The following is a 54,621-nucleotide window of genomic DNA, read 5'->3' on the forward strand; positions in this document are numbered from 1 at the left end:
TGGGAGAAGATACCCGGAGGTTTGTTGCCGCATGTCCTGTTTGTGCCCAGAACAAGAGTACCAATCGGCCCAGCTCTGGGCTTCTTCATCCCCTACCTATTCCTCGGCGACCTTGGTCGCATCTGGCCCTGGATTTTGTCACGGGATTGCCCCCTTCTGTTGGGAACACGGTCATTCTGACCATTGTGGACAGATTCAGCAAGTTTGCTCATTTTGTTCCTCTCTCCAAGCTTCCATCGGCTACGGAGACGTCCGAGATCCTGGTCAGGGAGGTTTTCAGGGTTCACGGATTGCCCAGTGACATTGTGTCTGACCGTGGTCCTCAGTTTACCTCTGCTGTCTGGAAATCCTTCTGTTTGGCCATTGGAGCTACAGTCAGTCTCACTTCTGGATTTCACCCACAATCTAATGGTCAAGCGGAGAGAGCCAACCAGAAGATGGAGTCCACGCTGCGTTGTCTTGTCTCCTCTGATCCCACCTCTTGGTCATCTCAATTACCCTGGGTTGAGTATGCCCATAATACCCTTCCTTCATCTGCCACTGGGATGTCCCCCTTCCAATGCCTTTACGGATACCAACCTCCTTTGTTTCCTTCTCAGGAGAGGGATCTCTCGGTTCCTTCTGTCCAGACCCATATTCGTCGTTGCCACCGGACCTGGCATCGGGCCAGGAAGGCTCTCCTTAGAGTTTCTGACCGGTATCAGATACAGGCGAACCGTCGCCGTATTCCTGCCCCAGCTTATACGGTTGGAGATAAGGTTTGGTTGGCTACACGGGATCTTCCTCTACGGACGGAGTCAAGGAAGTTGTCACCTAAGTTCATTGGTCCGTTTGTAGTGGAGAGAATCATAAATCCTGTGGTGGTTCGACTCAAGTTGCCTGCAACACTTAGAGTGCATCCCACTTTTCATGTCTCCTGTCTCAAGCCGGTTCACCTCAGTCCTCTGTTGCCTCCTCCTCCTCGTCCTCCTCCTCCTCGGATGATCGGAGGTGGTCCTGTCTACACGGTGCGCCGCATCATGGACTCCAGACGGCGGGGTCGAGGGTACCAGTTTCTAGTGGACTGGGAAGGATATGGTCCAGAGGAGAGGAGTTGGATTCCTCGGCGACAGATTCTGGATGACGACCTGATTCGTGACTTCTACCGCCTCCATCCTGGCGCTCCAGGTAGTCCGCCCGGTGGCGTTCGTCGGAGGGGGGGTACTGTCACGAATCCCGCTTCCTGAGTCTGGGTTTGCCTGTGTGTCTGTCCTGGAGTGTGTTTCAGGTGTCCTGGAACGCACCCTGTCTGGTTGCCGGGCGAATTAGCTCATTGGGAGATTGGTTTCACCCGCACCTGTTTCCCGTCAGTAATCTGCACACCTGTCCTGATCATCATCTCTACCCTTCAAAAGCTCTGACCTGACTTCCATTCCCTGCCGGATCGTTAGCCATGAATAGTATGTTGTGCCTGAGTACCAGACTCCAGTTGGATAGAATTTGTTTTGTTGTTTTCATTTACGTATTGCTTGCCTTGAACTTACCTCCGTTTGTTTTGTCTTCAGTTACTCACCTGGATCATTCACTCCATTCCCGCCTGGTTGACAGAGGATTCTGCTACTACATTGGATTCACCTATTTCCTCTCATCTACTCACCACCGCTGCCCGTTACGCCATCTGGATATATCTACCTTTTCACATTTCACTGTAAATAAATACTCACCTTCTTCCTACGCTCCTTGTCCTGGTCTGCTTCTGGGTTCGATCTTGAAAGATCGTGACACAGATATCCTAAAATGTAATCAAACTATAATATTTCTTACGGAAAGAAGTATGTTCAATACACGAATTTCCAAGACTGTGTCCCTGTACTAAAACGGATCTTTCTTATTCGTTTTTGAAGTTACAAGCCTGAAAACGTGAACATAGACTGCTGACACCCTGTGGAAGCCATAGGAATTACATCCTGGGAGCTAAAATTCAGTACGCCCCTATACTTTCCATTGTAAGAGCATGGGCTCTCAAAAAACAATCTGGTTGGCCTGAGCAACAGGCAATTTACTTTGGGCACGTCACACGTCAGGAGGAAATTGAGAAAAAAGGGCCTAAGAAGATTAAAGGCTTGTAACTAAGCATTGCACGGTAAGGTTGTATTCGGGGCATGTGAGAAATATGATTTGATTTGATATAGCCAGAGAGCTAGCTAGGTTTTTAAGAGAGAGCATTTCAATTGGCATCTCTCTCCCTGTTTTTAGTCACAGGTGGGCTTATGAGTTGTGTTCCACTTTTACTGGGGATAGCTTTATTTGCGACCTATGTACAAATTAGAATTGTGAAATAGCAGAGCATAAGAGAGTTGCCAAATCAATGTTACACTGAATGAATTAGTTAAGTTATGAGTTATTGTTATTAAATGTTATATTCCAATGTTATTACTTATATTCCATTCCAATATTATATTCCAATTATTTATTATTTTCTGAATTAAAAACAACTATTGAAAACCTTTTGCTCCTGAATGTCATTTTATAAACTGTTGTGATTTAAAATCTTGTATTATTAAATTAATATGTAGTGTAATTGTACATAATGGATTGTATGGAAAAGGAACAACAGAGACAATGAATGTGCAGGTGAATTAAAAAGAGGAACTTTACATCAAATCTCCTCATAGTGCGGATATTAATGTTGCTTATTTGAATCAGCAATTAGACATTGTTCTGAGGGGGGGGCTAGTTACCCCCTAGTACCCTAACGTCCATAAACTCCATCATCTAATAGCGTGCATTTGCAGCGCAAACCCGCAGATCATGAGTGGGTGGGAACTGCGATATTAATCCGCTGATCCCTGTGCCATTGAAAAACCAATACCGGTAATCTCCCCAAATAGATCCATTATGAACTCATAAAGCAATATGGCAAAAATCGGAATTATTTGTCGTTGCCTTCTAGCTGCATTTTATGTATGCCGTTTGTTGAATGCATCGACCTAGCTTGAGTGGTTCTCAGAAACCACCTCCAGAATTAAAAGACGTCCCGCCCCTTTTCCTGCTCATGTAACGTGAAAACCCACTGTCACTCACTTTGGTTGCCTAGTACCCTCCTGGCATCATGCTAGAGTGTGCCATGCCCACGGTTTTCAACAGAAACGCAACGATCTGCTAATAAATGGAACTGCTAGTTACTAGCGAGGCCATCAATACGCATTTTGTTTTCTGTTTATTTAACTAGCAGCTGTGTTTTCATGGGAAATGTATTAGCAAGTTAACGTCAGATAGCGCGATAACTCCCCCAAAAATGATGCGAGATTCAATCGAATGCTGCACTGCTAGCTAGTCAGCCAAATCTGACTGGGGAATGGTCATTTCTCAGTTTGCCAGCATCACAGCTCTGACACATCACGAAGTCGTTCAGCTAGCGAGACATAACGCTGGAACCTAGCTAGCGTTTAGTTGGATAGAAAAAGAGGACGAGCATTTGCTGGGGAGTGGTGACTGTGCCATTGCAAGACTGGCCATATGGATGCGTTGCCTTTGTGTGCATTTTACTGACAATTGTGGCTTGGCTCTAGCTAGGGGGCGGACGTCGCTGAGAAGGCGGACAGTTGGCTACGTTAGCTAACTAGCTTGTTGGATGTCGCGACAGTGCAGTTAGCCCCGTTCGTTGTGTCAGGCCAAGAACCAGGGGACGCACGAACCCAAGTCAGTGAACACAGGGTATCGCAATCGAGGCGGGTAATAGGGATAGTTAGCTAGCCAGGTAGCTAGCTAGTTGTCCAACTAGCTAGCTAACGTGAGAAATCTAAACAAGGCTTGAAGCGCGCATCAACGGAGAGAGGCCCTCAACACACCCCCTCGCACCGACACTGCCCCCTCTTCGTCGATCCTCCCGTGATTTGCTGAGATCTGTACACGGGTGAAGTCGGACAGTTCTCGGTTGGGGACAACTTGACAGCGAGGCCCCTAGCTCCCCTCCCCCATTCCCATCCAAGACCCTCCAGTCCACCTCCTCGCCAGACATTAGAAGCAAGGATCGTGGTATTAGATACCTAGCTAAAGTTAACCCAACCAGCTAGTCCATTCTAACCAGCGGGCTGCCAAAACCAGGAGGGATGACTTTGGAGTCGATGATGGCTTGCTGCCTGAGCGAAGAGGCGAAGGAATCGAAACGAATCAATGCGGAGATAGACAAACAACTCCGGCGAGACAAGCGGGACTCGAGGAGAGAACTGAAATTACTCCTTCTCGGTAACGCAAACTGTCATCCATATTTTGGGGTTTCTTTGAACCATAGGTAGCTAGTTGCCGTTTTGTGAAATATCAATTTAGCTAACTAGATAGGTTAGTTAGCTAGCTTCAGGCCTCCATTTTTCCCCCAAGTGAGCTAGCTAGCTATCTAATGTTAGCTAACCAGTAAATATGTATTAGTTAGTTCACGTTAGCTACCTAGATATGTGTTTGGTTAGCAAACGAGTTTGTTAGTTAGTCAGATGGGTTGGTAGCAAGCTACCTTCTGTTGCTAGCTAAATCACCAAGCCACTTGGCCAACATCTTGTCACTTTAGCTGTTGGTGCTACTAGTGCTTGCTAACTAGCTACCTAACGTTGGCATCTAGCTATTTGCTGTCATTGCATGCTTGCTAGCTAACTAACTGTGTATCTTGCTTACCATCAACTCACCCCTGGTTTAACTAGTCAATTAGTATATATACGTTCAGTTAGCTAGCTAAGTGCTAGGCTTCAATTTCATTCTTAGAACGGGGGAATGGTTCATAATCAAATCAAGTGGTTATGCTAACTATGTATTATTAGATGAGTAACGTTAGTGTCACCATATTGTTATATCTGCTGACTAGTACTGAATCCAAGTTCTACTACCACTAATACTATTACTACAAGGACTGGAGAGGTCCATTTCAGAATGAATCTGATGCTGAAAAGAATTTAAGCATATATGGTCATGTTAATGGTACTGTATTGCAGAAAACAGATCCCTCCCGTCTATTTTTATGAATGATCCATTGGAAGGTGATAGATTGTAACAGTTGTACTGCTAAATAAAGAATACAGGTGAGCTGAAAGGATGAATAGGACTAGGGGGTCACACATTACACAACCTGGCAGATGCAGTTCCTATAGCTAGGCCTAGGCTCTATATGGGAACGAGTTCTGGTGTGCTCTCTGAATTAAATGTATATATGAAACATTGGGTGCAGCTTCCCAACATCCGTCAGAAGCATGTAGATACTTGTGTGTGTCTGTATATGTGTGTCTGTGCTTTTACAGACCCCCACGACTGAGAGCATGGAGGCAAAGTCAGGAGAAACTCTTAAATGCTCCTGGCAGTAGAAGTTGTCCTTAGACACAGGTCTCTAGGATCAGTTTGGCGTTCCTAAATCCTAACCTTAGCCACAGGAGAAAAATAACTGGCCTTAGATTGCCAGTGTCTACCAGTCTTTTAGACATAAAAAAATTGCATTGTGTTTCTATTGGACAAGTTCATTTCGGGCAGTAGACTAGCTCTGTTTCAGAAACGTTTGCTCCCGTTTCACACTTACAAACATATCCCAGGTTGTCTGACACGTGTGATTGGCCCTCTCTCCAGTCGTTTCCCTGTGGACCCTGGCTCAGTTCTGAGAAGTAGGCCAAACCAAACCACACAGAGAGAGACACTATTTTATTGTAGGCTATTTAGTCATTTTTTTCTCTATTTTGTCACATTTTATCCTACTGTATTGTATTCTTGACTTGAACCTGTGGGGAGCATATTAGGCCTAGGTCATGTTGAAAAAAGTTATCTTTCACACGGAACAAAAAATATTAACACAACATGCAAAGTGTTGGTCCCATGTTTCATGAGCTGAAATAAAAAATTCTCGAAATGTTTCATACGCACAAAAAGCTTATTTCTCTCATTCTGTGCACAAATTTGTTTACATCTCTGTTAGTAACTTTCTCCTTTTGCCAAGATAATCCATCCACCTGACAGGTGTGGTATATCAATAATCTAATTAAACAACATGATCATTACACAGGTGCACCTTGTGCTGGGGGCAATAAAAGGCCACAGATGTCTCAAGTTTTGAGGGAGTGTGCAGTTGGCATGCTGACTGAAGGAATGTCCACCAGAGTTATTGCTAGAGAATTTAATGTTAATTTCTATACCATAAGCAATGTCGTTTTGGAGAATTTGGCCTTACATCCAACCGGCCTTACAACTGCAGACCACGTGTAACCATGCCAGCCGAGGACCTCCACATCCGGCTTCTTCAGCCCCCTGGACAGCTGATGAAACTGGGTTTGCACAACCAAAGAATTTCTGCACAAGCTGTCAGAAACCATCTCAGGGAAGCTCATGTGGGTTCTCGTCGTCCTCACCAGGGTCTTGACCTAACTGCAGTTCGGCATCGTAACTGACTTCAGTGGGCAAATGCTCACCTTTGATGGCCACTGATACGATGGAGAAGTGTGCTCTTCATGGATGAATCCCGGTTTCAACTGTACCGGGCAGATGGCAGACGTTGTGATCAGAGTGCTCCATGGTAGCAGTGGGGTTATGGTATAGACAGGCATAAGCTATGGACAACGAACACAATTGCATTTAAGAGATGGCAATTTGATAGCACAGAGATACCATGATGAGATCCTGAGGCCCAATGTCTTACCATTCATCCACGCTATCACCTCATGTTTCAGCATGATAATGCATGGCCCAATGTTGCAAGGATCTATGCACAATTCCTGGAAGCTGAAAATGTCCCAGTTCTTCCATGGCCTGCATACTCATCAGACATGTCACCCATTGAGCATGTTTGGGATGCTCTGGATTGGCGTGTACGACAGCGTGTTCCAGTTCCCACCAATATCCAACAACTTCACACAGCCATTGAAGAGGCCACAATCAACAGCCTGATCAACTCTATGTGAAGGAGATGTCACGCTGCATGAGGCAAATGGTGCTGAAACCAGATACTGATTGGTTTTCTGATCCCCTCCCCTACTTTTTTTTTTTTAAGGTATCTGTGACCAATAGATGCATATCTGTATTCACAGTCTTGTGAATACCATAGATTAGGGCATCATTAATTGCTTTCTATTGATTGATTTCCTTTGAACAGTAACTCAGTAACTTTGAAATTCTTGCATATTGCGTTTTATATTTTTGGTGTGTACACACACACACACTATCTGTACCCAGTAGGCTCAGTAGGATTACTGTTCCCCACTTCCATTTCTCAATTCTACTGCTTCAGAGTGGAGCACAGAGAGGATGGATGTGTGGGTTGGCACTGCTCACTTCATCATCAATATATCTCTGTTTATACCTACTGACTATTCCTACTCTTGTGATGCAATGCTGTGTGAGTCTAGGACCAGGGCTGGAACTAAAGCCAGTACTAGTTCTGCAGGATCAGCTACCCCTGATCAGTGGAGAAGTCTACTTCCTGTATCAGATTTTCAGATTTTAGTCTGTCAGTGGGTCTTCTTTGAGAGGCAGTGTGTGCCTGTGCCTCTGTGTGACCAGTCATGCTGTACACAGACTATTCTAAGTGAGTTAAGGCTGTGCATTTGTGTGTCTGAGCAGGGATAAGGAGGTGTAAAGAAGGATTAGTCCTGGTCTATAATAGGCTTTGTTAAACATGGCTAAAGCTTAGAGTGATATGTCACTGACTCCTATTAGTCACACGTCTCACTAGGGCTATGCTTGGTTTTCCAGGTCAATTACCTTGTTTTTAAGCTCCATAGTTCTACACTCTCCTGTTCAATGCATGATGTTACGAGTACCTGAGTCCCAGGCTGTTGCATTTATCAGGAGTTGATTGTACATGCAAATACTGTGGTTTCCTATGGCTCGGTTGGTTGAAGTGCTTGTATGACCAGAGTTGAGTTTTGATGCCTGGAGATGGGACAGGCCATGGAGACCTCACTCACTCTCTACCCCCCATCTCCCCTGTAACATGTGCTGCTGAGGGCCATATCAGGCCTTGGGACCAGCCATGCTCCACAGCTCTGGTGGCGTTTTCCTCTACTTGGTCAAAACACAGAGAGGGCTCTAGGCTGGTGGCTGCTGTAGCTTGACTAGGGACTGGCTGGCTGGGATGGGGGCTGCTGCAGCTCGACTGGGGGCTGCTGCAGCTCGACTGGGGGCTGCTGTTGCTTGACTTGGGACTGGCTGGCTGGGCTGGGGGCAGCTGTTGCCTGAATTGGGGCTGTGTTGGCTGGCTGGGCTGGGGGCTGCTGCAGCATGACTTGGAGCTGTGTATCTGTGGCCTGGGTGACCTGGGCTGTTGGCTAAATGAACTGCTGCCTACTCAGTCTCTTTCTTGCCCTGCTGCTTCGCTCCAAATGGGAGGGGTTTCCATGTCGGGCTAGCAGGGCTCAGCCTCTCCCAATGGAGAAGAAACTAGCTCAGATGAAGTTCGATTTGGGTGGTCACTCACTAGCCAGGGGCAGGCTGAGGGGTTTAGTTCTAAACCCTGGTGACGGTCAGAGCAGAAATAGCCTGGAGGAGAGAAGACTCAGGTGTTCTCTCATTATTTTGGTCATATAAGGGAATGTTGTCATGCTTCTTGAGCTAGACTTGACAGCTGTGTGTGTGTGTGTGTGTTAAATCCCTCCATGCCAAGGGTCAGGTTTAGGGATAATGATCTGACTTGCATTACATAAATACTAGTACAAAAAAATTGCATAATTCTATATTCCATTTTTTTTACCTCCTAGGCCATCAACACAGTTTTCAGGTTCACCAAACTTTTTATAGGATTCTGACCCACTGTGACTGACTGGCTGGTTCACAGTCTGACAAACACACACACATATACACACACTCAGAAGTCAGCCTACTTTCCCAGGTGCTCACCTTGTTAATGAAGAGCATTTTAATCGAGTGTGTGTCCCACAGCCGCCAATCCTCATGGAACACCACACACACACAGCCCAAACGAGGTCATGCATTTCTCTCTGGAGATGTAGGGGGGTTATGAGGCAGTGTTCTAGACTAACTTTTATTCTAGTGGCTCTGGTGCTCCCAACGTTTTCAGTTGATGGCGCCAGCACATGATTTGGTCGTCCCGGTTTTTCACCGCTGCTCAGCAATAATGACCTGACCTGTGTCTCGTAATGTGCCTGCATTCCATACAGAACCTAGTAATGACTAGCTGTCTTTTATATTCACATGCCCTAGCAGAGCTTGACATTCAGGTACATTTGCCACTGGCACACCGGGCCAGTGCCAACTGGAAGCTACTGGCCCGAATTAAAATAATACTGACCAGGGAAAGCGAACGATGCACCCATCATTTAAATGTTACCTATCGCTTGCGGGCTTAGCAAGTAGCCTATAGTCTATAATGACCTACCCTCCATACCCAAAGAAATTACATTTTAACTTGACAATATAATTTATATTGATTGTTTGGAGAGAAAAAAATTGTGCAAAGATTTTATTTTATCTGAAAAGGGTGTTAAAAGATTTTTGAAGTCACTTTGTAGGGTTCTATAAAATCAGTTTTTATCTTTTGGTAAATTCAGTTCGCGCGGTTTTATTTTTCCAGGATTCTGAGTTATCATAGTTTTTTTTCAGGTTCACTCTCAAAATCACTTTTTTATAGAAAAGAACATTCCATTTCTGTATTTAAGTCCACAACAATGCTTAAACCACATCAGGAGAACAAAAGCAACATTGGAGGGTGTAGTTGCCCTTTTAATTTGTGTAAACTAGCAAGAGACCATTGTTTGGCTAGTTGTGTTTTTACTGTAGGCTACAATGTCACTGTAGGCTACATCTGATGGCAGTTTGCTAAACAAATGTCCTGCGATTGATACAAATCATCATGATATCATTCTGCCAGGTAGACCTACTTTGCAGACATTTAATTGGGAAGCTTTTTTGGGGAATGCCTTTAGAAATGTTCATTCAGCCTCCCAAGTGGCACTACAGCGCAGTGTTGCGAAGTCACTACAGCCTGGGGTTCGATCCCAGGCTGTGTCACAACCGGCCGTGACCGGGAGTCCCATAGGGCGGTGCACAATTGCCCAGCATCGTCCGGGTTAGGGGAGGGTTTGGGCGGGGGGCTTTACTTGGCTCATCGTGCTCTAGCGACTCCTTGTGGCGGGCCGGGCGCCTGCAGGGTGACTTCGGTTGTCAGTTGAACGGTGTTTCCTCCGACACATTGCTGCTGGCTTCAGGGTTAAGCGAACAGGTGTTAAGAAGCGCGGTTTGGTGGGTCATGTTTCGGAAGAGGCATGACTCGACCTTCGCCTCTCTCTCTCGAGCCCGTTGGGGAGTTTCAGCAATGAGACAAAATCGTAATCACAAAAATTGGGGAGAAAAAGGGGGTAAAAATTACAACAAAGTTAATTCAAACATTGCATGATGACTGAATTGCGCATCGCAAAGATTCAACCAAGACTTCGAACCAACATTTTTGAATACCTGGTTTACTTACCCATTGCTGTTTTGAAAAGCTAATTGTGAACCAAAGACTAACGTGACCAGCTACATTTTTTTTCCACTTGTACCCTAGCAACCAATAAAAAAAAAGTGTCGTACTGCCAAGTCAAGTGGTTGCAAATGCAATGTTAGTTTTTTTGCAATTTTGATCCTTGTGAGGGTAGAGGGGAAAATTGTCACATTTACTACCCCCTTGTCAGTCCCAAGGGGCCAAGGTTCCGTTCTAGAAGCACTGTTTCGACTGCTCCTACAGTTTTGTTTCGGTACTGCAGTTTAACTGACACCCAGCCCAGAAAGATAATTGCCACATAGAGAAGTCAGATTAGAAAATTCCTAATAAGCAGCTCTCGAATTTCCAGGCGGCATCGACGGCCATGGCCGTAATGCCCCCCCCCCCCCCCCCAAAATCCATGCCTTGCAGCCAAAGTGGCCATTGTGACCTTGCGCTGAATACAATAATTATTCTTCCCTTCTCCCAGCTGCCAATCACCCTGCTCCGAAGCACCTCTCGCTCACATGTCTTTCTCAGATAATTAAATTCTTATTAACCAATGCCTGTCACGTGATTGGGTCCTTCTCACTGGCATCGCAGCTCCGAAGTAGGCTACAAGTGAAGACGGACTCATCAGGGATGCAACCGCGGGCCATTCTTATCTGAATTCTGATGTGCATATAACCTGTTATCAGCAGTCTGCTTTACCACAATGCAAATGTCTACCTCTGGATTTGCATACACACACACACACACACACACACACACACACACACACACGTAAATCACTAGGTAGGGCCCTATAAAAACGGAATCCAGACAGAAACGGAATAAAAAAGGCGCATCAACAAGATGAGTATGCCTAATGAACAGCAAAAGCACTAGCCTATGTCAATCTACTATGCCCCATAGTACAAAAGTTGAGACGTTCTATTGTGCAGGAAATAAATATCCCAAACACTCTGGGACAGTTGTGGGATGCGACGGAACCCAAATTAATACAACCACTGTACATCATTTTTTATTTTTTTATTTTTAAGCAATGAGTCTGATGCAACAGATCAGAAAGTTAAGCTGAAAATGTTGATGAACTATTAGGCTATTTCTTCACATTTATAAAGCACAGCAATGCGCACGCGGCAGTAGGCTATAAGCATGAATGTTCCAAAATGCAATTAGCAGCAAAAGTGCACCACACATGCGAGTGGTTTCATATGACAGAGATGAAAAATACCCTTCAGTAATGTATACCTCCATTACACCTAAATTGTCATTGTGCGTGCAACAAAAGTTCAACATCCACCTTATGCTACCATTTCTGCATTTGATAAATCCAACCTATGAATCAAACAGAACGCACTGCAACGCAATGCTACAAGGCAAACGCAGCGTTCCATTGGAAATGAATGTACTTCTGGTGTACAAAATGCAATGATGCTGTCGGTGTGATGGAGGCGTTAGAAAGAGGGAAGACCTAAAGATGCATGGGTTGTTAATGACTAGGATTGTGTCTTTGGCTGCTGGACAACAAAAGAAAGTTGAGAACATGAGACACTGGTTTCAATGGCATATGAGGAAGTGTTTATAAAATAATCCCCTTAACATTCCTATGGTCAGAACATGGTAAGACATGCCTCATAAAATGATAAACTTCCAGGTTTTAACCAATTACGTTTATGGTTAAGTAGTTTCAAAATGTTGACTCCCTCCATTCAGATTGGGTGATGTTTAAGTGCACATCAGGCACTGGCCTTTCTTTCCTATCGGAACGAACAGTCCCTCAAGTATGTGGACAGAATAAAGCCTTTAGATAGTAATAATGATCCTACTTTATATTTATCAAACATGACTGCCGTTTAGCCTGTATCTATGTAATTAAAAGTCTCGTTTAAAGTTTGGCTACATTTTCAGGCGCCTCCCTCATGTCAGCATCGGTCCTGACATGATATGCTCTTGCCAATACGCATAGGCTATCACCTGCACTTCGTCATGTATGCTAATTATTTCTGTACATTTACATAACTTCTGTTACGAAAAACATAAGTGTTTCAGTTTTCAAATCGATTTAAATTGACTATTTTGGTTAATGGCCTTGGGGCCCTGGCAGATGGCCTTGGGGCCCTGGCAGATGGCCTTGGGGCCCTGGCAGATGGCCTTGGTGGCCTTGGTGCCCTAGCAGATGGCCTTGGTACCCCTAGCAGATGGCCTTGGTACCCCTAGCAGATGGCCTTGGTACCCCTAGCAGATGGCCTTGGTAGCCCTAGCAGATGGCCTTGGTAGCCCTAGCAGATGGCCTTGGTGCCCTGGCACATTGGGCTCCTCTTGAAGGCCAAATGGCCTTGCCCCTAAGAAGATCCAGCCCCTTTAGTCATCACATTTGTGACAAAAAAATCGGAATTAGTCAAATAATTGTAGCAGAGGCCGAAAATTCACCCCCCAAAAAAGCAACTTAATTTGTCACTCACAGCCAAAGATATTAACATTTATATATTCATCAGATGTCTAAGGTGATGACGTTGTGGCTGGCCCCGCTGCTCCCTGTGCGCACTGAGTGGTAGTGCACATGTGATGCTGGTCTGTATAAACCGTGTGCAACCCGGATATAGACGGTCCATGAATTGGTGAACGTGAGTAGATTACCTTGAAAACAACGAGGCGTACGTCTTGGACGCAGTCTCCAGTTCTTATACCCCAGTGGTCAGACCCCCACGTCTCTTTCTCCCCCTCTCTGTATCCCTATTTCTCTGCACCCCCTCTCTCATCATTCCCTTTTTCTGTCTCTTTATATCCCCTCCCCCCTGTTGATGTCAGAATGGAACTGATACACTGGTTTGTTCCCCCTTCTTTCCCTAAGCTTGGGGATAAGTGTGTGTGTGTGTGTGTGTGTGTGTGTGTGTGTGTGTGTGTGTGTGTGTGTGTGTGTGTGTGTGTGTGTGTGTGTGTTTAGGTAGGCCAACTAAGGAAGGTGGGGTGTCACAGCGTAGGTAACATTGACTGGCCTGGGGTGCTGACCACAGGATCTCTATAACCACAGTTGGTAGGCAGCTGGTGTGTGTTGTATGCCTTAGGGCTGCCACGTGTGTGTGTGTGTGTGTCTCCTAAATGCTGCCAGAGAGATACGTATACTTTGGGACGCCCAGCAGGCATGCTCCTGTCTCTTCGCTCCAAATGTCTCTGTGTTAACTATGATTAGCTGAATAGTCCTTTATTTCTTCTCCTTTCTAAAGTAGTACACACACATCTACGTTTCCACAACAGGTTCAGGGTACAACAAAACCACCTTGGGGAAAAACGAATCGAAAAATACGTAGTAGTTGTGTTTTTTGTTAGGTGCGAGGCATTGTTGACGAAGCTTGGGCAGCATCGACACGGTCTATGATCACGTTCCCATCCCACAGTGGGGAAATCCAGAAATGAGCTACACAGATAATCAACCACAGTTCACCACTGGTTAACCTCACCTAACCTGTTATCAGCAGTCTGCTTTACCACAATGCAAATGTCTACCTCTGGATTTGCAAACACACTTATATATATACACACACACACACACACACACACATAAGTCACTAGGTAGGGCCCTATAAAAACGGAATCCAGACATAGAAACAGAATAAAAAAATGTATTGAACTTATTAGAAAAGTAGTTAAATTGCACTGAACTGTCAGCAGAGGAAATCCATTCTGAGATATTACAGGTTGTGTCTGCATGTGCAGACTTTGGTCTGGTTTGTTGGGGTTCAGTGTTTTTTATTTGTTTCTAAATCGGAAATCTACTATGTACAGTACCAGTCCAAGGTTTGGACACACCTACTCATTCAAGGGTTTTTCTTTATTTTTACTATGCTCTACATTGTAGAATAATAATGAAAACATAAACTATGAAATAATACATATGGAATCATGTAGTAACCAAAAGTTTGAAACAAATCAAAATATATTTTAGATTCTAGAAAGTAGCCACCCTTTGCCTTGATGACAGCTTTGCACACACTTGGCATTCTCTCAACCAGCTTCACCTGGAATGCTTTTTCCAACAGTCTTGAAGGAGTTCCCACATATGCTGAGCTCTTGTTGGCTGCTTTTCCTTCAGTCTGTGGTCCAACTCATCCCAAACCATCTTAATTGGGTTGAGGTCGGGTGGTTGTGGAGGCCAGGTCATCTGATGCAGCACTCCATCACTCTCCTTCTTGGTCAAATAGTTCTTACACAGCCTATTGGTGTGTTGGGTCATTGTCCTGTTGACAAACAAATGATCGTACCACTAATCGCAAACCAGAAGGGATGGCGTATCGCTGCTGAATGCTGTGTGCCTTGAATTTTTGTATAAATCACAGTGTCACCAGAGTTTTGATGTCTTCACTATTCTACAATGTAGAAAATAGTAAAAATAGAGAAAAACCCTGGAATGAGTCGGTGTGTCCAAACTTTTGACTGGTACCGTATAATATATAAAAGACGCTGCTGATGTAAGGTCAGTTTTGTATTTCCCCTTCACAGTATTGGGATGCAGCCCAAAGAGAGAAGAGGCTGTAACAGTGTTGGGACACGGCCTGTGTCCTCAGTGAAAGATCAGTCTGAGGTCTGATTTATTTCTCGTGACCCTATCATAAGATCTCTCCCTCCATCTCGCTTCTGTTCTGTCGCTTCCTCTCCTCTAGAGCACACTACCAGCCTCTGTCTCCCTCCTCTCCCCCAGCCCACTCCCGCCTCCCCTTCTCTTCACCCAGCCTCTGTCTCCCTCCTCTCCCCCAGCCCACTCCCCCCTTCTCTTCACCCAGCCCACTCCCGCCTCCTCTCCCCCAGCCCACTCCCCCCTTCTCTTCACCCAGCCCACTCCCGCCTCCACTCCCCCAGCCCACTCCCCCCTTCTCTTCACCCAGCCCACTCCCGCCTCCACTCCCCCAGCCCACTCCCGCCTCCACTCCCCCAGCCCACTCCCGCCTCCACTCCCCCAGCCCACTCCCGCCTCCACTCCCCCAGCCCACTCCCGCCTCCACTCCCCCAGCCCACTCCCGCCTCCACTCCTCTCCCCCAGCCCACTCCCGCCTCCACTCCCCCAGCCCACTCCCGCCTCCCCCCCCAGCCCACTCCCGCCTCCCCTTCACCCAGCCTCGCCCTTACTCCAGCTCTCCTCTCATGCCCCTAATCTTTGTCTTCCTCCCACTCCCCTTGGCTGGAAACCATCTCCACCATTATCATCCACCCCCCCCTTCCTCTCTCTTCCCTTCGCCTCTCCCGTCCCTCAGCTCATTCTCCTCCCTGTCAAGCATTTGGGATATTCAGAACTAGAATCTGTCCATTCTTTTTTGGTGGCGACCTAAAAAAACGGAGGTCACCTTTTAATAGATCACACTGCTGGGTTTGATAACGCTTTCCTTCCCAGTCGGCAAAGAGAGAGAGAGAGAGAGAGCGAACCAGAGCAACGCTTACATATACACTCTCACACCTTTTACTAGCTGACACTACTTGGGTCTTTCCAGGCTGCAGCACGAGAAAGACAGCAGTGCTTAGAAAAACGCCCACGAGGCTACAGCGCAGGGTGAAACACACAGCCCACACACACACACACGTCTGGTAAAGAGAGGGGTGTATGTGGTATCAGATATGATGGTGGCAAGAGAGCAGAATAATAGGGGAACCTTGCGCAAATACCTCAGCAAACAGAAACACACAGCACTGATTTTTAGCGGACACTAAACACTACAATGGAAAAATTATTTGGTAAATGCACACAAACGTTGAATGTGTTTGTTTAACATACAATTCTTCAGGGAAACAGAAAGATAGCATGCAGTCAGCAAAAAAATCTGGACGTTGTGTTGAACTTGAGTAGTGTGTACACACACACACACACACACACACACACGTCAAAAGTTTGGACACACCTACGCATTCAAGGGATTTTCTTTATTTTAACTATTTTCTACGTTGTAGAATAATAGTGAAGACATCAAAACTATGAAATAACACATATGGAATCATGTAATAACCAGAAAATTGTTAAAATCAAAATATATTTTATATTTGAGATTCTTCAAAGTACCACCATTTGCCTTGATGACAGCTTTGCATACTCTTGGCATTCTCTCAACCAATTTCACAAGGTAGTCACCTGGAATGCATTTCAACAGGTGCCTTGTTAAATTTGTGGAATTTCTTTCCTTCTTAATGCGTTTGAGACAATTAGTTGTGTTGTGACATGGTAGGGTGCAGTCGCAAAAACCCATCAAGCGCTATGATGAAACTGGCTCTCATGAGGACCGCCACAGGAAAGGAAGACCCAGAGTTACCTCTGCTGCAGAGGATAAGTTCATTAGAGTTAACTGCACCTCAGACTGCAGCCCAAATAAATGCTTCACAGAGTTCAAGTAACAGACACATCTCAACATCAACTGTTCAGAGGAGACTGCATGAATCAGGTCTTCACGGTCAAATTGCTGCAAAGAAACCACCACTAAAGGACACCAATAAGAAGAAAACACTTGATTGGGCTAAGAAACACGAGCAATGGACATTAGACCAGTGGACATCTGTCCTTTGGTCTGATGAGTCCAAACTGTCTTTGTGAAACGCAGAGTAGGTGAACGGATGATCTCTGCATGTGTGGTTCCCACCGTGAAGAATGGTGGAGGAGGTGTGATGGTGTGGTGGTGCTCTGCTGTTGACAGTATCAGTGACTTATTTAGAATTCAAGGCACACTTAATCAGCATGGCTACCACTGCATTCTGCAGCGATCCGCCATCCCATCTGGTTTGCGTTTAGTGGGACTATTATTTGTTTTTCAACAGGACACTGACCGAAAACACACCTCCAGGCTGTGTAAGGGCTATTTGACCAAAAAGGAGAGTGATTGAGTGCTGCATCAGATGACCTGGCCTCCACAATCGCCCGACCTCAACCCAATTGAGATGGTTTGAGATGAGTAGGGCTGCAGAGTGAAGGAAAATCAGCCAACAAGTGCTCAGCTTATGTGGGAACTTCTTCAAGACTGTTGGATAAGCATTCCTCATGAAGCTGGTTGAGAGAATGCCAAGTGTGCAAAGCTGTCATCACGGCAAAGGGTGGCTACTTTCTAGAATCTAAAATATATTTTGATTTGCTTAACACTTTTTTGGTAACTACATGATTCCATATGTGTTATTTCATAGTTTTGATGTCTTCACTATTATTCTACAATGTAGAAAATAGTAAAAATAAAGAAAACCCTTAAATGAGTAGGCGTGTCCAAACGTTTGACTGGTAATCTATATATTTTTTTATTTAACCTTTATTTATGTAGGCAAGTCAGTTAAGAACAAATTCTTATTCACAATGATGGCCTACCAAAAGGCCTCCTACGGGGGCGGGGGCTGGGATTAAAAACATAATACAAAACACACATCACGACAAGAGGCACCACAACACTACATGTAGAGAGACAAAAGACAACAGCATAGCATGGCAGCAACAGATGACAACACAGCATGGTAGCGACACCACATGACAACAACATGGTAGCAACACAACATGGCAGCAGCACAACAGTTGTCTAGGAACAACTTCATCCTCCTCCTCAGTATTGTATCTAACAGACTGAAGAGAGGAGCAGGGCCCTTCTACATAGCAGCAGAGAGAGAGCCTGAGGCACAGTTATATTTACTATCCGCTAGGAAAGAAAGAGGAACAACTGCAGGGGGAGAGAAGAGGGGTTGCCATGGCAACCGAGATATGGCTGCTCTTCAAAAACCTTGAATGTAGGTGTTGGTGTTTATTTCTCCAGCTCTTTCAGTTTGCAGATATAGCAGATCTGTGTTTAGGGATTGACATGGCAGTAGCCTGTTGGTAGCCTGCCTCAGGGTATATGTGTATTTCTGTGCATATGGTGCAGAGAGGCTAAGAAATATGGGTTACCAGCAGCCCCCTTGGCTAGTGAGGGTTTAGCCAGCTAGCTGAAGTAAATCTAGCTAAAATGGTTACTTTGTGAATTTCTGATTTGGACAAGTTCAGATGGTACCTCGCCGTTTCTTTCCGTCTCGTGCGTGCTAGACACGACCCAGGTGAGGACAGTTGGTGACATAAATCAATGAATTACCAGGGAGAACAGAGAAGCAGCGGTATTGTGGACCTGTAGGCCTGGAGGGGAACACCACTCCTTTAAAAGACAAGCGGCTCAAGTTGTTTAATCTCACTCAATGATATGGCTGTTATTGTCTTCCATAACCCTCCCCCCCCTTATATCTCACTCACTCACAGATGGCTGTAGTATTGGGACAAAGAACCTTTGACATATCTGAGAGCATAAACAGTTTAGCGTAATCTATTAGACCTGTTCCCAGTACTGTTTTGTAATGCATGGTGTCTGGCTGGGCCCTGGAGAGGCTTGTATTAGCTAAAGGAGATGAGGGTATGGCAGGGTCCCGAGTTTCTGCAGGAAAGACGAGGGTCTACTTCTGGCAGTCAGGTCATGTGACAGTTTTGTTTGAACCAATCCCCTGCCTCCCCTGGATTATATACGGAACAAAAATAGAAGCGCAACATGCAACAATTTCATAGATTTTTACTGAGTTACAGTTTTAGGAAATCAGTCAATTAAAATAAATAAATTAGGCCCTAATCTATGGATTTCACGACTTGGAATACAGATGTGCATCTGTTGGTCACAGACACCTTTACAAAAAAAAAAAAATGGCGCTCACAGTGGTCCACAGGATCTCGTCACTGTATTTTTGTGCATTCAAATGTTCATCGATTAAAATGCATTCTCTAAAACGATGTTGGTAGAGAAATCAACATTTTAATTCTCTGGCAACAGCTCTGGTGGATATTCCTGCAGTCAGCATGCCAATTGCACGCTCCTCAACCTGACACATCTGTGGCATTGTGTTGTGACAAAACTGCACGTTATAGATTGGCCTTTTTTTAAATTGTCCCCAGCACAAGGTGCACCTGTGTAATCATCGTGCTGTTTAATCAGCTTCTTGATATGCCACACCTGTCAGGTGGATGGATTATTTTGGCAAAGGAAAAATGCTCACTAACAGGGATGGAAACAAATTTGTGCACAAAATTTGAGCGAGAGTTATTGTGCGTATGGAACATTTCTGTGATCTATTATTACAGCTCATGAAACATGGGACCAACACTTTACATGTTGCGTTTTCTTTTTTGTTCAGTGTATGTCATTGGTTGGATGGAGCCTCATTTGAACTCATTCCTCTGTTTACGATTATTACTCTTCTCACGGAAGTGCACTCATTCATTCCTCTTCATGGATTGGAAAGGAAAGGACTGGTGAAAGAAGGAATGCGAAGCCAGTGGAAACTCCCTGTAGCCCATACCTACACCAAGCCAATGATTTTAAATTCATGAGGTGGGAGTGAGCAAGTACTACTTTATGGAAACTGTGAGGGTAGTCTAACTAGTTGGTCGTACAGCAGTAGGATTTCATAGTAACCCCAAACCGTTCTATGCTTTGTAGTTGACCATGGGGGTGAAACGAGCCACTGTGTGAATGGATACTGCAGTGCAGGCTGGGTTGAATGGAGCTCTGGGTGGTTCTGGTGGGGGTGTCGGTCTGAGGAGGAGAACATGGCTGTGGCGATCTGACAATCATCTGGTTCCTTCTGGTGGAAGCTGTTGTCGTAGCTGTTTGTGTTAAAGAACGACACTGTTGAAACGGATCTCACTGGATTCCCCTTCACTCTGGCACTCACAACACAACTCCCTCCCTCGCTCACTCTCTGTCTCGCTCGCTTGCTCTCCCTCTGGCTCGCCCTCTGGCTCTCCCTCTGGCACTCCCTCTGGCTCGCCCGCTGGCTCTCTGTCTCGCCCGCTCGCTCTCTGGCTCGCTCTGTCTGTCTGTCCGGCTCGCTCTGTCTGTCCGGCTCGCTCGCTCTGTCTGGCTCGCTCGCTCTGTCTGGCTCTCTCGCTCTGTCTGGCTCTCTCGCTCTGTCTGGCTCTCTCGCTCTGTCTGGCTCGCTCGCTCTGTCTGTCTGGCTCGCTCTGTCTGTCTGGCTCGCTCTGTCTGTCTGGCTCGCTCTGTCTGTCTGGCTCGCTCTGTCTGTCTGGCTCGCTCTGTCTGTCTGGCTCGCTCTGTCTCTCTGGCTGTCTCTCTGGCTCGCTCTCTGTCTCTCTCTCTGTCTCTCTCTCTGTCTTCTGGCTGGCTCTCTGGCTCGCTCTCTGTCTCTCTGTCTCGCTCTCTGTCTCTCTGGTTCGCTCTCTGTCTCGCTCTGTCTCGCTCTCTGGCTCGCTCTCTGTCTCTCTGGCTCGCTCTCTGTCTCTCTGGCTCGCTCTCTGTCTCTCTGGCTCGCTCTCTGTCTCTCTGGTTCGCTCTCTGTCTCTCTGGTTCGCTCTCTGTCTCTCTGGTTCGCTCTCTGTCTCTCTGGTTCGCTCTCTGTCTCTCTGGTTCGCTCTCTGTCTCTCTGGTTCGCTCTCTGTCTCTCTGGTTCGCTCTCTGTCTCTCTGGTTCGCTCTCTGTCTCTCTGGTTCGCTCTCTGTCTCTCTGTCGCGCTCTCTGTCTCTCTGGTTCGCTCGCTCTCTGTCTCTCTGGTTCGCTCTCTCTCTCTGTCTCTCTGGTTCGCTCTCTCTCTGTCTCTCTGGTTCGCTCTCTGTCTCTCTGGTTCGCTCTCTGTCTCTCTGGTTCGCTCTCTGTCTCTCTGTCGCGCTCTCTGTCTCTCTGGTTCGCTCGCTCTCTGTCTCTCTGGTTCGCTCTCTCTCTCTGTCTCTCTGGTTCGCTCTCTCTCTGTCTCTCTGGTTCGCTCTCTGTCTCGCTCTCTGTCTCTCTGGTTCGCTCTCTGTCTCGCTCTCTGTCTCTCTGGTTCGCTCTCTGTCTCTCTGGTTCGCTCTCTGTCTCTCTGGTTCGCTCTCTGTCTCTCTGGTTCGCTCTCTGTCTCTCTGGTTCGCTCTCTGTCTCTCTGTTGCGCTCTCTGTCTCTCTGGTTCGCTCGCTCTCTGTCTCTCTGGTTCGCTCTCTCTCTCTGTCTCTCTGGTTCGCTCTCTGTCTCTCTGGTTCGCTCTCTGTCTCTCTGTCGCGCTCTCTGTCTCTCTGTCGCGCTCTCTGTCTCTCTGGTTCGCTCGCTCTCTGTCTCTCTGGTTCGCTCTCTGTCTCTCTGGTTCGCTCTCTGTCTCTCTGGTTCGCTCTCTGTCTCTCTGGTTCGCTCTCTGTCTCTCTGGTTCGCTCTCTGTCTCTCTGTTGCGCTCTCTGTCTCTCTGGTTCGCTCGCTCTCTGTCTCTCTGGTTCGCTCTCTCTCTCTGTCTCTCTGGTTCGCTCTCTCTCTCTGTCTCTCTGGTTCCCTCTCTCTCTCTGTCTCTCTGGTTCGCTCGCTCTCTGTCTCTCTGGTTCGCTCGCTCTCTGTCTCGCTCTGTCTCGCTCTCTGTCTCGCTCTGTCTCGCTCTCTGTCTCGCTCTCTGTCTCTCTGGTTCGCTCTCTGTCTCTCTGGTTCGCTCTCTGTCTCTCTGGTTCGCTCGCTCTCTGTCTCTGGTTCGCTCGCTCTCTGTCTCTGGTTCGCTCGCTCTCTGTCTCTCTGGTTCGCTCTCTCTCTCTGTCTCTCTGGTTCGCTCGCTCTCTGTCTCTCTGGTTCGCTCTCTCTCTCTGTCTCTCTGGTTCGCTCTCTCTCTGTCTTTCTGGTTCGCTCTCTCTCTGTCTTTCTGGTTCGCTCTCTCTCTGTCTCTCTGGTTCGCTTTCTCTCTGTCTCTCTGGTTCGCTCTCTCTCTGTCTTTCTGGTTCGCTCTCTCTCTGTCTCTCTGGTTCGCTTTCTCTCTGTCTTTCTGGTTCACTCGCTCTCTGTCTCTCTGGCTCGCTCTCTGTCTCTCTGCCTCGCTCTCTGTCTCTCTGGCTCGCTCTCTGTCTTTCTGGCTGTCTCTCTGTCTCTGGGTCGCTCTCTGTCTCTCTGGCTCGCTCTCTGTCTCTCTGCCTCGCTCTCTGTCTCTCTGGCTCGCTCTCTGTCTTTCTGGCTGTCTCTCTGTCTCTGGGTCGCTCTCTGTCTCTGTCTCGCTCTCTGTCTCTCTGGCTCGCTCGCTCTCTGGCTCGCTCGCTCTCTGTCTCTCTGGTTCGCTCGCTCTCTGTCTCGCTCTCTGTCTCGCTCTCTGTCTCGCTCTCTGTCTCGCTCTCTGTCTCGCTCTCTGTCTCGCTCTCTGTCTCGCTCTCTGTCTCGCTCTCTGTCTCGCTCTCTGTCTCGCTCTCTGTCTCTCTGGCTCGCTCTCTGTTTCTCTGGTTCGCTCTCTCTCTGTCTCGCTCTCTCTCTGTCTCGCTCTCTGTCTCGCTCTCTGTCTCGCTCTCTGTCTCTCTGTCTCGCTCTCTGTCTCGCTCTCTGGCTCGCTCTGTCTCTCTGTCATTCTGGCTGGCTCTCTGTCTCTCTGGGTCACTCTCTGGCTCGCTCTCTGTCTCTCTGTCTCGCTCTCTGTCTCTCTGGTTCGCTCTCTGTCTCGCTCTCTGTCTCTCTGGCTCGCTCTCTGTCTCTCTGGGTCGCCCCTCGGCTCTCTGGCTCGCTCTCTGTTTCTCTGGTTGGCTCTCTGGCTCGCTCTCTGTTTCTCTGGTTCGCTCTCTGGCTCGCTCTCTGTCTCTCTGGCTCGCTCTCTGTCTCTCTGGTTCGCTCTCTCTCTGTCTCTCTGGTTCGCTCTCTCTCTGGCTCGCTCTCTGTCTTTCTGGCTGTCTCTCTGTCTCTCTGTGTCGCTCTCTGGCTCGCTCTCTGTCTCTCTGGCTGTCTCTCTGTCTTTCTGGCTGGCTCTCTGCCTCTCTGGGTCGCTCTCTGTCTCGCTCGCTGTCTCGCTCGCTGTCTCGCTCGCTGTCTCGCTCTGTCTCACTCTGTCTGGCTCTGTATACTATGCTCTCCAGTGATGTATTGAAGGTTTGATGCAATTTACACACTTTTGAAATGTTATTTTATGAATAGCATTTACACACCTATCCCGCTAAATTAGCGCACCTGTTGCACAGCACAGGGTGTCGGATGCATTTGCTGTTTGTTTTGGTTGTGTTTCGGATTATTTTGTGCCCAATAGAAATTAATGGTAAAAAAATTGTCCTTTTGGAGTCACTTTTTTAGAAAATAATATGTTTCTTACACTTCTACATTACATGTGGATGCTACCATGATTATGGATAATCCTGAATGAATCGTGTATAATGATAAGTGACAAAGTTAGAGGCATAAATATCATACCCCTAAAACATGCTAACCTCTCACCATTACAATAACAGGGGAGATTAGCATTTTTTGGTGGTATGATATTTATGCCTCTAACTTTGTCACTTATCATTATACACGATTCATTCAGGATTATCCATAATCATGGTAGCATCCACATGTAATGTAGAAGTGTAAGAAACATATTATTTTCTAAAAAAGTGACACAATACATTATTTTGTGCCCAATAAAAATTAATGGTAAACAACCAAAAGAAACAGCAAATGCATCAAACATATTTGTAGAGTCACAAGCTTCATGTAATCATTGCATGCTAGGGTTATGGGACCAAATGCAAAAATGTTGACTACTTTAATACACAGGTGAATTTGTCCCAATACTTTTGGTCCCCTAAAATGGGGGGGGAAACTATGTATAAAAAATAGTTGTAATTTCTAAACCGTTAACACAATATGGATGAAAATACCCTCAAAGTTGACAGTCTGCACTTTCACCTAGTAGTCATTGTATCATTTCAAATCCTAAGTGCTGGACTACAGGGTCAAAACAAGTTCTTCTGGAGCTCACTGTATGTGTGTGTCCAGGTACAGGAGAGAGTGGTGCTAACAGTGGGTGTTCTATGTGTGTGTCCAGGTACAGGAGAGAGTGGTGCTAACAGTGGGTGTTCTATGTGTGTGTCCAGGTACAGGAGAGAGTGGTGCTAACAGTGGGTGTTCTATGTGTGTGTCCAGGTACAGGAGAGAGTGGTGCTAACAGTGGGTGTTCTATGTGTGTGTCCAGGTACAGGAGAGAGTGGTGCTAACAGTGGGTGTTCTATGTGTGTGTCCAGGTACAGGAGAGAGTGGTGCTAACAGTGGGTGTTCTATGTGTGTGTCCAGGTACAGGAGAGAGTGGTGCTAACAGTGGGTGTTCTATGTGTGTGTCCAGGTACAGGAGAGAGTGGTGCTAACAGTGGGTGTTCTATGTGTGTCCAGGTACAGGAGAGAGTGGTGCTAACAGTGGGTGTTCTATGTGTGTGTCCAGGTACAGGAGAGAGTGGTGCTAACAGTGGGTGTTCTATGTGTGTGTCCAGGTACAGGAGAGAGTGGTGCTAACAGTGGGTGTTCTATGTGTGTGTCCAGGTACAGGAGAGAGTGGTGCTAACAGTGGGTGTTCTATGTGTGTGTCCAGGTACAGGAGAGAGTGGTGCTAACAGTGGGTTTTCTATGTGTGTGTCCAGGTACAGGAGAGAGTGGTGCTAACAGTGGGTGTTCTATGTGTGTGTCCAGGTACAGGAGAGAGTGGTGCTAACAGTGGGTGTTCTATGTGTGTGTCCAGGTACAGGAGAGAGTGGTGCTAACAGTGGGTGTTCTATGTGTGTGTCCAGGTACAGGAGAGAGTGGTGCTAACAGTGGGTTTTCTATGTGTGTGTCCAGGTACAGGAGAGAGTGGTGCTAACAGTGGGTGTTCTATGTGTGTGTCCAGGTACAGGAGAGAGTGGTGCTAACAGCGGGTGTTCTATGTGTGTGTCCAGGTACAGGAGAGAGTGGTGCTAACAGCGGGTGTTCTATGTGTGTGTCCAGGTACAGGAGAGAGTGGTGCTAACAGTGGGTGTTCTATGTGTGTGTCCAGGTACAGGAGAGAGTGGTGCTAACAGTGGGTGTTCTATGTGTGTGTCCAGGTACAGGAGAGAGTGGTGCTAACAGTGGGTGTTCTATGTGTGTGTCCAGGTACAGGAGAGAGTGGGAAGAGTACATTCATCAAGCAGATGAGGATCATCCACGGGGCGGGCTACACAGAGGAGGACAAGAGGGGTTTCATCAGGCTGGTGTACCAGAACATCTTCACCTCCATGCAGTCTATGATCAAAGCCACAGAGAACCTCAAGATCCCCTTCAAATACGAACAGAACCGGGTAGGAAGTACTAACGCAACCATAAAAAAACACTGCCTTCCACACACACAACCAGAATTGGCTTGGTCAGAACACGTCCACAGTCACTCACACAAACACAATATAGTTCCAATGCACTCACTCTTCCCTCTGTCTGTCTGTCTCTCCCCTCCCTCCCCAGTCTAATGCCATGTTAGTGAAGGAGGTGGACATAGAGAAGATCTGTGGTTTCGACCAGCCCTACATCAGCGCCATCAAGACCCTGTGGGCCGACCCTGGGATACAGGAGGCCTACGACAGACGCAGGGAATACCAGCTGTCAGACTCCACTAAATAGTATGTTCTGGTGTGTCTCTGTGTGTAAGAGGTTGTTCGGGTGGATGTGAGCGCACTTGGATGTGTGTGTTGGGGTTAAGGCATTTGCGCGTGGGTTTTAGTGTGTGTGTGTGGTTCACTGCAGTGCCTCTCGACCGGTTGCCCCCACTCCGGAGAGCTGATGGATAGAAATAGAGTGAGAGACCGACTGTCTCTCTCTCACACACACACACACACACACACACACACACTACAGTTCATATACTCCTCTCTCCACCCCTCACACTCAGCTAATTGAAAGCTGATATTGAACTTACACCATTGCTTTACCTTCTAAAGGTTCTGGAAATAATTTTCCAGTACTTATTCTTCAATAAAATGACTACTACACACACATTTACCATTTACACAATCTATTCCTGACATTTAATTCAAGTCAAACCTTAGAATAAATTGAATCGTGTGTGTGAGCGTAATGTTGATCTTTGATTCCTGGTTGATTGCCTGTTAATGTTATGAGAGGACACCATCTCTGCTGACACCCAGCTAATTGGACGTGAGGACCTTGATAAGCTGAAATGGGGGTGTTTGAGTTGGACTGGGCTGGAAAACGAACCCCTGCATACCCCAGGGCATCTCCAACCAGGGCTGAAGAATCGCTCCCAACGCTGCCCCCTGTCAAAACCCTGTTGTATTACAGCTAATCAGTCTCTTCTGCCCGTGTGTTTGTGTGTGTGTGTGTGTGTGTGTGTGTGTGTGTGTGTGTGTGTGTGTGTGTGTGTGTGTGTGTGTGTGTGTGTGTGTGTGTGTGTGTGTGTGTGTGTGTGTGTGTGTGTGTGTGTGTGTGTGTGTGTGTGTGTGTGTGTGTTACATGCTGACCACAGTGCTCACGTTGCGAGCATTGCGAAATAAATGTACACATACAGGCGTGGCCAAAAGTTTTGAGAATGACACAAATATTAATTTTCACAAAGTCTGCTGCCTCAGTTTGTATGATGGCAATTTGCATATACTCCAGAATGTTATGAAGAGTGATCAGATGAATTGCAATTCATTGCAAAGTCCCTCTTTACCATGCAAATGAACTGTATCCCCCAAAAACATTTCCACTGCATTTCAGCCCTGCCACAAAAGGACCAGCTGACATCATGTCAGTAATTCTCTCGTTAACACAGGTGTGAGTGTTGACAAGGACAAGGCTGGAGATCAGGTCATGCTGATTGAGTTCGAATAACAGACTGGAAGCTTCAAAAGGAGGGTGGTGAAGGGCCTCCCGGGTGGGGCAGTGGTCTAAGGCACTGCATCGCAGTGCTAGCTGTGCCACCAGAGATTCTGGGTTCGAGTCCAGGCTCTGTCGCAGCAGGCCACGACCGGGAGGTCCATGGGGCGACGCACAATTGGCACAGCGTCGTCCGGGTTAGGGAGGGTTTGGCCGGTAGGGATATCCTTGTCTCATCGTGCACTAGCGACTCCTGTGGCGGGCCGGGCGCAGTGCGCGCTGACCAGGTTGCTAGGTGTACTGTGTTTCCTCCGACACATTGGTGCGGCTGGCTTCCGGGTTGGATGCGCGCTGTGTTAAGAAGCAGTGCGGCTTGGTTGGGTTGTGTTTCGGAGGACGCATGGCTCTCGACCTTCGTCTCTCCCGAGCCCGTACGGGAGTTGTAGCGATGAGACAAGACAGTAACTACTAACAATTGGATACCACAAAATTGGGGAGAAAAAGGGGGGTAAAAAAAAGAGGGTGGTGCTTGGAATCATTGTTCTTCTTCTGTCAACCATGGTTACCTGCAAGGAAACACGTGCCGCCATCATTGCTTTGCACAAAAAGGGCTTCACAGGCAAGGATATTGCTGCCAGTAAGATTGCACCTAAATCAACCATTTATCGGATCTTCGAGGAGAGCGGTTCAATTGTTGTGAAGAAGGCTTCAGGGCGCCCAAGAAAGTCCAGCAAGTGCCAGGACCGTCTCCTAAAGTTGATTCAGCTGTGGGATCTGGGCACCACCAGTACAGAGCTTGCTCAGGAAGGGCAGCAGGCAGGTGTGAGTGCATCTGCACGCACAGTGAGGAGAAGACTTTTGGAGGATGGCCTGGTGTCAGGAAGGGCAGCAAAGAAGCCACTTCTCTCCAGGAAAAACATCAGGGACAGACTGATATTCTGCAAAAGGTACAGGGATTGGACTGCTGAGGACTGCTGCTAGGGTAAAGTCATTTTCTCTGATGAATCCCCTTTCCAATTGTTTGGGGCATCTGGAAAAAAGCTTGTCCGAAAAAGACACGGTGAGCGCTACCATCAGTCCTGTGTCATGCCAACAGTAAAGCATCCTGAGACCATTCATGTGCGGGGTTGCTTCTCAGCCAAGGGAGTGGGCTCACTCACAATTTTGCCTAAGAACACAGCCATGAATAAAGAATGGTACCACCACATCCTCCGAGAGCAACTTCTCCCAACCATCCAGGAACAGTTTGGTGACGAACAATGCCTTTTCCAGCATGATGGAGCACCTTGCCATAAGGCAAAAGTGATAACTAATTGGCTCGGGCAACAAAACATTGATATTTTGGGTCCATGGCCAGGAAACTCCCAGACCTTAATCCCATTAAGAACTTGTGGTCAATCCTCAAAAGGCGGGTGGACAAACAAAAACCCACAAATAGTCCAAGCATTAATTATGCAAGAATGGGCTGCCATCAGTCAGGATGTGGCCCAGAAGTTAATTGACAGCATGCCAGGGTGGATTGCAGAGGTCTTGAAAAAGAAGGGTCAAGACTGCAAATATTGACTCTTTGCATCAACTTCATGTAATTGTCAATAAAAGCCTTTGACACTTATGAAATGCTTGTAATTATACTTCAGTATTCCATAGTAACATCTGACAAGAATATCTAAAGACACTGAAGCAGCAAACTTTGTGGAAATTAATATTTGTGTCATTCTCAAAACGTTTGGCCACGACTGTACATGTTATTTAATGATTGCACCCACACTGCTTTCGGGAGTCAACGAGCGTCTGCGTAGCCAGGCGCTAAAATAGAACTTGGTTCTATTTGTGATGCTTGACGCGCTGCAAGTCCCGCCTCTCCCAGCTCCGGTTTTTAGGAGCATATACCCACGTGTGCGATTTGAAAGATGAAATCAGGTCCACAGTCCAGTTGGTGGTGGTAATGCACCTTAAAGTTGGTTGCCAACCGCCATATAATGTCAAAGGAGAAGAAGAAACTTGAAGGAGGAGAGATTACTAGAAACAAACTCTGTTTACCCTTTTATCTGTAGATTCATTGTTGGAGTAGAGGAACTTGTGCATTTCAGGTCAAATAACAACCCGATGTTTATATAATGCTTATCGACCTGTCCCCAAATTAATATAGTTGGTTCAGAGTTCGTTTGATAATTCAACCTGCCTGTCCTGATCGCGTCTGGTGTGGGTGGACAAAATCAACATGCGCTTGATGGCGCGCAAACGAGCAGTCTGGTCAGCATGTTGGTGTGTATGTGCAGCCATCCAGTTTCTTTAGTGATAGACTGTGTGTCTGTGTGTGTCTTCAGTTACCTTAGTGATATAGACCGCGTCACCGCGGAGGGATATGTTCCTACTCAGCAGGATGTGCTTCGTGTCCGGGTCCCCACCACGGGAATCATAGAGTACCCGTTTGACCTGGAGAACTGCATCTTCAGGTACCGTCACGGTACTGCAGCGAGGGACTGCTCCTTCTCTGCCTCTGCTGCTGCCACCGACGTCCTCACTATGTCACTGTCCTGCAACACACTGACACACACACACCCAGGTCCCCACATAGCACCTCTCTGAGACTGGGCCCACTCAGGACAACCCAACTGTTATGCAATCGTTGCAGAACCCCAAACTAGAAATTATGTGAAATAGCATCAAAATGGCTTGTTGGGTTGATGCAAAAATGGCTACAACTAAACTAAAGCCTTTTATTGTGAAGGTAAAGACCTGAAACGGCCGTTCTCAGAGTTGCTTTGGGGGGTGAGTGGGTCTGTGTATGGTGCTCGGGGTGGTGGTGGAAGCCTAATACGGACCAACACTACTGTTCTAGACTTGGTACGGTCGCCCAAGCCTTCCACACTGGACTGATCCACCTTCTCTGGATTGGTAGGGGGGTGTGGCGGTAATGCTTACTGTCTACCGTGCTTTATATGACTGTGGTCTGTCTCTTTCTGTCTCTCTCTCTTTCTCCCTCTGTGTGTAGCTATCTAACTGATCTGGACCGTATCTCAGACAACAACTATCTGCCCACACAGCAAGATGTTCTGAGGGTGCGAATCCCCACCACCGGCATCATAGAGTACCCCTTCGACTTGTCAAGCATCATTTTCAGGTAGACAATGCTAGCGTGCTAACTTTAGCCTAGCAGACATGCCATAGTCAGATGGAGTTGCTAACATTAGCCTAGCAAATACATAATTTTCAGGTAGACAATGCTAACGTGCTAACATGAGCCTAGCAAAAGCATCAGTCAGGTGGCGTGACTAACGTCAGCTTAGAAAAAGCATCCTTTTCACAAGTAGAAGAGGCTAAGGTGCTAACATTAGCCTAGCAAAAGCATAATTCAGGAAGGGGATGCTAGCATCAGCATCAGTGCCCTTGTGCAGGCAGTCATGTTAAGCAGTGAATCATCCCTTGGCCCTGTTCCATTACTTCTTAAAATGCATTCTCCTTTTCTCAAAGTAATCACAGTTTGGCATGAGAGCATAGGTGAAAGTTAGGGTCCCACATTAAGCTTTCACCAATCCAGTCATGTCATTAATTAGTGGTTACTTTAAATTAAGGAAGGATACACTTATCAGTATTTGGACAGGGCATGTGTGCGTGTACATCTCGCATGTCATATTCCATATTCCATAACTATCATTGAACTCTTCATTCAGCAGTGGACAGAGCTGTGTTTTATTGTAGGCTTGATCTCCACCATTGATCTCTCCCACACACACACACCCAACCTCCTCCACTCATACACTCACACACATCCTCGTGAGTCCAAAGTCCTATATTCTGGCGCCCGTCTTTTTAAAATGGGTCACCCTCTTTCTCCTCTCCTCCCCTCCTCCCCTCTGTTCATCCTGGCAGAGGAAAGGAGGTCGTCCTCTCTCTCTCTCCCAGTGAAGGATGTTATTTCGGGCCTGGGGTCCTGCAGGGCTCTGATTGGCTCTTGGTCTCTGTGGACTGCAGTACCCCATGCTACAGCAGGAGGGCGTTTCATCACAAATTAAATCACATACATTCACCTCTGGAAAAAAACAAAAAAACAATCTGTTTAATTCAAAGACAGGACTATGCAAATCTAGGCCTCAAAGACCATAGTACTGCTGGTTGCCTTTTCCCTGGATGTTAAATCATTGATTAAGATCACTGACTTAGAACAAGTCTCACCTGGTCTGAGTCAGTTCCTGGTACATAATGTAACTTTATCAGACAGACTAACATTTTACATGACTTAACTTTACTTCTACTTGAATCGTTTAACACAGAAGAACGCTTAACAAAACCTAAAAGACAACCTAGGAAGACAGTGGCAAAGAAAAACGGAAGGAAGAAACCTTGACATGCACAAACACACACACACACACACACACACACACACACACACACACACACACACACTCCAGTCAGAACTACTCGGAGGACACACTCCTGTCGTTCACCCAGCAAAGGAATCCTGCCATCATCAGAGGTGCCTTCTGTATCCCTCCATCTTCTTCCCTTTTGTATTCTCATCCCTTCCTCAGTCTTCATCTGTTCCTAGTCCTCTACCTCCTCTCTCTCGTTCTCCTCTTTTTGTCTCACCTCCACCAGGGTTGCACTATTGCGCTTGGCTAATGCTTCAGGAACACAGACACACACACTAGGGAACGGTGGGAGAGCTGGTTTGCTTTTTTGCCCTCCCATCTTGCCAAGGGGTGGACTAGGTAGAATGTTCCTCCATTCACTGATCCAGGATCTGATATACCTTCATCCCCCTTATGGTTAATATTTGGAATTGGGGTAAGGTTATCTGATCCTAGATCTGAGGTTAGGGGCAACTTGTGAATGGTTTTGGGCACCGCTCACTCTTTACTGATGATCCATTCACTGGGTAACACTTTATGCATAGATAAAGTTATAAACTGCCTACAACATAGGCCTACATAATCTAAATGATGTAATGATAATAAGCAGTTTCAAGTCAGATCTTCAAGAAGTAAAGTGTTACCTATATTTGTTTCCACACTATGTTACATACAGTACCAGTCAAAAGTTTGGACACAATCATGTAGTAACCAAATCAAAATATATTATATATTTGAGATTCTTCTAAGTAGCCACCCTTTTGCCTTGATGACAGCTTTGCAAACTCTTGGCATTCTCTCAACCAGCTTCATGAGGAATGCTTTTCCAAACGTCTTGGAGTTCCCACATATGCTGAGCACTTGTTGGCTGCTTTTCCTTCACTCTGCGGTCCAACTCATCCCCCGAGTGATTGTGGAGGCCAGGTCATCTGATGCAGCACTCCATCACTCTCCTTGGTCAAATAGACTTAGACTGCCTGGGTCATTTCCTGTTGAAAAACAAATGATAGTCCCACTAAGCACAAACAAGATGGGATGGTGTATCGCTGCAGAATGGTGTGGTAGCCATGCTGGTTAAATGTGCCTTGAATTGTAAATAAATCACCGACAGTGTCACCAGCAAAGCACCCCCACACCATCTTGCTTTCCTGTTGCAGTCCTCATGAGAGCCAGTTTCATCATAGCGCTTGATGGTTTTTGCGACTGCACTTAAAGAAACTTTCAAAGTTCTTGAAATTTTCCGTATTGACTGACCTTCATGTCTTAAAGTAATTATGGATTGTTGTTTCTCTTTGCTTATTTAAGCTGTTCTTGTCATAATATGGACTTGGTCTTTTACCAAATAGGGCTATCTTCTGTATACCACCCCTACCTTGTCACACACAACTGATTGGCTCAAACGCATTAAGAAGGAAAGAAATTCCACAAGTTAACTTTTAACAAGGCACACCTGTTAGATGAAATGCATTCCAGATGACTACCTCATGAAGCAGATTGAGAGAATGCCAAGGGTGTGCAAAGCTGTCATCAAGGCAAAGGGTGGCTACTTTGAAGAATCTCAAGTCTAAAATATATTTGATTTAACACTTTTGTGGTTACTACATGATTCCATATGTGTTATTTCATAGTTTTGATGTCTTCACTATTATTCTACAATGTAGAAAATAGTAAAAATAAATAAAGAAAACCCTGGAATGAGTCGGTGTGTCCAAACTTTTGACTGGTACTGTATGTCAGTTTATGATCTGTGTGTTTTCCACCGTAGGCTTTCCTAACTGTGACCTCTCAGGGCCATAGATGAGACAGAGTTCAGTGAACAAACTGTCCTCCATGTTGCCACCAAACGTTCTCGTTTAGAGTCTCAGTTGAATGGGATTGCCTTGGAACGTTAGGTGCCAAAATGGCGGTCATTAGGATTCTACATCTCAAGTTCACTTTGAACCTTCTCAAGTTTTCCACCATCCTCTGTATATGTGTGTGGTTTTGGGCTAGGTCTTCATGTAGCTGTTGAATCCATCCATACACTAACTGTACGTGGAGTTAAATCACAGACATAGAAAATCAATGAGGACTGATTGGCACCAACCCTTCTGCATGGATGGATTCAGGAAGCCATTTTAGAGTTTTTAGACAGTCTTATTAGTTGTTCTACAAACACAACACTGTTTAACATCTCTTCTCTCTCGTCCTCCGTGTCCTGGCACCTCTCCTCCCTCCGTCCATGCTCCAGGATGGTGGATGTAGGGGGTCAAAGGTCAGAGAGGAGGAAGTGGATCCACTGTTTTGAGAACGTCACTTCCATCATGTTCCTGGTAGCCCTCAGCGAGTACGACCAAGTACTGGTGGAATCTGACAACGAGGTGTGTACACACGCACTAGGGAAAGGTGGGAGAGATGGTTCGCCTTTTTGTCTACCCGGTTTCCCATAGTGAAACATTGGTGCACTAGGTAGAATTTGACTCTTTCCAGTGATCCAGGATCTGATATGCCTTTATCCCCTAATGGTTCATTTTTGGTGTTGGGGTTAGGTAATCTGATCCTAGATCTGTGGTTATCATGTCAAAGATACCACACACTCGCCGCACACATCACGGCACACACACATCAAACACCCTTACTAACTGTCCTCTGTCCCTCTGTCAGAACCGTATGGAGGAGAGTAAGGCGTTGTTCAGGACCATCATCACCTACCCCTGGTTCCAGAACTCCTCAGTCATCCTGTTCCTCAACAAGAAGGATCTGCTGGAGGAGAAGATCTCATACTCCCACCTGGTCGACTACTTCCCTGAGTTTGATGGTGTGTGTGTGTCTGTCTACAGTTACCTTAGTGATATACCGCGTGACTGATGGTTCCTGACTACCGTGATGCGGGATTCACTGTGTGTGTGTGTGTGCCCCAGGTCCCCAGCGAGATGCCCAGGCGGGCCGGGAGTTTATCCTGAAGATGTTTGTGGACCTGAACCCGGATAGCGACAAGATCATCTACTCCCACTTCACCTGCGCCACGGACACCGAGAACATCCGCTTCGTGTTCGCTGCCGTCAAAGACACCATCCTGCAGCTCAACCTCAAAGAATACAACCTGGTCTGAGAGACTCTTGCACGCAAACACACACTCTTCCCAGTTGCACAGCTTAGCCTACACACACACACACACACACACACACACACACACACACACACACACTTATGAAGCTTACACACACCTACACATCTAGTTGATCTTTCCCCCCCTGCTTTTCACTCCAGTGATTTAAGACCCCCCTCTTCCAATATCTCTCCTCCCATTCGCTCTCCCATTTGCCATAAGCCTGTCCTCTCCCTCGTTCTCAGCAGCTTGTCAGTCTCCTCTTCTCCACACACATGCCATGACTACGGGAGGGGGTGTGTGTGTGTGTGTGTGTGAGAGAGAGAAGGTGAGGAAGAGGACCAGTGCGGTCAGTGAACTGTGGGTCTTTAACCCTTGAACCCTCAGTCAACTGACCTGAGATCACATCCTCTGATTTGCGGAAGGAGTGACCCAACCGCAAGACAAAAAACACTTGAGGGGGTGACGTTTTTCACTCTATAAAGGAGGGGCTATAGACTGGGAGGGGGGTGGAGACGATGAGGTAACAAAGGAAGCCACCAGGACGCGAGCAGGAAGTGATGTCACAAAGAAGTGAGAGGGCAGACCAAGGATTTGTGTTTCCACCTCGCATCGATGAATGTATACTCCGAGTGAGGATCGCAAACGCAAAAAAATATAATTAAATATGTTATAAAGTAATTACGTATGTAGACAAAATACACTAAGACTGAAAGCACCAGAGGGAGAGGAAAAAGCAAATCGATTAAATCTGTGTATCGCTGAGCTTTTTTACAAATAGTTTTTAATAATAGTAACTTGTTGCTATGTCAACTTCTATCCGATGACTAAGAAGTTGTTTGAAAAGTTATAGAAGCGGTTAACAAAACTTGTATTTAAAAAAATTGAAAAATAGCCAAAATATCACAAAAACAAGATGGTAATCAGAAACGGACTATAATTTTATCCTTTACAGACGGTTGTGGTTGTTCATGTTTAGGTTTGATCACATCGCTTCCCTCCTTCACTGGTTTACTGACTGATAGATCGAAACCTTCCGTTTGACATCCGCAGTACCACGTTCTGTTTGATACACGCTACATTAAGATTACCGAACATCCGATACTCGCTACTATGTTCTGATTGGACAGTTGCTGAGGGGGAGGGAGTCATGTATGGATATGATGTCATCACCGTACGGTACATCAGTCTGTGAAAGAATGACATCACCTGTTAAGTCGCCCAGCGACCCAATTAGATGTGCTCTGGAGATTCTGGGCAATCCATCCCCACAAATGACACGGTGGCATCCATTATTCCAGACACACAGGAAGCTATATGTTGTTTACCTTCTTTTTTTTTACTGTATAGACACTTTTGTTTGTTGATGAGAGGTGGTTGTTGATTGGTGGGAGCAGGAGACGTAAGATCCTGTCTCCCAGATGGCCAGGCAAGCATACTCTGAAGTCAAAAAGTTATTGTTTGTGTATATTTCTGTTTGTAAATATATGTACACAGAAACGCTCCTGTACAAAAACACTCTGTGGTACAGTACACCATCTTTGGCAACAACAGAAAAAAGAGAAGAAAATCCATTTTTTTCCCGATAGTGTACTGTTTTTGTTTTCCTATGAATTTACTAGTATTTATACTGTGATTCTGGATTTGTTTGATTATTGATAATCAGTTGATTATAAGAGGACTACACACATAGAGGGCTGCAGTGAGAGGAAAGGAACAGTCTCAGAACAGAGGTTCTTAACCATCAGGCGCCTTCTAGTCTAGAACCTTCAGAACATTCTAGATCCCTCTGCAGCTTCTCCCTACTAACACTAGAGCAGATTAGTTATTCACAATATGTTGACAAAAGACATGATATTAAAAGAGTAACTAAATAAAGATTTTTTTTTTTTTTTTTTTTTAATTTATCTAATAATTTATGGAACCAGGTTTGAAGGTGTTGATAATTTGACTGCTTTTGTTTCTATCATGTTGAAATGCGGTCGGGGCTAGACTTGAGTCTAAACTGCTGTAACAAAACAAACGTCTACTATAGTATGTACTAAATCTCTGCTTTCTTTTTTTATCTTAAGACAATTCCAGATGTACTTTGCCATTCTATCTATATCCATGTTAAATTCTATGGTTTTCTTCTCACATTAAGTCACTTTGTTTCGTTTCATTGATGAAAACTTGTATTTCTCCTCTTGGGTTTCTAATAGGCACAGCTCTGTAACTGCATACATAGGAAATGTACCATATGAACGTAGGTGAATTTTTATAACCAGTGATTGGAGACCAGTACGGTCTATGCTTGCTCTGTCGTTGTAATTTAAACACAGTTTGCTTTGTCGTTGGTTTGAGTTGTTTTAGTTCAAGTTCCGAGGCTTGCTTTGATAGAACCAGTGACGTTGCAGATCTACTTTTGAACCTCTTTCTACAGGCAACTTTTCTTCATTATTCTCATTAAGGGCTATCGCCATGCATCAGACAGGCAGATGGGGGAGAACTAGTATAAGACAGGGCTCAATTCGGTTTTCAATTCATGAAGTGAGTGGAAATTCAATGAGTGAATTCAAAAATCCTAGAAAGCGATGGGCAGTAGAGGACAAGGGTACACGGTTGCGTTCTGTCCTCAAGGGCTGCAGTCTTGCTGGGTTTTTTCTGTTGCCTTCTAACCAGAAACGGATTTCTACCTGTGAAATCAGGTGTTTGCAATCCCCAGCCAATTGGTAACATTCATTGATCAAGTAAATGCCGGGGAGAAATGAAAACCAGCAGGAATGCAGACTTCGAAGCACTGGGTTGTGCACCCCTGGTTTTAGGTTCACAGTCAACTAAGCCATTCACTCAAGAGTGTTTGTGGGGATCATTTTGTTCAACAAAGACCGTGTGTGAATGCAGCTGTGGTAGGATACATGACCAACACTACCATTCATTTTTTACTTTATCTTTCTCTGGATCAACAGTGGATCAGACAAGCTTCCAGCTCCGAATGAGGGAATCTGTCAAGCCCCAAGTTCCCTACTTCACTGTTTGATGCGTTATCATCAGGGGTGTGATCGTGGATCAGCTTACCCTCCCTCAATGCTAACCTTAAAGGCCCAGTGCAGTCAAATGTGATTTTTCCTGTGTTTTGTATAGATTTCCACACTAAGGTTGGAATAATACTGTGAGAAATGGTGATAATGCTATTTTAGTGTAAGAGCTGTTTGAAAAGACCGCCTGAAATTTCTGCCTGTTTTGGTGGGTTTGAGTTTTGGTTTGTCTGTTTGATATCACCATGTGGTAAATTAGTTAATAGACCAACATTTTTTTTTTGTTTCAAACCTCACTGCCAATAACAGCTAGTTTTCAGTTTTCCCCTCGCCACTCAGACCACCACTTCCAGACAGTCCTAGCAAAATTCATGCTTGATAAATTACTCTTGCCAAGAAGCTATTTTGGTTTATTTTTTTGACAATTTTGATTGAAAACAATCGCATTATGGTACTTAATTGTTACCCAGAAATGACTTGATTTTGAGGTAAAAACGTCTGCATTGGGCCTTTATCCATTAGGGGGGATGCAAAACTGACCTTAGATCAGTGTTAAGGGGAACTTTCCTTCTACTGTCCTACTGCTAGTTTTACCATCCGGGGGTGTGCTTTGTGCTTGTTGAGGAGATTTTGCACATTGTCATTAGACTCTCCTACAGTAGAGGCAGGGTGTTAAACCAGGTGTTAAAATTATATTCCAAGTTAAAGCATAGCTGCGCAACACACAGCTCTAGCACACCTGTGCAGGCTTTTGTTCCATACCAGCACTAACACCCCAGTCAACTGATTGAGAACTAATCATGGTCTTGGATTTAGACCGCAGCTAGTTGAACCAAGTGTGTTAGTGTTGTACTGGAACTAAAGCCTGTACACTGCAGCCAGTATTAGAGGATGTTATCCAAGTATGATATTCAGTATTTCATTCGATGTTGATCTGCCCACAAACAATGTTGAATACAACTCGCATACCAAACAGACAAGGACTTGGGCTCCTGTACTGCCTCCACAATGCAGGGTGAAAACAGCCCAAACTGCAATCATCTGACTTGGTGATTAATCAGTCATATTTATAGGAAACACTACTAATCTCTTGTTTTCCACTTCTTGTGGGTTAATTGGTTGGCACTCCTGAAGTGTCTGCACATTTAGGGCCCAGAGTTGTTCCTAGGCTGTAACTAGGACACAGAGTTATACCTGGTCAGATTAACATGGACATGGTGCATATTGAGAACTTAGCTTGACTTCTTTCCTTTAAATCTTTTTTGTAAGATAAAAAAACATTACCGGAACACTATTGTATTTAGGACCACTTGATTTATTTTTTAATCTAAGGAAACCTGAGGGTTAAATGTTTTAGTTGGTGTATAAAATATACAATGCTGTTTTTGTTTTTCTTTATTTTGTATGTAAACCAAATGTAAATGATGTATTATACTGTGTGCCAACCCAACTCTCTAGAGCCAGGCTCTCTCTCTCTTAAGTGCCAATGCTGACATCATCATCAGGGGACAGCCATCTTGGATGGTCCCATTTTTAAGAACACCAGAGACCTAAACACGTGGCATGTTCGACTACGCCACCCCTAACAAAAACTATAAGTACACATTTTTTTTTTAAATTGTGTAATTATATAATTGCATGTATTTAGTGTTGGGAGGAGGTGAGGGCTCAGAAAAATGTATTGGCTGATGCAGAGACCTTTATGAAAGGGTGGAATCGGTTATTGATTGATCGGTTGGTTATTATGGATTATTGATTTGCATTACTCTCGCCATATTTCTTCATTTTTTTCTGTGTGTTTTCATGCATTTGTTTCAACCACTGTTGCCTGATCCTCATTCAAACATGAACATGATTTATTACGATCATCGTCGCCTTCTAAGAGAGAACATAATGACAAGGTATCTGTTTTAAATTGAAATAAATTTGTTCGTATACTTGCTGATTTTGTGTGTGTGTGTGGTTAATGACTAGTCTGGCATATGCCATGTCTAGAAACGACCCAAGTCCTTCTCTTCTAGCCACTATGCACTTGTGTAGATCTCATAGGATTTGATAAGTAGGCCTTCAAGTGCCTATGGTTAGGAACAACAGGGGTTGTTTCTGGACCTGGCCATTGTTCCATCATAGAGGGTCTATACAATATGGCTTGGCTCTATATAGAGGTTTTCCATCCTCTCTTGGTGTTATTGAAATGCTGTAATTTCTCCGAATTGTCCGTTGTCATTCTGTGACTTCTGCTAGTGAAATAGATGGGAGTGTCACAGAATAGAAATAATCAGTGATGGACATATTTCGTCTACATTGAGGATCATGATTACGAAGTTATGGGATTGGGGTTATTATACATTAAATGAGAAGGCTATTATGAGTGTTAGGGAACCACCACATCTCACACTTGCGTGCATCATCAGGGGACAGTTCTGCACACCTTCCATCGGGGGCACACGGCAGCAGCAACACTTCCGCAAACTGTAATTTTATACATTTGACATCTAAAATGGGCCTTCGGAGCGCCACCTCTTTCTCTCATCACATGCAACGCCCGCTCATCGATGACTCGTACATTTTGTAGCGCAAGGGTTGGTTTCAGCTAGTGAAGGCTTGTGTGTGGACATTAGCTAGCCAGCCAGCTAACGGTAGCTAGCTAACACATTGTGGAATTGAAGACGGTTTTCAAGAACAGATTTTCGACACGATTGCCCCACTTGACAGCTATAATATCTACGAGGAATTTGACAATATACAAATCTGCTACCTAAGCTTACGTTGGCTCGCTTCTCTCTGTTAAGATTTGCTAGCTAGTTAGCTAACAAGAAAGGATATTGCTGTTACTTAGTCAACATCTACCTAGCCCAGATTTATTTTAAGATTCTTCAATCGGTGCCATATTATCTAACGTTGCACGTCTTGGTGTTCAGCCTTTTTTGGTGCCATTTGTTAATTTTTTGACAAGGAACCAAATCAAAAGCAACGCTAGCTAGCCAACAACGTTGGAGAAAAAAAACAATCACTACGCGAGACCGGGTAACTGGTGTCCTAGATAACGTTAAGATAAATAGCTAGCCAGTTAATGTTAACGTAGCTGTCTAAAAAGAAGGAAAGACGCTATAGTTGTCCAAAAACGGGGTCTATATATTTTTATCCTGGTTGCTGAGGAACACTGATAAATCCATTGACATGATGTTTCCACAATCAAGACACTCGGTAAGTAGCTAACGTTAGCATAACTAGCTAGATTATAGCTAAATTCGAGCTATTCTAGCTAGCTACAGAAGCAATTAAGCTTTTATCCATGTAAGAATAAATGGGGATATCTACGATGGCCATAACGCCGTGGTATGTTTTCATTTGTGTTGTTGATGATGGTTTCAATCGCTTGTCTGTCACGCGCCCCCGGCATTTGTTTACATTCCAGGCTAGCTCCCTCTTAGCTAGCTAACGTTAGCTAAAAAGATTACTAACTACAGCAGTTTTCATTAAGCTTTGTAAATGGGTGTTTACTTTTTAGCTAGTCTATAATATTATACTAAACGTTTGCCACTCATTAGTAACGTAATGTGACATATTTGAACAGGGATATCTCAGCAAAGTGACATGTGCTAATAAAACGTAGCTAACTAGATTGCGGAGACAAATTCGCAAACTTTTTTTCTTGTCAGTCTTTCAGTCAAACCTAACACGTAAGGGCATGTGTAATTAAGTCAATTCATACAATCATAATTAAAAGTTAACTATCAATTGAATCCTCAATCAAGGGTGTCTTTAATTTGGATCCTTGATTACATTGAAGTCCCAAATACTGCCAGCCACTATGCCATCACAACAGAAGTGGATGTAATATACAATAAAATATGCCATTTAGCAGACTTTTATTCAAAGCGACTTAATCATGCCCACATTTTATGTATGTGTGGCCCAGGGAATCGAGCCCACAGCCCTGGCGATGCAAGCACCATGCTCTACCAACTGAGCTATACAGGATGTTGTAGCTATATAACTTAGGCCTAAAGGTCTTTCAGTTGAATACTGGTGCGCTAATGATGATGATACTGGTTGGGAAATAAGAATGTACACGATTTGATATGGTTGAGCCTATTTCTGTGCTTCTTCTTTCTCTTTAGCGTCCTACTACCCCCTAGGCCGGGATACTAGTTCACACTATCAGGGTTTGCCCCTGCATAAACCTGTCCTCTCTCAATTCCAAGGATGACCAGCCCCTCCTGGAGAGCTGTTTGTGTGTGTGCTACTGGGTTTGCAGGCTTTTGCTCTAGCCCTACTAATCACCTCATCAGGACCTTGATTAGCTAAACCAAGTGTGTTTGTGTAGGGGCTGGAGCAAAAGCATTCACAGTCAGTAAGTCTACAGGATGGTAGTTGTAGAGCCCTAGTGTAATTTGGGTGGTGGCATCCTTCTACCAGTCTGAAGTAGTAAGGCCTTGGTGAGAAGCTTAACGCTGGATTATGGCTCTGACTCAGCCTGGGGTCATTCTTGTCAGTTGGTCACCTCTGGAAACTCTCATCTAACCCTGACCATACTCAGACACACACATCCTCTCCTCCTGCGCTAACACCCCCCCCCCCCCTCAGTAAAAGCCCAGAAAAACCCCTGCTATAAGGTTTATCTCAGAGGTCAATCCCTCTGTTACTAAACATTCAATATCACCCCCATGTGTCTCACACACATACACACAGTCACAAACCGTGCCCGTCCCCTTTCTATCACATACCCATACAGTCCCACATACAGGGGGAGTGAAGAAATGCACACGTCAGTGAGAAGGGTAGGGGATGGAAACGCAGTTTCTCACTGATTGTTGATTGTCTAACTGTTTGTTGTTGTCTTGGGGATTCTGACTGTTGTATGTTTGTTATTGTGTTGTCCCCCAGGCTTCCTCCCAGTCCTCCCAGCCTCTCAAGTTCACCACCTCCGACTCCTGCGACCGCATTAAGGACGAGTTTCAGTTCCTACAAGCACAATACCATAGGTAACACTGAAACACACACATGCTCAGTCACACACTCAAAATACCCACCTACACACACACACACCCACAAACACTCAAGTCACACACACTGCATGCACTCAGATTCCAACATGCACTCACTCATATACACAGACATGTCCGTAACCAAATGTTGTCATATATCCAATCAGCTTGAAGATGGAGTGTGACAAGCTAGCTAGTGAGAAGTCAGAGATGCAGCGTCATTACATCATGGTGAGTGACATCATCACCTCTTCTTTTACTTTTAGCCTACCTAGGATATACATTGGCCATTACTGCAGTTCTCTGATATACTGTACCAGTCGAAGGTTTGGACACCTACTCATTCCAGAGTTTTTCTTTTATTTATACTATTTTCTACATTGTAGAATAATAGGGAAGATATCAAAACTATGAAATAACACATATGGAATCATGTAGTAACCAAAAACGTGTTAAACAAATCAAAATATATTTTATATTTGAGATTCTTCTAAGTAGCCACCCTTTGCCTTGATGACAGCTTTGCACACTCTTGGTAGTCACCTGGAATGCATTTCAATTAACAGGTGTGCCTTGTTAAATGTACATTTTTATGGAATTTCTTTCCTTAATGCGTTTGAGCCAATCAGTTGTGTTGTGACAAGGTAGGGCTGGTATACAGAAGATAGCCCTATTTGGTAAAAGATCAAGTCTATGTTATGGCAAGAATAGCTCAAAATAAGCACAGCGAAACGACAGTCCATCATTACTTTAAGACATGAAGGTCAGTCAATCCGGAAAGTTTTTTCAAGTGCAGTCGCAAAGACCATCAAGCGCTATGATGAAACTGGCTCTCATGAGGACCGCCACGGGAAAGGAAGACCCAGAGTTAACTCTGCTGCAGAGGATACGTTCATTAGAGTTAACTGCACCTCAGATTGCAGCCCAAATAAGTGCTTCAGAGTTCAAGTAACAGACACATCTCCAACTCAACTGTTCAGAGGAGACTGCGTGAATCAGGCTTTCATGGTTGAATTTCTGCAAAGAAACCACTACTAAAGGACACCAATAAGAAGAGACTTGCTTGGGCCAAGAAACACAAGCAATGGATATTAGATCGTTGGAAATCTGTCCTTTGGTCTGATGAGATCAAACTGGAGATTTTTGGTTCCAACCGCCTTGTTTTTGTGAGACGCAGAGTAGGTGAAGAGATGATCTCCGCATGTGTGGTTCCCACAGTGAAGCATGGAGGAGGTGTGATGGTATGGGGGTGCTTTGCTGGTGACACTGTGATTTATTTACAATTCAAGGCACACTTAACCATTATGGCTACCACAGCATTCTGCAGCGATATGCCATCCCATCTGGTTTGTGCTTAGTGGGACTATCATTTGTTTTTCAACAGGACAATGGCTCAACACACCAATAGGCTGTGTAAGAACTATTTGACCAAGAAGGAGAGTGATGGAGTGCTGCATCAGATGACCTGGCTTCCACAATCACCCGACCTCAACCCAATTGAGATGGTTTGAGATGAGTAGGGCTGCAGAGTGAAGGAAGGGCATCCAACATGTGCTCAGCATATGTGGGAACTCCTTCAAGATTGTTGGAAAAGCATTCCTCATGAAGCTGGTTGAGAAAATGCCAAGTGTGCAAATCTGTCAAGGCAAATGGTGGCTACTTTGAAGAATCTCAAATATCCAATATATTTTGATTTAACACTTTTTTTGGGGGGGGGGGGTTACTACATGATTCCATGTGGGTTATTTCATAGTTTGTCTTCACTATTCCACAATGTAGAGAATTGTAAAATAAAGAACCCCTTGAATGAGTAGGTGTGTCCAAACTTTTGACTGGTACTGTACACAAGTGTATTGAGGGCTAGGGATTGATTTGGAATTCTGCAGTATCTTAGTGTTATGTCACAAACCCCCAAATCTTCTTTTTGCAGTACTACGAGATGTCTTATGGACTGAACATTGAAATGCACAAACAGGTAGCTTATTTTCTCTCTCTTGCTCTCTCTCTCTTCCCCCTCTTCTCTCTCTGGTACTGTGTTATATTGTAAAACCAGTGTTGTATTCTGACCATAGAGATCTTTAGAGGACGCAACATTGTATCTTTCCCATTATGGCATCTGTGAGAGCATTGGCACCATTGAGGCCATCTCCATTTTGAAGTAGTACATTCTTCTACTACTCCTGAGTTGGTTAACAAACTGAAAGGGTGCACACGGCCAACTAAAGTATGCTGTTTTCAACTGGTATACAGCCAAGGTTGGCGGTTTACTGCCATCTGCAGTTATGGAATGTTTCCTCACGAGTATAAGTCATTGGCTGATCCCTACCGATGATCTGGATGGAATTATGTGATCCTTCCTTAACCCATAGGAAGTAACACTCAGTTAACTACTTCAAAATGGTGAGTGTACTCAATGGTGCTGCCCATTTTAAAACGGGCTTTGGACACTAGAAACCTCTCTCTATGATTCTGACTGTCGGTCTGTCTCTTCTCCCCAGGCTGAGATCGTGAAGAGACTAAACGGGATCTGTGCTCAGGTGCTCCCCTACCTATCTCAAGAGGTATTACACTCTCCTTTCTACACATACTTTTCCTTTAGGATAACATAATCCCATATCAACGTGCTGTACAATGTCAATCTATTTAATTCTGTACAATAGCTAAATGTGTTTGGATGTGTGTGTTGCAGCACCAGCAGCAGGTCCTAGGGGCCATAGAGAGAGCCAAGCAGGTCACTCCTCCTGAGATGAACTCTATCATACGGGTAGGCTGGTGTGTGTGCTGGTGTGTGTGACTCGTGTATGAATATGTGTGTATATAACCATGTGTATCTGTCTGTGCGTTTAGCAGCAGCTCCAGGTGCACCAGTTGTCTCAGCTCCAGGGCTTGGGCCTCCCCACGATGGCCTCTCTCCCCATGGGCCTGTCTGCTCCCAGCCTCCCTCCAACCTCCAGCGCCGGACTGATGTCCCTGTCCTCCATCCTGGCCTCGCACTCTCACTCACAGGCAGCACATGCACAGGTAACAGACACACACCTGACCCGAGCGACGCACACACCTTACACGGGCAACACACACCTCCAGGGCTCTACAGTGTGACCATTTCACTCGCATATGTGACTAAAAATAAATGTGCACTAATAGCATAAGTGATATATTCAAGTAGGGACTTATACCCCTACAAACCAATACTGCCGTGGTTGTAGTATTTCTGCTTTTTTATGGTTGGTAATCGCACGAAGAACTACGAATAACATAATGCAACATGCAGCTCAACGAGCCAATCGTAGCCTAATGTAGTCAGAGGCTGGAACTACCTCAGTAGGCTGGAAACGCAAGCCTTTGAATAGCTACCTTAAGATGATCTGCATTCACTTCTGTCAGGAGAAGGATGAAGAGGATCACATTTTATTTTAAATGTGTACTATGAGGAAATCGCTCTGCTTGGTTGCAAAAATGTTAACCGTTCGCCTCATTTCAGTTTGTGACAAAACAAGCAGGTAGTGTACAGAATCACTGTACAATCTAAACCGCGGTGAAATATATTTTCCATAACCAAACATATTGTATTTTCACTGTTTTGAAGCTGGTGTACAAAACTGAACGTAAAAGACGCAAAAAATTTACTTAAGAACGAGAAGCATAGAAATAGTGGACATAAAACGTATCTACCTCTTCTTAGACTAGCTTTCCATGAGAATGTCAGATCTATAACTCCACTTTTCTATGTTAATTTGGCCTGGCCAGACAAAAAGTTACATATTGCAGCTTTAAGCGACAAGATCAACAACAGGAGACCGATGTGTCTGCCAGTGATACTGATGTGGATGTGGCTGAGTCCATGGTTGTCTAGTCACCAGCAACACAAGAAGACGAAGCTTTCGCTAGCACTAAGTGACGTTGGCGCCAACGTTGCTCTGCTAGCCAGTGCCACTGCCAGCGGGAAGCATACAAGAACATCCAACAGTGAGGAAAAAGCTTTCTTGTGGTTAGAGTTTGAAGGTGAATGAAAGCTTATGTTTTGCAAGTATTGTAAGGCCGAACCAATACTTGCAAGCCAGCATTCTAGCTTTGTGGTGTGGAATCCTCACTTAAAGGGACATGTCATAAAAATGTTTACTTCATATTCAACACTTTTCTATGTTTTGTAGTCAAAAAGACAGGAAGATTAGTGTTTCCAATGACATCATTAACCAATTCTTAGACAATTTAGTATGGAGTGCCTACTTATAATTTTAACCAATTAGGAGTAGGCATTCCATACTAAATTGTCTAAGAATTGGTTGATGTCATTGGAAAAACTTATTTTCCTGTCTTTTTGACTACAAAACATAGAAATTCACTGTTTTCACATTCGTTGATGTAGTGCTGGAGATGTTGAAAAATTGTGAAACAGACACTGTTAACAGATCATTGTGCCAGCCCTAGAGACAATTAAAACACTACCTCGACTACTTTTCAATTTGCGCCTGCATTTATTTGTGTGCGCACCTAAATGTTTCTATTTAGGCGCACATGTTTTCCTTGTATAAAATACCAGCGTAGAGCCCTGACCCTGACATTCAACACCCCCCTACAGGTAACACACACATGACAGTTCACGGCTCTCTTCCTTGTGTTTTGTTCTCTGGTTTCCTCCCCACCAGGCTCAGGCCCAGCTGGCTAAAGAAGACAAGGCCAGAGACGCAGCAGAGAGGGAACAGAGGGAAGAGGACGGAGACAAGTCCGACTGATGGTGGAGTGTGAATGGGAAGGAGTGGAGAGAGGGGTGAGACAAGTTGGACTGATGGACAACCAGGAGTGGATCTACTGTGGGAGTGCTAAGGGGAGGGGGGTGGTGAGTTGAGTGTTCATACAGTAGGTGTCACCCTGTGGTTCAGCTCTTTAGAGTTACTCTCTGGGCCTCCACTCCATCGCTTTCTTATCCTTCTTTTTCATCTTCTATTATCATCAAATCAGTTTGTCACCAAGCCTGTTGGACAGGTCTCCTCTGTTTGACTCCTTCCTCTTTTCCTTTCCTCCTCTGTTCACTATTGCCGCTGACAACCCATTGCCAACAGATACTACCCTGACCTCTAACCCAGAGATGTGGACTCGAGTCACGTGACTTGGACATTTCATGACTTGATACTTGACTTGGCAAAAAGAAACGAACACTTGCCAATCGACATTGACTTGAGCATTTATGACTGGTGACTTAACTTGGACAAGCTATGTGAGTCGAGACTTGGTTTGTCATCTTGCTCACACGGTAGGCCTCTCTGTCCTTCATATCGGAGTGCTGCAGGTTTTTTGAGTTTTGTTCTGTCTTCACCAATGATATTCACGGAAATCACAGCTCTCGCAGGCCGGGCACACAGCACGTCATCTAGCAAAGCGCGCCACTCTCCACTGTCCTGCGGTATTTATTTAGTAAACGTGATAACACATCACTCCAAACAAACAAAAGCAAGAACTCTTACAGCAGCTTACACCTAAACTGTATGAGAAGAAAACGAGATGACTTCTGTCTGATCAACTAGGCTACTGACAACAACTAGGTGGTAATGTTATGTAGCCTATTTTATAGACCAATTATTTGTGTCAGGAGAAAATGTGAATGTGATCAAATTTGGTTTAAGTTAAATTCAAACTTGAACTGGCTAGGCTACCTTGACCTTTTCAATCCAAAACTATTAACTGAAATTAATCAAACACTACTGATTTACATGGACTGTGTGAGTTACTTTTGAATTAAAGTTGCAGAGGCCTACACGATGTAAACCTGCATAAAGCAAGCCCTGTGAGTTGTATTGTCAAATTGCAATTGTTGTGTCTGTAGAGGAAACCCCTGTTAGTCAGTTTGTAAAACGCGTTGGTCCAAAATGATTGCAATGAAATTGGCAAAAAAAAACACTTAGCCTTTGACTTGAGGACCCGAAACCCAAAATTAGGGACTTGTGACTTGACTCGACCTGAGCTGTGGGACTTGACTTGGGACTTGCCCGTTATTTCTTGGGACTTGACTCAAAGCTTAACCTTGAGACTTGCAAAATTGTGACTTGGTCCCATCTCAGCTCCAACCCTTTAACCCCTGACCTCTGTTCCTCTTCTCCTAGTAGAAGTTGCCCTTAAGCTCAGATTTAAACGATCAAAACATTACTGACCTTTGATCAGTGTCTAGGGACAACTTCCTCCTGTAGGTCTCTGCTGATTGGCTGCAGAGTTACTGCTACCTCTGCTCACTGATCTCACAGACAGTGTTCTGAAAGGGCCACTTGAATAAGACAGTCAAGTGTAAAAGTCAGGAGCTAGGGTGTGTGTGTGCGCAAACTTAAGTTTTATTTTTACGAACCACCTTTTCGTATTCACCCTCCCGCCCCTGTCTGTCCACTCTCTTAACTGACCAAGTCTATGGTCCAGTCCCTAGGCACTTTCCCCTAGACAGAGGAAGTGTCCAAGGGGTAAGGGTTGATCCTGGACGGGGCCTAAATCTTAACGGGACCTAAACTTCACATCAATCATGTGCTCATTCAGATCAGATCCTATTGGTGGAAAGGGAGAGGAATACATTTGCATATGTCATTCTGTTGGTTAGCATAGCACTTGGAGCTAGAATGTGTGGTGAGCAAGCATGTTGTCAAACCATTGAACACAGCCGTAGCGCACTAACCTATAACCTACCCTCAGATGCATAACTGTCTTTCTAATTCGAGGCGATAAGGTTTAGTTCTTCTCCAGGACAGTAGGTGGCAGCAAAGCCAAACCAGACCCAGGGCTATATTCAATCAAACACCCATTACAGTATTTACAGACTTTATCCCCCCCAATGGGTTAATTAAAATCACAGGACCCTAAAAACCTACTACTGCTGCCAGGTAGACTCCCCTCACAGGGAAATGTCTAAATGTTCAGAATAAGAAGAGCGTTTTTGGGAAGTAGTTTGTAAACCAAGACACTGTGAACTTTGCTATGGCAGGTTTGATTGAATTTAGAGAAACTTGGACATGAATGGTTTGTGTTTCTGTTGTGAAGGGCCCATTTATATAACTATATCAATATACATATACTTTTTTAAGCATTTTTGTATGTTTCAAAGCTGCTTTTAGTGTGTATGCGTGTGATGGAAGATGACGTTTCAATGCAGCGTGTGTATTATCTGATGTGCTATGGAAAGAGGTACTATCCAATACCCCCCCTCTCCTGCCCCCTTGACAATGCTGAGGAAATGTCGCCTCCTTGTTGAGCTTTGTAAATGTAATTTTTTAAACTCTTAATTTTTGTCATTGTATGTGAAACTTCATAAGTGTGTACTTGGCGATAATGTATGTCATTTGTGTTATGAAAAACCAATACTTATAGCTTCATTTAAAAGAAAAGACGTGGCGGGGAAAAGTCACACAATGTAAACCAACCAAACTGAAACATTGACTACACAACATGACTGAAAGAAGCGCTCGGCAGTAAGGAAATGTCTATGGTGCCTTACAAATAAATGACTCAATGGAGAGACTGTTTCTAGTCGTTTTTGTATGTGTGTCTGTATTTGCTTGCCTGTTTGCATACAAGAATGCCTGTGGGTATACTACAAAGCAGTATCGATGAGTTAGCCAGGTAACTTGGATGAACAACCAGAAATAATTGCTGATTTTCTGGTTTATTAAGAAAGCTTAAATTAATTTACAGAAGTATTGACCCCATGGATTTCTTCGCATGTAATTGTTAAAGGGGGATTCAAATTGATTTGTCATTTTTTGTCAACAATCTACACAATACTTTGTCAAAGTGGAAGATAAATTTTTTAAAGATTCATAAAAATGTAGTGACAAATAGTCATTGCATAAGTATTCAGCTCCCTGAGTCAATACATGTTACGACAACTTTGGTATTGATTACAGCTGTGAGTCTTGGGTAAGTCACTAAGAGATTTCCACACCTGGATTGTGCAACATTTGCCTATTATTCTTTTAAAAATTCTTCATGATGTTGGGGATCATGGCTATGACAGCTATTGACAGCAATTATCAAGTCTTGCCCTAGATTTTCAAGGTGATTTAAGTCAACTAACTTGGCCACTCAGGAACGTTGTCTTTTTGGTAAACAACTCCGGTGAGGATTTGGCCTTTTGTGGTAGGTTATTGTCCTGCTGAATTCCTCTCCCATTCTCCCATCCGGTGTGAAGCAGGTTTTCCTCTAGGATTTGACCTGTGCTTAGCTCCATCCCGTTTCTTTTTATATAGAAAAACTCCCCAGTATTTTCCACTGACGAGCATACAGTGATGCAGCCACCACCATGCTTGAAAGTAAGGAGGCAGTTACTCAGTGTTGTGCTGGCTTTACATTTAGGCCTTAGCTGTGTTTCTTTGTAGTATTACATTAGTGCCTTGTTGCATACAAGATGCATGCATTTATATTCTGTATATTTATGTTTTACTCCCATCACAGCCATTGAAGTGGTTTTAAAATCACCAATGGCCTCATGGAAACATCCCTGAGCAGTTTCATTCCTGTCCTGCAGCTCAATTCAGGACGACTATCTTTGTATCTGGGTAATTTAATACATCACCCACAGCATTATTATGAACTTGACCATGCTTAAAGAGATATTCAATGTCTGATTTGTTATTGTTACCCATCTACCAATCACTGCCCTTCTTGAGGCTTTCAAAGCTCCCTGGTCTTTGTAATTGAATCTGTGCTTGAAATTCAATACTTGACTGCGAGACCTTAGATGTATGTATGGGGGACAGAGGAAGGGTTAGTCATTCAAAAATCATGACAACCCCTATTATTTAACACAGTGAGTCCATGTAACAAGTGATTTGTTAAGCCAAATTTTACTCCTGAACTAATTTAGGCTTGCCTAAACAAAGGGGCTGAATGCTTATGCAAGCACTATATTTCAGTTAATAATTTGTTATCCACTTTGACATTAGTCTTATGTAGATTGCTAACTCAAGAGACGCTAACGGAGTCGGTGCAGCCAGCTGGTTTCTTCATGCATCGCGCCGACAGAAACAAACATCTTTCCGGTAAGAAGAGGGGCGGGGGGGTATGCCTTATGATTAACGAGACGTGGTGTGATCATCATAACAACACACAGGAACTCAAGTCATTCTGTTCACCTGATCTAGAACTCCTCACAATCAAATGTCGACCGCATTATCTACCAAGGGAATTCTCTTCAATCATAATCACAGCCGTATATATTCCCCCCCAAGCAGACACATCGATGGCCCTGAACGAACTTTATCTGACTCTTTGTAAACTGGAAACCACACACCCTGAGGCTGCATTCATCGTAGCTGGGGATTTTAACAAGGCTAATCTAAAAACAAAACTCCCTAAATTCTATCAGCATATCGATTGTGCTACCAGGGCTGGAAAAACCCTAGATCATTGTTATACTAATTTCCGCGACGCATATAAGGCCCTCCCCCGCCCCCCTTTCGGAAAAGCTGACCACGACTCCATTTTATTGATTCCAGCCTACAAACAGAAACTCAAACAACAAGCTCCCGCGCTCAGGTCTGTTCAACGCTGGTCCGACCAATCTGAATCCAAGCTTCAAGACTGCTTCGATCACGCGGATTGGAATATGTTCCGCATTGCATCCAACAACAATATTGACGAATATGCTGATTCGGTGAGCGAGTTCATTAGGAAGTGCATTGACGATGTCGTACCCACAGCAACGATTAAAACATTCCCAAACCAGAAACCGTGGATTGACGGCAGCATTCGCGTGAAACTGAAAGCGCGAACCACTGCTTTTAACCAGGGCAAGGTGACCGGAAGCATGACCGAATACAAACAGTGTAGCTATTCTCTCCGCAAGGCAATCAAACAGGCTAAGTCCCAGTACAGAGACAAAATCGAGTCGCAATTCAACAGCTCAGACACAAGAGGTATGTGGCAGGGTCTACAGTCAATCACGGATTACAAAAAGAAAACCAGCCCCGTCGCGGACCAGGATGTCTTGCTCCCAGACAGGCTAAACAACTTTTTTGCCCGCTTTGAGGACAATACAGTGCCACTGACACGGCCCCCTACCAAAACCTGCGGGCTCTCCTTCACTGCAGCCGAGGTGAGTAAAACATTTAAACGTGTTAACCCTCGCAAGGCTGCAGGCCCAGACGGCATTCCCAGCCGCGTCCTCAGAGCATGCGCAGACCAGCTGGCTGGTGTGTTTACGGACATATTCAATCAATCCTTATCCCAGTCTGCTGTTCCCACATGCTTCAAGAGGGCCACCATTGTTCCTGTTCCCAAGAAAGCTAAGGTAACTGAGCTAAACGACTACCGCCCCGTAGCACTCACTTCCGTCATCATGAAGTGCTTTGAGAGACTAGTCAAGGACCATATCACCTCCACCCTACCGGACACCCTAGACCCACTCCAATTTGCTTACCGACCCAATAGGTCCACAGACGACGCAATCGCAACCACACTGCACACTGCCCTAACCCATCTGGACAAGAGGAATACCCATGTGAGAATGCTGTTCATCGATTACAGCTCAGCATTTAACACCATAGTACCCTCCAAACTCGTCATCAAGCTCGAGACCCTGGGTCTCGACCCCGCCCTGTGCAACTGGGTCCTGGACTTCCTGACGGGCCGCCCCCAGGTGGTGAGGGTAGGTAACAACATCTCCACCCCGCTGATCCTCAACACTGGGGCCCCACAAGGGTGCGTTCTGAGCCCTCTCCTGTACTCCCTGTTCACCCACGACTGCGTGGCCATGCACGCCTCCAACTCAATCATCAAGTTTGCGGATGACACTACAGTGGTAGGCTTGATTACCAACAACGACGAGACGGCCTACAGGGAGGAGGTGAGGGCCCTCGGAGTGTGGTGTCAGGAAAATAACCTCACACTCAACGTCAACAAAACAAAGGAGATGATTGTGGACTTCAGGAAACAGCAGAGGGAGCACCCCCCTATCCACATCGACGGGTCAGTAGTGGAGAAGGTGGAAAGTTTTAAGTTCCTCGGTGTACACATCACGGACAAACTGAATTGGTCCACCCACACAGACAGCGTTGTGAAGAAGGCGCAGCAGCGCCTCTTCAACCTCAGGAGGCTGAAGAAATTCGGCTTGTCACCAAAAGCACTCACAAACTTCTACAGATGCACAATCGAGAGCATCCTGTCGGGCTGTATCACCGCCTGGTACGGCAACTGCTCCGCCCACAACCGTAAGGCTCTCCAGAGGGTAGTGAGGTCTGCAGAACGCATCACCGGGGGCAAACTACCTGCCCTCCAGGACACCTACACCACCCGATGTCACAGGAAGGCCATAAAGATCATCAAGGACAACAACCACCCAAGCCACTGCCTGTTCACCCCGCTATCATCCAGAAGGCGAGGTCAGTACAGGTGCATCAAAGCAGGGACCGAGAGACTGAAAAACAGCTTCTATCTCAAGGCCATCAGACTGTTAAACAGCCACCACTAACATTTAGCGGCCGCTGCCAACATACTGACTCAACTCCAGCCACTTTAAAAATGGGAATTGATGGAAATTATGTAAAAATGTACCACTAGCCACTTTAAACAATGCCACTTAATATAATGTTTACATACCCTACATTACCCATCTCATATGTATATACTGTACTCTATATCATCTACTGCATCTTGCCATCTTTATGTAATACATGTACCACTAGCCACTTTAAACTATGCCACTTTATGTTTACATACCCTACAGTACTCATCTCATATGTATATACCGTACTCTATACCATCTACTGCATCTTGCCATGCCGTTCTGTACCACCACTCATTCATATATCTTTATGTACATATTCTTTATCCCTTTACACTTGTGTGTATGTATAAGGTAGTAGTTGTGGAATTGTTAGGTTAGATTACTTGTTGGTTATTACTGCATTGTCGGAACTAGAAGCACAAGCATTTCGCTACACTCGCATTAACATCTGCTAACCATGTGTATGTGACTAATAAAATTTGATTTGATTTGATTTGACAAAAAATGACATATTAATCCCAGTTTAACACAATGTCAAAAAAATCCAAGGGGTCAGAATACCTTTGCAAGGCACTGTGTTTTTGGTTGTTGAGTCAATTGTAGTGCCTTAAGAAACTATTCATACCCCTTGACTTATTCCATATTGTTACAGCCTGAATTCAAAATAGATGTGTTTTCTCACCCATTACCCACAATACCTCATAACGACAAAGGGAAAACATGTTTTTGGAACTTTTCA

At 45.1% G+C, this 54,621-nt stretch overlaps 2 protein-coding genes across 4 annotated transcripts; both read left to right on the forward strand.

Moving 5' to 3' along the window:
* Positions 1–3,093: 3,093 nt before the first annotated feature.
* Positions 3,094–39,360, forward strand: gna11b (guanine nucleotide binding protein (G protein), alpha 11b (Gq class)). Of its 2 annotated transcripts, none has more exons than XM_071387195.1 (7): positions 3,094–4,227; positions 25,261–25,445; positions 25,606–25,760; positions 29,286–29,414; positions 33,541–33,670; positions 33,954–34,107; positions 34,211–39,360. In XM_071387195.1, the coding sequence occupies exons 1-7, from the start codon at positions 4,092–4,094 to the stop codon at positions 34,399–34,401; spliced, it is 1,080 nt and encodes a 359-aa protein (XP_071243296.1). In that variant the 5' UTR covers positions 3,094–4,091; the 3' UTR covers positions 34,402–39,360. The 2 variants fall into 2 exon arrangements, with proteins under 2 accessions (XP_071243296.1, XP_071243297.1); XM_071387196.1 differs by lacking the exon at positions 29,286–29,414 and adding an exon at positions 29,954–30,082 and having other exon boundaries at positions 3,096–4,227.
* A 572-nt stretch (positions 39,361–39,932) lies between these two features.
* LOC139566485 (TLE family member 5-like) lies at positions 39,933–49,895 on the forward strand. Of its 2 annotated transcripts, none has more exons than XM_071387720.1 (8): positions 39,933–40,622; positions 42,306–42,403; positions 42,574–42,637; positions 44,337–44,381; positions 44,905–44,967; positions 45,096–45,170; positions 45,254–45,427; positions 47,053–49,895. In XM_071387720.1, the coding sequence occupies exons 1-8, from the start codon at positions 40,596–40,598 to the stop codon at positions 47,137–47,139; spliced, it is 633 nt and encodes a 210-aa protein (XP_071243821.1). In that variant the 5' UTR covers positions 39,933–40,595; the 3' UTR covers positions 47,140–49,895. The 2 variants fall into 2 exon arrangements, with proteins under 2 accessions (XP_071243821.1, XP_071243823.1); XM_071387722.1 differs by having other exon boundaries at positions 45,257–45,427.
* Positions 49,896–54,621: the final 4,726 nt, after the last annotated feature.

This window comes from Salvelinus alpinus, chromosome 38 (genome assembly GCF_045679555.1).
Source record: "Salvelinus alpinus chromosome 38, SLU_Salpinus.1, whole genome shotgun sequence".
Lineage (NCBI taxonomy): Eukaryota > Metazoa > Chordata > Actinopteri > Salmoniformes > Salmonidae > Salvelinus > Salvelinus alpinus.

What these genes read in the sequence shown, in the direction of transcription:
- gna11b (XM_071387195.1), top strand. Translation starts at nt 4,092, where the DNA reads ATGACTTTGGAGTCGATGATGGCTTGCTGCCTGAGCGAAGAGGCGAAG. An exon ending in TCAAATACGAACAGAACCGG is followed by an intron (nt 25,446 to 25,605) that starts GTAGGAAGTACT and finishes CTCCCTCCCCAG; the next exon opens with TCTAATGCCATGTTAGTGAA. An exon ending in CTGGAGAACTGCATCTTCAG is followed by an intron (nt 29,415 to 33,540) that starts GTACCGTCACGG and finishes TCCATGCTCCAG; the next exon opens with GATGGTGGATGTAGGGGGTC.
- LOC139566485 (XM_071387720.1), top strand. Translation starts at nt 40,596, where the DNA reads ATGATGTTTCCACAATCAAGACACTCG. An exon ending in CTACAAGCACAATACCATAG is followed by an intron (nt 42,404 to 42,573) that starts GTAACACTGAAA and finishes ATATCCAATCAG; the next exon opens with CTTGAAGATGGAGTGTGACA. An exon ending in ACATTGAAATGCACAAACAG is followed by an intron (nt 44,382 to 44,904) that starts GTAGCTTATTTT and finishes TCTTCTCCCCAG; the next exon opens with GCTGAGATCGTGAAGAGACT.